Below are 72,089 nucleotides of genomic sequence, written 5' to 3'. Positions count from 1 at the left end.
CTCCCTACACTATCATAATGCCATGCATGTGGTTCAGACCCTCTCCTGAGCTTTCTTCCCCTAGCATGTTGATAGTGACACAGATTACACATCCTTAGAGGGAGAACATACAAGCAGGTAAGAGAATAGCTATTAAGCATTAAACCTTCTGGATAGTGAGGTTCTGATCCATATCAAGTATATCTAGACTTCAATTGTGTTTCAGCTCCAGGCCCAGGAAAGCACCAAAAACAGACAAGCAACACCATAGCTAACATCAGGACCAGCTTCATTGACTAATGACTCCTTGCCCCAGAGCCAATCAGTAAGTAGAGACCACAACTCTGAAAGGACACACCTGGGAAATGGATGAATATTCTTTTGGGATTCTTCCCTGAGACCTCCAAATAAACACCCTCAAGACAGAGCACCCAGTGCGCCTCTCCCTCTGGGGTATGCCTGCACTTTTCCTGACCCCCTTCTCTTCCCGCCCCCCCCCCCGCCCCACCCAGGCACATTACCTTTAGCCTTCTCTTTCTTAAGCTCCAAGAACCCTTTCTTTTGCCTCTGTAACTTGCTTCCTGAGCCCATTTCTTCTGTGATTCATTTCTAAATAAACTTTCTCTTGTAGTTTGAGTTTTGGCTCTGAATTTATTCTTAGTTGAACACAAGTGCTGAGGTTGCTGAATCAAAGTCTAGTTTGACTCCACAGGTCTAACATCTGGTGCCTTTTTTAGCACTGCTAATAAGTATTTTGGGGGGCAGAGCACAAGAGAGGGAAGGAATCAGTGAAGGCAGAGTTGAAAATGAACGATAAGATGTCCAGCTGAGATGAAGAGAAAGAAAAATGTCCAGTGAAAAATTGCTGTGATTATAATAACCAAAGAATTGGTAAAAATTGAAATATTTTCAATTCAATATATTCTCTTCCCTTGCACAGATAGTGTAAACTTGCTTTAAGAAGCAAATGAATTAAGGTACAATCTAACAGGGGCACAAAGTGCACACAAAAGGGACAACAGAAAAGTGAGATGATCTGGAAATTGAATAAATTCAGTAGAAGCAGTAATTACTAAGAGAAACATAAGAAATATAAAAATAACTTGATCTATGTGAAATAAATAACAGGACCCTTGAATAAAGCTTTGTCAATGTCATCAAAGATTAATGAAAACATTGACCACAGCTGTTGCAATTATATATGCAAAATTTAGAAGTAGTGATTTTAATAAATGTGTCTAAGTTACATAAGTAGTGAGTTGGAACTCACACTTAAAACTAGAACTGTCTGATTCAATATCTTATTCTTGTGACATGCTACCAGAATTTTCTACATAATAGGGTAATTAGGTACACTATTGTAAATGCTATGTAGGTCAACAATAAAAATAAAGTTTAAAAATCATCTACAAAATATCATTAACAAAATATTAGCAAACTAATTTCAAGAATCCATTAAAAGGTTCATGTAACATGATGAACACAGATTTATTTTAGTGGCAAATCAATGTATGTGATATCATATATTAACAAAATAAAGGATTAAAATTATATAATCATCTCAATAGATGTAGAAAAAGCATTTGATAAAATTCAGCATCCATTCATGTCAAAACTCTCAACAAAGTGTGTATAGAGGAAACACCTTTCAAATATAGTAAAGGTCATATATAGCAGGACCATGGTTAACATCATACTCAAAGGTAAAAAGCTGAAGGATTTTTCTCTAAGTTCAGAAACAACAACCCCAACTCTTTATTAGCTTTATTAAATATAATATTGGAAGTGTAGCCAGTGCAATTAGATAAGACAGAAAAATCAAAGTCATTCAAATTGGAAATTAAGACATAAAACTGTGTATTAAAGATGATATGAATATATACACACACACACACACACTAGAGGCTTGATATATATATATATATATATATATATATATATATATATATATATATGATAGATAGATAGATATAGATAGATAGATAGATAGATAGATAGATAGATAGATAGATAGACATTAAGGCCTGATGCATGAAGTTAATGCAAGGGGATTGGCCCTGCCATGGCGGTGGCTGCCTCGGCCCTCACCACTGCTGTCGCGGCCACTTTTGCCTTGGCCCCTGCTGTTGCAGTTTCATCTGAAAGATCATCAGGGAGAATGTCTAGAAGGACGTTCAGTCTAATTAGCATATAATGCTTTTATTATTATAGATATACTAGAGGCCCAGTGCATAGAATGCATGCATGGGTGGGTGTGTCCCTCAGCCCAGCCTGCATCCTCTCCTATATGGGACATCCCTCTGGCTCCCAACTGATCACCTGCCTGCCTTCCTGATTGCCCCTAACCACTTCTGCCTGCCAGCCTGATCACCCCCTAACCACTCCCCTGCCAGCCTGATTGATGCCTAATTGCTCCCCTGCCAGCCTGATTGCTCCTAACTACCCTCCCCTGCAGGCCTGAGGCCCCACAACTGATCTATCCTGCAGGTCTGGGTACCCCCCAACTGCCTTTCCCTGCAGGCTCAGTTGCCCCCAACTTCCCACCTCTGCCAGCCTGGTCACCCCTAATTGCCTTCCCCTGAAGTCCTGGTTACCTCTAACTGCCCTCCCTTATAGGCCTGGTTCCCTGCAACTGTCCTCCTCTGCAGGCCTGGGTTTTCCCCCAACTACCCTTTCCTGCAGGCCTGGTCTCCCCCAATTTCCCACCTTGCCAGACTGTTTATCCCTAACTACCCTCTCCTGCAAGGTTGCTCCCCCTGCAACTGCCCTCAGTTGCAGTCCTGATCCCTCCCAACTTCCCTCCTCTGCTGGCCATCTTGTGGTGGCCATCTTGTGTCCACATGGGGGCAGCCATCTTTTGTGTTGGAGTGATAGTCAATTTGCATATTACTCTTTTATTAGATAGGATAGAGGCCCGCTTTGCCCTGAAAGGTGTCCCGGATCAGAGTGGGGATTCCTTTGGGGTAGGGGATGGCTTGCACAAGAGGCCTGTGGTAGTTTGCAGGCCAGCAATGCCCTCCTTCCCCCACCCCTCCTGCAACCCAAGTACAGGCCCTAGTACACGGGATTTATTTATCTTCTATAATTGAAACTTTGTGGCCATGAGTGGAGGCCTAGGCTAGACAGGGCAGTTGGGAAGCTTGGCTTCCTCCTTTGCTGGGGGAAACCCAAGCCTTCTGCTTGCTCCATCTCTGTGGCTGCCACCATATTTGTTGGGTTAATTTGCATACTCCTCCTGATTGGCAGGTGCGAATAGCTGGTGGGCATAGTGGAGCTATGGTCAATTTGCATGTTTTTCTTTTATTAGATAGGATATATACACATAGTGTGGGACAAAAGTATATTCATAGTTGTGAGTACACAAAATATAGGGTTTATTCTTATATGATTATTAATTAGTTATTCTATTATTTTCAATATGAAAACTGTATACTCCTTTTGCCACATCCTGTATATTACTATTATGTGTTATATATACAATAAATATTACTAATGATATCAAAAAGATATATAGCATTTTCTAATATTTCTGCACTCAACATAGGAGCACTTAACTATGCAAAGTAAATATCAAATATATTTGCATCAATATAACAATAATATGGTACTTTACTACTTCGTTTTCATCAATACATAAATTAAGTACTCAGAATCAATAAAATCCTTGGCCCTAGTAATATATATATATATATATATATATATATATATATATATATATATATGAAGCAAATCTTACAAAAGCAAAATCTGTTAGAAGCAATAAATATATTCATAAAAATTTCAGGTTACAAAATCAATATACAAATATCAGTCTGTTTCTACACACTAACAACAAATTATCAGAAATAAAATTTAAAAAGCAATCTCATTTGTAGCTGTCAGGAAGAGTATGCAAATTAACCCAACAAATATGGTGGCAGACAGAGAGATAGAACAAGCAAGAGGCTTGGGTTTCCTCAAGCAAAGGAGGAAGCCAAACTTTCTTATTTGTTTATTTTAAATTTAATTGTTGATAGATATGCATTTATTTTCATTTTATTGTTCATATTTTATCTTACCCTTATTCTCCTCCTCCTCCTCCTCCTCCTCCTCCTTCTTCTTTTTCTTCTTCTTCTTCTTCTTCTTCTTCTTCTTCTTCTTCTTCTTCTTCTCTCTTTGTCTTTTTAATAATCCCTTTCAATTAATAATGCCTATCAATTTCATGTGATACTATCTTCAATTCAAAAAGATAGTTTTGCTTGGTTAAAGGTCCTTGCTAATTATCACTGAATATTTATTGCCACTCCCTTCTGTCCTACAAAGTTTCTGTTGAGAAATCAACTGAGAGTCCGATGGGTGCTCCCTTTTCTCTTTTCTCCTGCTGCTTTTAAGATTTTGTCTTTAATCCTTTGTATTTTAATTCTGATGTGTCATGGTGTGGGACTCTTTGAGTTCCTCTTATTTGGAACTCCTTTTGCTTCCTAGACTTAAAAGTCTATTTCTTTCATCAGGTTAGAGAAGTTTTCTGTCATTATTTCTTCAAATAGATTTGTAATATCTTGCTCTCTTTCTTCTCCTTCTGGAACAACCATAATGCGAATGTTTGTATGCTTGAAGTTATTCCAGAATCTCCTCCCACTATTCTCATATTTATAAATTATTTATTTTACTTTTAAAAATACATTTTGTTGTCCTCACTGAAGTCCAGTTCCCCCCTGCAGGCACCAGTTCTCCTCCTGGCCTGTAGTTGCCAGGATCCAGGCCATGCAGGAGCTGGGAGTCATGTAGTCAGGTCTGGGTGCCATCTACTTCAACAGCAGTGGGCGTGCTCAGGATAACAGTGCAGCATCCCTTTGAGTCCTTGGGCAGCAAATTTCTTTACCCACATTGAGTTCCGGGCTACAGGGTCTGCGGTGGGCATTGGCAGTGCATCTGGAACAAGCAAACTGCAGAGCCTGTAAGGACTCGGCTCCCTGGTGGTCCTTGGGGATCACGAAGTCTGGGCATAACACTTACACTCATGGAAAACAATCAAACCCAAAGCTAGAAACAATTTCTCACACTTTGTTTCTTATTGAATATGTTGTTGACGACTTCTTATCTTTTTTTTTTTTTTCTTATCTAAAGGAAGGGACAGGGAAACTAGAAACACCAATCAGAAAGGATATTTGCACCCCTATGTTCATAGCAGCACAATCTACAATAGCCAGAATTTGGAAACAGCCTAGGTGCCCGTCAGCAGATGATTGGATCCAAAAACTATGGTACATCTACACAATGGAATACTATGCTGCCATAAAAAAGAAGGAATTGTCATCATTTGCAGCAACCTGGATGGAATTGGAGAACATCATGCTGAGTGAAATAAGCCAATCAATGAAGGAGAAACACCACATGACCTCACTCATTGAAAGATGATAAAGATCATTATAAACTGATGAACCAAGAGACAGATATAGAGAAAGTAAAGCAACAGGCAGACTGTCAAATAACAGTGGGGAGGGGAGGAAGATCTGGAGGAGATAATAGATCAACCGAAGGACTTGTATACATGCATATAAGTATCTACAAACAATGGACACAAAACTCTGGGGAGGGAGGGGATGTGTGGGAGGGAGGGAGTGGGGCAAAAAAAAATTAATAAAATATGTAAAAATAAATAAATAAAAGGAAGGGACAGGGAAAAAAAATAAAAATACATTTTATTAGAGAAACTAAGATGTAAGCATAGGAAAACACCTAAACTGCTGCCTCCAACAATTTCAAAACTACAACTAAAAGACAAAACAAACATCATCCATAACCATAGGAAAGCTTGATGAGTGGAAATTCTAAAACAAGAAGGAAAGAGTAAAACACATGGAGAGGAGCTGCAAAAGGCTGAGGATACACGAGCGTGGGAGGTTGGGTGCCTAGCTGGCTTTCTCTAGTGAGGAGACCAAAGCTCCCGACTGTGCTGAACCCCAGTTCCAACTTCACTGAATCCCAGTTCTGAGTGAAACTGTGGAGACCCAAGCTTATAGGGGGGGAATCCGAACTGTCTGGTGGAAACTCAGGAGAGCCTCAAAAGATAGAGATCTGGAGGTGCACGTGCAAGTGCATGCAGAGAGGACTGAATGCTGAGTATGCCACTGGTTTTCTCTAGTGAGTGGGAAATGGAAGCTCCCTACTATGCTTAACTCCTATTTTTAGGTGATAATATGGGAACCCAGATTCATTGGGGGAGTAACTGGACTGTCGGGCAGCAGGTGAAACTTGAGGATGGCTTACTCTTAGAAGTGCTTGCAGCAATTACCTAGGGACACTGATACCTAGGACCACATAGGGCAGGGCTGACAGGAAGTCAAGACTGTTTGCTCAGCTCTGAGACTCCTCCTCATGTAAGCTGAGCACAGAGGCTTTTGAAATTTTACAAGTCTTGTCTCATAAGACTGTCTCCAGCACAGAAGTTCTCCCAGTGCATGCACAGCTAATCCTCACAGACAATTGGCCTGGAGATCAAGTCCTCCCAGTTATACCAACAACAATCAAGACAACTATAACAAGGCTGTACATACAGTCAACAAAGGAGTGAACAAAGTGTGTCCACCTGAGGTAACTGGGAAGGCTGAGCCACTGGGATATATAGGACACCTCACACACAAAACTACCCTACAAACACAGAAAAGCAGTAAAAATGTGGAGACAAAGAAACATATCACAAACAAAAGAAATGGAGGAAAACAAATGACTGGATATAGAGTTCAAAACCACAATTATAAGGTTTTTCAAGAATTTCCTAGAAAAGGCCAATAAATTTAGTTAGACCCTTGAGGATATGAAAACAAACCAACTAGAAATTAAACATACACTGACTGAAATAAAGAAAAAATATATACAGAGACCCAACAGCAGACTAGAGGAACGCAAGAGTCAAGTCAAAGATTTGAAATACAAAGAAGCAAAAAACACTCAACCAGAAAAGCTAAAACAAAAAAGAATCCAAAAATTTGAAGATAGTATAAGAAACCTCCGGGACAACTTCAACCATACCAACATCAAAATTATGGGGGTGCCAGAATAAGAAAGAGAGCAAGATACTGAAAAACTATCTGAAGAAATAATGACTGAAAACATTCCCATCTAGTGAAGAAATAGGCTTACAAGTCCAGGAAGCACACAGATCCCCAAATGAAAGGAATCCAAAGAGGACTACACCAAGACACATCATAATTAAAATGCCATGAGCAAAAGACAAAGAGAGAATATTAAAAGTAGCAAGGGAAAAACAGTTAATTACCTACAATGAAGCACTGATACAATTGTCAGATGATTCCTCAACAGAAACTATGCAGGCCAGATGTGAGTGGCAAGAAATATTCAAAGTGATGAGTACCAAGAACCTACAACCAAGATTACTCTACCCAGCAAACCTATCATTCAGAATTGAAGGTCAGATAGAGGGCTTCACAGATAAGAAAAAGCGAAAGGAGTTAATCAAAACCAAACCAGTATTATATGAAATGCTCAAAGGTATTCTTTAAGAAGAGGAAGAAGAAAAAGGTAAAAAAAAAAATTATAAACAACAAATGTGTATCTATCAACAAATGAATCTAAAAGTCAAGTGAATTAAAAATCTGATGAACAGAATAAACTGGTGAATAAAATAGAATCAGGGGCATATAAAGGTAGTGGACTGAAAATTCTCAGGGGAAAAGGGATGTGGGGGGTGCAGGAAGAGACTGAACAAAAATAGTACACCTATGGGTGAGGACATTTGGGGTGGAGGTAATGGCAGAGGGCGGGGTGAGAACTGGGTGGAGTAGAGCTATTGGTAGAAAAAGAGGAACACTTGTAATAATCTGAACAATATATATTGTGTATATATATATATATATATATATATATATATATATATATATTGTATATATATATACATTTATATAATTTAATATCTATCTATATATAATTGATTTCAGAGAGAAAGGGAGAGGGAGAGATAGATATAAACATCAATTATAAGAGAGAATAATTGATCAGCTGACTCCTGCACATCCCCCACTGGGGACCAAACCTGCAAACTGGGCATATGCCCTTTACCAAAATCAAACCTGGGACTCTTCAGTCTCCAGGCCATCACTCTATCCCTTGAGCCAATCCAGCTAGGGCCTATTGTCATATTTATAGATTTTTTTCTCTTCTGATTGGGTGCTTTGTGCTTCCACATGTTCCAAATCATTGATATTATTTACTGAATCCTCTATTGTTGAATCCTTGTAAATATTTCTTCTTTTTTAATTTCTTTATTGATTAAGGTATTACATACATGTCCTCATATTACATTATTCCTCCCAAAACTCTACTCATGCCCTCACCCACCTGTTCCCTGTGTCCATTGGTTAGGTTTATATTCATGCATAAAAGTCCTTTGATTGATCTATGGCCCTTAATCCCCTTCCCCACCTTCCCTCTGAGGTTTGGCGGTCGGATTAATGCTTCCCTGTCTCTGGATCCATTTTTGTTCATCATTTTATGTTGTTCATTATATTAAATAAGTAAGTGAGATCATGTGATATTCATTGTTCTCTGATAGGGGCTTTTTTCACTTAGCATAATGCTCTCCAGTTCCATTCATGCTGTTGAAACGGTAACAATTCTTTCTTTTGTATGGCAGCATAATATTCCATTGTGTAAAAGTACCTAATTTTTAATCATCTCATCTGCTGATGGGCACTTAGACTGTTTCCAAATCTTAGCTATGGTGAATTGTGCTGCTAAGAACATATATCCTTTCTGATTAGTGTTTCTGTTTTCTTGGGATAGACTCTGAGAAGTGGTATTACTGGTCAAATAATTTTTTTTTTAGAAAACTCAATACTGTTCTCCACAGTGGCTGCACCAGTTCTTATTCCCAGAAATGCCTGAGGGTTCCTTTTTATCCTCATCCTAACCAACACTTGTCCTTTGTTGATTTGTTAATGATAGCCATTCTGACAGGAGTGAGATGGTACGACATTGTCATTTTCATTTTCATCTCTCAGATAATTAGTGACTTTGAGCATGTTTTCATATGTCTGTTGGATTTCCTTATGTATTCTTTAAAAAGGTATCGATGTAGGTTCATTGCCCATTTTTTGAATGGATTATCTTCCTTTTGTTATGTTGTATGAGTTCCCTGTAAATGTTGCAGATTAAAACCCTTATCCGTAACAACGTTGGCAAATACGTTCTCCCATACAGTGTGCTTTCTTATTGTTTTGTTGATGGTTTTCTTTAATGTGCAAAAGCATTTTATTTTATTGTAGTCCCATTTGTTTATTTTTCTTTAGTTTCCATGGCCCTGTGAGGAGTATTAGTGAAGAAATTTCTTCAGCTCATGTCTGAGATTTTGCTGCCTGTGGAATCCTCTAGTATTTTTATGGTTTCCCATCTTGTGTTTAAATCCTTTAACCATTTTGAGTTTATTTTTTTGTATGGTGTAAGTTGGTGGTCTAGTTTCGTGAGTTTTTTTTAGTTTTTTTTATTTTTTTTATTTTTTATTTATCTATCCAATTTTACCAACACCATTTATTGAAGAGACTATCTTGACTTCATTGTATGTTTATGCCTCCTTTGTCAAATATTAATTTAACATAGTGGTTTAGGTGGATTTTTGGGTTATCTAATCATTGATATATATGTCTATTGTTGTGCCAGTACCAGGCTGTTTTGAGAACAGTGGCTTTGTAATACAGTTTTAATCTGGTATTAAGATCCCACTTACCTTGTTCTACTTTCTTAAAATTGCTGCAGCTATCCTGGGCCTTCTATTTATTCCAGATGAATTTTTGGAGAGTTCTTTCTAGGTCTGTGAAATATGCCATTGGTATTTTAATGGAGAGTGCATTGAATCTATAGAGTGCTTTGGGTAGAAAGCACATTTTAATGATGTTGATTCTACCAACCCATGAACATGGCATGTTCTTCAATCTGTTTATGTCTTCGTCTATCTCTTTTTAAGTGTCCTGTAGTTTTTGCATATAGTACTTTTAGATCCTTGGTTAAGTTTATTCCTAAGTATATTATTATTATTATTATTATTATTATTATTATTATTATTATTTTGGTATGATGATAAATGGGATTGATTTTTTAGTCGTTCTTTCTGAAAGTTTACTATTAGTGTAGAGAAATGTCATACATATCTTGGTGTTAATTTTTATCCTGCTACATTGCAAAAATCATTTATTAAGTCTAATAATGTTTTGATAGAGTCTTTAGCATTTTCTATGTACAGTATCATATCATCTGTGAATGACAGTTTCACTTCTTTCCAATTTTGATGCCTTTTATTTCTTCTTCTTGTCTGATAACAAAGACAAAAAAGAGTGGTGAGAGTGGGCATCCCTGTTGTGTTCCTGTTCTTAGGGGAAATGGTTTTAGTTTTTGCCCATTGAGTATGACCTTGGCTGTGGGTTTGTCATCTATGGCTTTTATTATGTTGAGTTATGATCCTCTGTTCCCACTTTGCTGAGATATTTTATCAAGAATGTGTCCCAGATTTTGTAAAAATACTTTTTCTACATCAATTGATATGATTATGTGATTTTTATTTCTCAATTTGTTTATGCGATGTATAATGTTTATTGATTTGCAGATATTGTACCATCCTTGCATCCCTGGGATAAATACTACATTATCATGGTGTATCTTCTTTTTGATGTACTGGTGGATCTAATTTTCTAGAATTTTGTTGAGGATTTTGGCATCTATGTTCATGAGGGATATTGGCCTGTGGTTCTCTTTCATTGTGTTGTTGTTGTTGTTTTTTCTCTGTTTTTGTATTAGGGGGATGCTAGCTTCATAGACGGAGCTTCCTCTTGAATTTTTTGGAATAGTCTGAGAAGGATAGGTTTTATCAATAGTTCTTCCTTGAATGTTTGGTAATACACCCCTGTTTGGCCCCAGGCTTTTGTTTGCTGGAAGCTTTTTGATGACTGCTTCAATTTCTTTTATAGTTATTGGCCTAGGGAGATGTTTAGATTCTTCTTGATTGAGTTTTGGAAGGTTGTATTTTTCTAGAAATATGTCCATTTCCTCCAGGTTGTCCAGTTTGTTGGAATAGTGTTGTTCATAGTATTTTGTAACAATCCTTTGTATTTCTGTGTGGTCTGTTGTTATTTCTCCTCTTTTATTTCTGATTTTGCTTATTTGGGTCTCTCTTTTTGCCTCTTAGTGAGCCTGACTAGAGGTTCATGAATCTTATTTATCCTTTCAAAGAACCAGTTCTTGGTTTTGTTGATCTTATTTATTTATTTATTTATTTATTCTCTATGCCATTCATTTCTGCTGTGATCTTTATTATTTGCTTCTTTCTGCTTACACTGGGTTTTTCTTGTTGCTATTTTTCTAACTCTTTGAGTTGTAGAGTTAGGTAATTTATTACCATTGTTTTTTGTTGTTGTTTTGTTTGTTTTTGTGCTGTAGGCTTGTAGAGCTAAGAACTTTCCTCTTAAGACTGTTTTCACTGTGTCCCATATACTTTGAATTGTTGTGTTTTAATTATCTTTTGTTGCAATGATATGTTTTTTTCTTCTTCTTTGATCTCTATGTTAACCCAGTCATTGTTTAATAGCATGCTTTTAGTTTCCATGTTTTTAATTTTTTTTGGATTGTATTTACTATAGTTGATTTAAATTTTTATGCAATTTTGATCTGAGAAGATGCTTCATATGATTTATATCTTCTTGAATTTGTAGAGACTTTACATGTCATTCAATATATGGTTTATCTTGAAAATGACCCATGTGTACTTGAGAAGAATGTATATTCTGTGGCTTTGGGATGACATGTTCTGAAGATGTCAATTAAATCCATCTGATCTAGTCAGTCATTTAAGATTGATGTTTCATTGCTGATTTTTTTTGTTTAGAGTATTTGTCCAATGGTGATAGTGGAGTATTAAAGTCTCCTACTGTGTTTATATTACTTTTAATCTCTCCCTTGATATCCTCCAGGAGCGTTTTTTTTTTTTTTTTAATTTATTTGTGTTCTCCTGTCTTAAGTGTGTATATGTTTTCTATTATTATTTCTTATTGTTGAATTGCTTCCCTAAGTATTATGAAGTGGCCTTTCTTATCTCTTGTCATGTCCTTCACTTTGAAATCTAATTTGTCAGATATAAGTATTGTTACCCCATTTTTTTTTTTCTCATTTTCATTCACTTGGAAAATCTTTTTCCATCCCTTCACCACCATCAGTCTGCATTTATTTTTCTGAGGTGGGGTCTCCTGTAGACAACAGACATATGGGTCATGTTTTCTTATTCACTCAGTTACCCTATGGTATTTAATCCATTTTCATTTAAAGTTATTATTAATAGGTACTTGTTTGTTACCATGTTTATTCTTTACCCCTGTGTTTCTTCTTTATTTCCTATTTCTTCTTTTTATAGCAGACTCATTAGCATTTCTTGCATTGCTGGCTTGGTAGTGATAAATTCCCTTAGTCCTTCTTTTTGTCTGTGAATCTCTTGATTTCCCCCTCAGATTTGATTGATAGCCTTGCTGGGGACAGTATTCTTGGGTTCAATCCCTTCCTTTGCATGACTTTGTATATTCTATTCCATTCTCTTCTGGCCTGATGTGCTTCTCTTGAGAAATCAGTTGCCAGGCTGATGGGGGATCTTTTTTAGGCAACTTTCTGTCTCTCTCTGGTCACTTTAAGATTCATACTTTGTCATTGGTGTTAGCCAATTTAATTATAATGTGCCTTGGCATCGATCTTTGCAGGTTCATTTTGTTTGGGACTCTGTGAGCTTCTGGGATTTGTGTGGATTTTTTCTTCCCTATATCAGGAAAGTTTTCTTTCATTTTTTCTCCCAACAGTTTTTCTATTTCTTACTCAGCTTTCTCTCCTTATGGTACTCTTATTATGAGGATGCTGTTTTGTTTTGTGTTGTCCCAAAGTTCCCTTAGGTTCTTCTCCTGCTTTTTAATTTTTTTTTCTAGATGCTTCTCTGCTTGGGTATATTTTTCCTACTCTGTATTCTAGCTCACTGATGTTGTCCTCTGCTTCTTCTAGTCTACTCTTGATGTTTTCTATTGAGTTCTTTATTGCAGAAATGACGGTTTTCATTTTTTCTTGGTTCTTACACATATTGTTGAATTTGTATTCCTTTCTTTGCAGCCACTTATGACCATTTCTCTGAATTCTTTTTTGACTGGTTGCTTGCCTCTCTTTCATTTACTCCCTTTTCTGGTGATACCTGCTTTTCTTTCATATGCGAGCTGTTTCTTTTTCTCCCCATGATCTCTTTTTTCCAGGTGTTTGGTTATGTAGTTATCTCTCTCCTGCATTGGTTTAAAGGCAAAAATACAAGACAACTAGTCACAGTAAACAAGGCACTAAACACAAATATATTCATGTTACTAATAATCACGAATAAAGGTGACTAACAAAGAAAAGTGAATTAGGGGATAAGAAAAAAAAATATGAGTGCAAAAATGAAATTGAAAGTAGGAAAAATGTAAGAGAGAAAAGAAAGAAATTAGAAAAGAAGAGGAGAAAAATCTATTTATATAGGGAGAAAAATCCAATAATACAGCCCTTAATTTCAACATATGTAAGCAATAAATACCTAGAGATGAGTGTAAACTGCAAACAACAACTAACATTAGGCAGTATGAGGAAAAACAGAAGCAAAAAACAACAAAAAAATAAACAAAAAGCAAAAGCAAAACTAATCTCCCAAACAAGCATAAAAAGAACAATATAATCAACAATCAAGCAAACAACAACAAAAGGATAAGAAAAAATAATTGGATAGTAAAGAAAGAGAGGAGAGAAGTGTGTATGGACTTAGAGCAGGGGATTGAAAATTAGATATATAGGTAGGATTAATTTTTAACATGTGGCAAAAAGAAGGAATAAGGAAAATCTAAAATAGGAATAGGTAAGAAAAATAGGACAACAAAAGGGGAAAAGTGAGGAAGAGAGTGTTGGTTTAAATGTAAAGTTGAGATAGAGTAAAATGATGCTACAGGAAAGATGAAAATAGAATGTAGAACAATAATTCCAAAGCAAAATAAAGGGAAAATAAACTGACACTTAAAAAAAGGTAAAATAATAGCAGTCATGATACTGATTAAAAATAAAAATGTAATAATTAAAAAGGTACAATCAAGTGAGGAAAAAAGAAAAAATAGTTTCTTAAGTAAAAGATGAAAAAAATAAAGATGTGCAGTAGTGAAGGTAATTCACTTCCTCTACTGTTCTTGGCACGCCTAGTTTCTAGTCAGGACAGTATTGAGGTTCCCTGTATTTCACTGTTACTTAGTGTTGTAAGCCACAGTCCTGATTTTCAAGGAGGCAGTACTTTATTTCTTATACTCCTTTATTTGTGTTTACACAAGAGTCAATTTGTGCTTCAAACCCTGGGTGGCAGTGTTTCTGAGTTGACCTCTGGGTTGATAAGGCCTTTCTAGCTAGTGCTTAGATTTTGTTTTCCCTGTTGCACTTAATACTGGTTTGGGGGAATGGGCTGCCCCAGAGCTGGTTCTCTGATTGTTATTCCCTTTCAGATCCCCAGGTTCCACAAAAACAATTTTCCCCTGAATTCTCTTAAAGTGTCCCCAATTGGGTGATCCTATGTTCTATTCTTATTAATCAAAAGCGAGGATTTATAGAGAAAAAAATAAAAATAAAAAAGAGCCAGATAAGTGCACGATTTTTTCCCTCTGGCGCTGGGCACAAATCTGTGCAGTCTTCCCCCTCCCCCCGTCCCTGGCTCTAAGCATCCAACATGCTGATAAAATTTTAGGCTACGCTTTTGTGCTCAGTTCAGCTATGGGTTGCTTTTTAGAGTTCCCTTCTGTTAGCAGCCCTGTGGATCCCCTTCCACATTCTTAGATCACACTAGCCCCAATGGCTGTGGATTTTTTTTGGGGGGGGTTGCAGACTTCCCTGGATCCTCTAGCTCCTGTTGTGTACACTTCTCTCTCCTGCCTGGATCACAGACCTTACCTTTTCCTCAGTTAAATCTGACCTTTTCGTGAGAAGGTGCTGAGCTCCTCCAAGTCCCATATTTGCTTTCCTTGGGGTCCAGTGTTCCTGGCTTTGCAGCTGTTCCCTGGGTGGTGTTGGATTCCTGGAATTTTTAGAGTTCTGATAACAGCCACTCTCCCCTCCAAGATGGCATGGTCTATGGGTCAGAGCGGTTGCTCCAGGAGAAATTTCAGCAGCACTGGAGGCTTCCTTGTCAGGGAAACCCATCTGACAATCTTCAACAGACTCTTGGAGTATAACCACTCCCCATGTGACCACACACTATCCTTTCATTCTCTCACTCATGCAGTATCTTGCAGTCTGCCTTCTTGTCAGCAGTCATCTTCCCAATCTTGAGCATATATTTTTAGATATTTTCCTTGTGAATACCCGACATTTACAATTAATATCCTAAGTTTATAACTATCTATATTAAATTGATATCAACATTGCTTCAATAACATAGAGAAATTTTAGTCATCTCTGATCCCTAGTATGTTTTTCTTGTTGTCCCAAATTGTGTATTTATATGTTGTATGTCCAATAACATAGATTTTTTCAAATTTCTGTATTTAACTTTTATATTATGTGTAAGAAATGAGAAGTGAAGTTATAAACCAAAAATACAATAATAGTGGCTTTTGTATTTTACCTATGTAGTTATCTTTATTGGACATTTTAGTTTTTTTGTGCAGTTACTATTTCATTTCACCTTGTAACCCTGCCTTCAACATTTTTTTAAGTGGTTGCTTGGTAAATATACTTTCAAATTTTATCTGAGAATGTCTTAATTTTTGCATCACTTAAAAATTGTGGTAAAATATGCATAACATAACACTTAGTATATTAACCTTTTTAATTTACAATGTGGTACAATAAATGCTGCACTTCCATTACCACCATTCATCTTGTCTTTTCATTTTGCAAACCTAAAACTCTGTATCCATTAAACAATAACTTCCCATTTTCAAGCTAGGATAAAGGGCTGAAGCCCAGCCAGGAAAAAGAAGAAACAGAAAGATATTTAGACTTAATAGCTTCAGTAATACTAGGTAAAGCTAAATACATAATATTGAGCTACACCACAAAACAAAATCCTAATATATAAATAATCAGAGGCCGTCATGACTTAAACAACCAGACAGATGACAGAACAGTAAGCTGTGTGGGGTGACCAGGCTGAAAGGAGGCTTAGTGAGGGACGACCAAATGACTGAACAGCAGGTTGCATGGGGCAAACAGGTCTGCAGTTATGGAGGGCAGTTGGGGGCAACTAGGCAGGCAGGGAGCCGTTGGGGGTGACCAGGCCAAGAGTGGGGGTAGTTGGGGGTGACCAGGCCAGCAGAGGGGCAGTTAGGGGTGACCAGGCTGGCAGATGGGTGCAGTTATGGGTGACCAGGCTGATGGGAGTGGCAGTTGTGAGCAACCAGGCCAGTGGGGTGGGGGGGAGCAGTAAGGGGCAAGCAGGCTGGCAGGTAGGCACTTGGGGGGAACCAGGCCCGTGGGGGGCAGTTGTGGTGAACCAGGCTGGTGGGTGGGGAGGATAGTAGGGGGCAACCAGGCCGGAAGGGCAGGCAGTTAAGGGTGATCAAGCTGTTAGGGTGGCAATTAGGGGCAATCAGGCAGGTAGGCAGGTGAGCAGTTAGGTGCCAGCATTCCCAGATTGTGAGACGAATGTCCAACTGCTGTTGTAGGCCTGATCCCAGGGATCGGACATCCCCCAAAGGGCCTGGATTGGAGAAGGTGCAGGCTGGGTGAGGGGAGCCCTCTCCCATACAGAATTTCATGCACCAGGCTTCTAGTAGTTTGATAAATAGGCAAAAATAAAGATAAAAATTGTCCACCTCTCTTCAGCCTGAATTAAGATTAGTCTTAGCAGTTGATCTGGAATTGATTCTGCAGGTGACACTAATGTGTATCAGAAGAGTTAAAAGCACAGTTGAGGAGGGTAAGGAAGAGTTAATTTTTCTTTATGGACACTGAAGGGCATTGGTAAAGAAGGGAAGTTGGCATGTTATTATGACATCCTACCTTTGACAATAATTTACAGTTTTCTCCCATAAAAATAGCTACTTCATATATATTAACAAAATTGTTAGTATTTCTTAAGATCATACTTCTCAGTTGAAGATTACAATTTCAAGCCTTGCTTGCAGCAAGCTGTGGCCATATGGCTAAGTATTGGCTTATGGTGAAAGAGAAAAGTGGGGTGTGCCATACCTAGGGTTTTCTGCTTATATACAAACATTTCCGGTGTCCTTTCACTTTTACTTCTTCTTGCTAGCTGAAATGGGATCAAAATGTTGGAAACTGAAACAGACATCTTAGATCAAAAGGTGAAACTTGCATTTTTAAAGATATTAATGCAACGATATAGAAGGATCCTAGTTTTCTGATAGTTTTGGAATTATCATATTAATCCTGAAATACAAACCCAGATTTTGTGTGAGATTAAGATAAACTTCTATTTCTGACAACCAATTATCATTTTCAGAATAAAGGAAACATTCCTCAACATAATAAAGGCTATCATAACAGACAATCTTACAGCAAACATAATACTCAATTGGCATAACATGTTTCCCTTAAGAACAGGAACAGGACAAGAATGTCAACTTTCACTAGTCTTATTCACCATAGTACTGGAAGTCCTAGTCATAGCAATCAGACAAGAAGATATAAAAGGCATTTAAATTGGAAAGGAGGAAGTAAAACTGGCATTATTCACATATGATATGATATTGTACATAGAAAACCCCAATCAAGGAAACCACTAGACTTAATAAATGAATTCAGCAAGGAATTAGGATACAAAAATCAATATCCAAAAAATCAGTGGCATTTTTGTAAACCAATTATGAAATCTCAGAAAAATAAACTAAATAAACAATCCCATTTACCATTGCAACAACAACAAAAAAATTATCTAGAAATAAACTTAACCAGGGAGGTAAAAGACCTGTACTTAGAAAAATATAGGACATTTTAAAAAGAAATAGAGGAAGATACAAACAAATGGAAACATATACCATGTTCATGGATTGGAAGAATTAATATAATTAAAATGTCCATACTACTGAAAGCAATCTAAAGATTAAATGTAATCCCTATTAAAATACCAACTGGATAATTCACAGTACTAGAACAAATACTCCAAACATTTATATGGAACCATAAAAGTGCCTGAAAAGCTGCAGCAGTCTTAAGAAAGAAGAACAAAGTTGGCAGGATCACAATATCAAATATCAAACTATACTACAAAGCTATAAGCTTACATGAAACCATTAATGACCCTGAATAACCTCAGCAATCTGGAGAAAGAACAAAGCTGATAGGATCATAATACCAAATATAAAACTATTCTACAAAGCCATTAAAATAAAAACAGCTTGGTATAAATACAACAACAGTCTTACAAACCAATAGATCAGAAGAGAGAACCCAGAAATCCACCCACAGCATTAGGTCAATTATTATTTGATAAAGGAAGCAAGAATATAAGATGAAGTAAAGATTGTCTCTTCACCAAATAGTGCTGGGAAAACTGGACAGACAAACGCAAAAATATGAAACTAAACTACCAATATTCACCATACACAAGAATAATCCAAAGATGCATAAGAGTTAAATGTAAGGCATGAAACCATAAAAATCTTAGAAGAAAACATAAGCAGTAAAATATCAGTCATCTCATGAAGCAGAAATTTTAACAATACATGTAAGGCTAAAGAAACAAAAGAAAAAATAAACAAATGGACCTACATCAAAATTAAAAGCTTCTGCACAGAAACACACACACACGTGCGCGCACACACACACACACCATACAACATCAAATTGAAAAGGGAACCCAGTGTATGGTAGAACATATTTGTCAATGATACACAAACAAAAGGAAGACAAACAATCCAATTTAAAAAAGGACAGAGGATCTGAATAGACAATTTTCCAAAAAGGATAGACAAATGCAAGGAAACATATGAAAAAATGCTCAAAGTCAGTAATCATTAGAAAAATGTAAATTAAAATCTCAACTAGATGTCACACCTGTCAGAATGACTATCTTAAAAAAATCAACAAGCAACAAGAGCTGGCGATTATGAAGAGAAAAGGGAACATGCCTGTGGAAATGCAGGCTTGTGCAGCCAGAATGGAAAATAGTATGGAGTTTCCTCAAAAATTTAAAAATGGAACTTCCATTTGACACAGTGATCCCACTCCTGGGAATATAGCCTAAAAAAAAAAAACAAAATGCCAATTACAAAGATTATATGCACCCTATGTTCATAGCAGTGTTGCTTACAATAGCTAAGATTTGGAATCAGCCCACATGCCCATCTGTAGATGAGTGAATAAAAAGTTGTGGGACATTTACACAATGGAATACTATGCAGCTATTTAAAAGAGGGATCTCTTTGGAACAGCATGGATGGACCTGAAAACTATTATGTTAAGTATAATAAGCTAATCTGAGAAATACAAATATCACATGATATCACTCACTTGTAGAATCTAATGAACAAAATGAATCAAGCAACAAAATAAGACCCAAAGCATGGAGGCATTGAATAGACTGACATTCTTAGGTGTGAGGTTGGGGGGATGAGAAGAGATAAACCATATAACTTATATACTTATATGCAAAGCCTATGGATGCAAGCAATAGGTGGTGAAGACCTAGGCTTGGGTAGGGGCTGGGATGAGAGTGATAAAATGGGGCGGAGAATGGGAGACATTTGCAATACTATCAACCATAATCTGTCTGTCTATCTATCTATCTATTTATCTATCTATCTATCTATCTATCTCTATCATCTATCATCTACCTATCTATGTATCTACACTAATAAAAGAGAAAGATGCAAATTGACTGTACCTCTGTGACTCCCACCAGCCAATCAGAAGTAAGTATACAAATTAACCCAATAAGATGGCGGGTTAATTTGCATATGCAGGTGCCAAGTGGACAGGGGCAGGGTGGTGCCAAGTGGCCTAGGTCCCGGGAATGGGCGCCAAGCCCACAGCCTCCGGGACCAATACCTCCCTGGGAGGCAAGGGCTGCTGTGCAGCTTGACAGCAGACAGCTGGGTCTGCTTGGCCATCCTCTGGGCAACCCAGGAGTAGGCAAGAGTGGCCTACAGGCAGCATCCAGCATGGCCTGCTTGCCTATTGCTGTGGTATGGAGCAAGCAGGTCCCGCAGAGAGCAGAGAAAACATGGGGAGTAGGCCTAAGCCATCAGTAGGACATTACCTGAGTGCTCCCAGATTGGAGAGGGTGCAGGTGTCCTCCCCCCTCCCATGCATGCATTTTGTGCACCAGGCCTCTAGTATCTCAATAATGCTACTCACATGATGCTACTTACATTGATTGTTAATGTTGTCCATCCTCTTTGTTTTGTAGATAGAAAAGGGAATATACAGATAAATTAAGGGATGAAATCAAGTTAGTTGAAAGGCCCAGATTTAGAAGTTAATATAGAAATCAATTTCCCAGCTCATCACTTAACTAATTCTAGCATGAAAATATAGGAAAATCTTTGAAAGTGTTACTAAAAAAAGAGTATTATAGGGGAGAAAAAAATAGTGAACTTGAAATAAGTACAAGGAGGCTCTAAATGACAATGACATGTAGCTTCAATTAGCCTTGTGGGAAAGGAAATGTAATAGACATTTATTACATTATTTTTTTTCTAGATGATCTACTATGTGCTCACTGTTGTGGTATACAACAAGAATATAGCATAAGAATTCTACTCTCAAAAAATGCATAATATAGCCCAGCTGGTGTGGCTCAGTGGCAGAGCATCAATCTATGAACCAGAGGATTACAATTCAATTCCTAGTCAGGGCACATGTCCTATTGTGGGCTTAATCCACAGTAGGATCCGTGCAAGATGAAGCCAATCATTGATTCTCTTTCATCATTGCTGTTTCTATCCCTTTCTCACTCTCTCTGAAATCAATAAAAACATTTTTTTCATGTATCATAATATAGATATATAATAGAGCCATACCTATGAAATTTTAAGGGAGAATCCTGTCAGAACCATCTTTATCTTTTTGTCATTAAATGTTGGGACTGGCATTTAATAGATGCTCAGTGTTTACAGGAAAATGAATATATTAAATATAAATAGTAAAAATAATAGAAGCTTATCAAGAGAAGAACCAACTTCAGTTGCAATAGTCAAAAAAAAAAACAAAAAAAAAAAAAAAAAAAAAAAAAAAAAAAAAAAAAAAAAAAAACCTCCACAGAGGAAGGATTTGAGTTTGCTTTGAGGAAAAGTAAAGTATGAAAGAAGGGGTTAAGTATCAAAGAAGGGGCAGGTAATCTAGGAGTAGAAAACATGCAAATATATGCATAAAATAATTATAAATGGTATGGATATTTGACATAGAGGATACTAACTGGTTGGGACAAAATTATTTTGTGGATCAGTAAAAAAAAACCTCCTGTGGTCAAATTGTAGAAATCCTTAAATGGTACTCAATTGAGAGTTGAATCTTGAGAGCAGTTGGTGACCATTTGTGATTTTTTAATAGGTAGATGATGTAATGAAATTCAGAAAAGGTGATTCATTGAGACTTCATAATGATTCTGTTTTACTGAGAAATAATTTTAGTCTACACCAGCTGTACTTATCTGCAGAAAAGTAAAAATATACTGCTGGCATGCAGCAGTTAGGGCCTCTAACTGCCAATACATATAAAATTACATTGTTAAGAAGGGGATTACTGCCAGGTGTCATATTTGCACTCTTATAAAGTAGACCATCTTCAAGAGACTATTAATGTAGTGAAGTGTCTTTTGGGTTTAGCAGAATATATATTTATAAATAAAACAATATACAGCAACAAGTAACTAATTTATAGCTTTTTTGTTTGGTTATCATTCACATCTCTTGCTGAAGGGCTTAAATACTTAGGCCAGTTGTTATAAAGACTAGCATCCTCATTATAATGTGTGTTTTTTAAAGTTGAGCTAGGTGCTTATACTTGAAGATAAGAACATGGAAATTTACTACATTATTTGACACTGGAGAGATATTACAAGAAAATTCTGATATTTCACTGCAAAGTATTGCCAATTATGGAAGCTGTCAATTTAACAATAGGCTTATTCACTATGGTGTTTGATTAATGTGAAATTATTCAGTTGGCTACCTTGTAGTTGGCCTATTTTGTGTCCAATTAGTATGCTAATAATGGTAATTATGTTCTATACTGCATGTCTCATCACCTAGAGGGTTTTTAAAATGATAAAATAATGAGAATAAACAAGCTGATGCTGACATTCACTGGGCCATTCTAATTACTTACTGAGAGCACACTGGGGAATCAACACTCAGCCAGAGAAAATGATTCTTGCATACTTTGTTAAACTACTCATTCCAAAGAGCAGTAACAGTTTGTTATGTTCTCTGTATTACTGAGATATTTTATATCCCAACTCTTTATTTTCTATATTATTTTTATTTATTAAGAAATTTACTAAATTATATTTATCTTTTGCAAGTGGTATTTTTAGAAGGAGGTCAGAAAACAAAGAATGGAAAATAGTTCTATTTTGTGCCTCTGAAATTCATAGCTACCACTTATATAAAATTTATATGTATAATTTATAATGGATACCTTTATGTCTTTCATTATAGAGATGATGCAATTATGGAATTTATCCTCTAAATCAGTTAAAACTAAAGTTGTAGTTTGGCATTCACAAACTATATCATAACATTATATAATCTCTTTCCAAATGTCTTTAAGAAAGTAAAGCAAAGAGAATTCCATTCCTTGAAATCTTCATGGTGAGGTAGAAAAAACACTTTACTGAGCCTCTTACCTCTTAATTATCTGATGAGAAACTGTAATATGAAAGAGGCTAGTTTTGTTCTCTAATCATTAGTTATTTCATCTGCAAAACAGGGTTGAATTAGACAGATTCTTTCAAATTTTGTTCCCTGGGTCTATTATATCTTTTGTGCTTTTAATAAGTTTGCATAAAGAAGGGTTTCTATGATCAAATACATCTTGAAATTTCTGAAGTAAACCAAGGTAAATATATTTGTTTGGTGCAGTAATTCTCAGAGTATTTAATGTATTATTATACTTTGTAGACCTTCAATTAGCATGATATAATATATACAACTTCTCAATTTTATCATTAAAACACATTTTTAATCAAATAGGTAGTAATATCTCATGTGGAACTAGATTTCACCAAAATATAGTTTGGAAAATATTAGCCTAGATAAATCTTTTAAAATCTTCTACGTATTAATACTTTCCCCCCCCACATGACAGTAATGATGACACTGGTCTTGTGCTAGTACATGTTAGGTGGCTAGATGTTTGTTGCAAATGTAGTAGTTTCACAAATATATTCTTAATAAATTTTTGATAAATGAATGAAATAGGGAATAATGAATGAACTAATATATTCATAAATATATGCTTTGTCTTTCTGAAAAAAAAATCATAATTAGAAGGGAATAATTTTTGAGTCATACTATTCTCTTTTAGGCAAAGATTTCCCATTATACCTGTTTTGATGCCCATGTTTTTGGTTTGTAGTGAAAGTGAAATGACAGACTTTTCTTATGATTTTAAATCTCATTTCTTATTGACTGGGTATGAATAATATAGATGCTACTTATTAGGCAGCAACTAAATGTTTGGCACTGCAAATTACTTTGTTTATATTAAGTAATTGAATATTTTAAAAAATCCTATGTGGAAAGCGTTATTCCCCATCTTTCACAGAGAGTTAAGTAGTCCCACAGTGGCAGTTCTACAATCCAGGTAAAGTCTGATTTCAGAATATGTGCTTTTAAGTCTCATCCTATCTAATAAAGTAAGAATATGCTAATTGACCCTCACACCATTGCAAAAGATGGCAGTGCCCACAGCCAATAAGGAGGGAATATGCTAATTGACTGCCCTGCCTTCAAAGATGGTGGTGCCCACAGTCAATAAGGAGGGAATATGGTAATTTACTGCCACACCCTCAAAGATGGCAGCACCCACAGCCACAAGATGGTAGCACCCAGTCCCCTCAGCCCTGCCAGGATGGCAGGCACATGGCAAGGCCGGGGCCGGCCCCAGGTGGGCCCAGTTGCTCTACACGCTTGTCTCCAGAGTTCCCCAGTCTCCTCAGCCCCAGCCACCCAGGGTTAGCTGAGACACAGGCAAGTCTCGCTGTCATCTTCCCAGCTTCCCAGGGCTGGCCCAAGGCACAGGCAAGCCTCGGATGGCAGCTGTCCAGCCACCCAGGGCCACCTTAGGCTCAGGTAATCAGGGCTAGCCAAGGCTTGCACTGCTGGCAGTGGCAGCAGCAGAGGTGTGATGGAGGTGTTGCCTTCCCTTGATTGCTAGGTCACCTGAGGGCTCCCAGACTGTGAGAGGGGGAAGGCCAGGCTAAGGGACCCTCCTCCAGTGCATGAATTTTCATGCACCGGGCCTCTAGTAATATATGTTTTACTATGATGTCCTTTGTCTTATGCAATGACCTAGAATATGTTAATTAACAAAATGTTTCATGATATCCTAGAATAGGTCTATCCTTGTAGATCCATGTTCTATCAGGATGATCTCTATTTTACCTCCCATGATTCTCTGTGATTAGTGATAAATCAACTACTGTAAGGCAACTTATAAAACAATAAAAAATACATTTACTCCACACTTTCCTACCTTGATTTCTTTCAAGATGAATCAAATTATCCTATTAAGTATTACTGGTATTATTCATATTTTTACTAATAAGGAAACTAAAAAGAACCTTTGCCATCATAGCCTGCTTTATTAGGTAAAAAGATTTACATTTATATCTGTCTGCATGTACTCAGAGTAAATGCCTTAAACTAATGTTAGATATGAATTTTATTCTTTCATAGAATCAGAAAGCATTATTATAAACCACACATTTTATTTAATGTGACATGGTTACACAGTAATGTATTGATGTACAAATTAATATTTAATTGTGTGATATAGAAGATATGCATTATAACCTTATTAAATTAACATTTTCTAACTAGAGCACAGGGTGCCAGATGATAAACCACAGTTCAACAAAAGACCACAGTAGCAAAAAATAAAACTAGAGTACTTTCTTATACCATATAAAAAAATAAACTCAAAATGGATTTAATATTAAAATGTAAAATCTGAAGCTAAAAATCTCCTAAAAGAAAATATAGCCAGTAAACATTTTGACATTGGTCTTAGCAATATATATTTAGTTTTGGATATAACATTTCAATCAAAGGCAACAAATGCAAAAAATAAATAAATAAATAAACAAATGGCACTACATCAAAATAAATTGCTTTTGCACAATGAAGGAAACCACTAACAAATAAAAAAGATAAGCAACTGAATGGGACAAAGATGTTTGTAAATGGTATATCCTAAAAGGGTTTAATATCCAAAATATATACATAACACATATAACTTAATATGGAAAACAAACAAACCCAAACTATCCCATTATAATATTTGCAGAGGGCCTGATTAAACATTTCTCCACAGAAGTCATATAGATCACCCACAGAGATATAAAAAATGTTCAAAACCATCATCAGGGAAATGCACATAAAACAATTAGATATTACCTCACAATTCTCAGAATGAAAATTATCAGGAAGTTTAAAAATAACGAGTTGACAAGGATATGAAGACACCAAAGCTACTATTGGTGGGATTGCAAATTTCTGTTACTACTATGGAATATAGTATTGAGATTACTCAAAAAATTGAAAAACCAAACTGCCATATGACCCAGAAATCCCACTTCTGGGTATTTATCTAAAGAAAACAAAGGCACTAATTAAAAAAATATATATACCCCTATATTCATTGTATCTTATATTTACAATAACTGACATATGGAAGCAACCAAAGTGTCCATCAATACATAAGTAGATAAAAGAAAATGTGTTATTTATGCATACAATGACATAAAATAAAATCTTGCCATTTGCAACAATATATATGGACCTAGAGGGTATTATGTTAGATAAAATAAATGAAACAAAGACAAATATATTATTTAACTCATTTATATAACCAAGCAAAATAGAAACAAATTCATAGATACAGAGAATAAACTGATGGGTTCTAGAGAGGGGGCTCATGGGTGAAAACAGCGAAAAGAATAAAATTTACAAATTTCAACATTTAGATAATGTCAGAATAGGTGCAAATTATATCTATCTCCTTTCAGAACCAAATTACAACTACATATAGAACAATCAACCTGAATAGCCAACTGAAGACTAGCTAAATAGAAGTCTCATAATAAAACATATACAGAATATGCCATGTGAAATCTGCTAGGAAGGGCAGACACACACAAAAAAGGGCTAGCCTAAGTCCATATGTGGCTGTTAAAAATCCAGAAGAATATCTCAGTTGCAAAGATCCAACTGAGGAGCAAGGGGTCTCAACCCCATGCTGGGCTCCCCAGCCCAGAACATCAGTACTGGGAAAAGGAACCCACATAATATGTGACTGTGAAAAATCAGTAGTTAATTAATCTGCCTAGGTGAGGAAAGGTTCTGCTTGAAATCCAGGTGCCCTCTGAAAGGGTCAACACATAAAACTCATTTGTGGACACTCACCCTGATCTGTGGTAGAGGGACTCTGGGTCAGAGCAGACTGTAGTCACAAAGAAAAATATTGGATTTGTGGATTCAAGGAGAGGGCTGAAGAAACATCCACCTTAGTTCCTGTGATGAGTTTTTCTCCCATATTGTCCACATATGTCATTTTTCCTGGGTTGAACACACACATCCATAAAGCATCTGCCTGGGAAATGCACAAGCTCCATACACCTATAAACCTGTGGCCTCACTCTTCTAAGCTCCTGAGATGTGGAAAAATCAACTAGCTACAGACAACCTAGGCATACATTGCAGAACTTCTGGAAGACTCTCAAGGAGGTCTGGGTAGACTCACAGGCTATCAGAGAAACGCAGGAGAGAATGAATTGAGACACTTTAGGCAAAGGACCAATTTTCTCCTGCACCTGAATGGTACCTCCACAACACAGTATCTGCCAAGAAGATGCAATAGCTCCACTTTCTAGACTCATTATCCTGTCAATCTCATGCCCTGCAGATGAGTCTACTGACTGTGGCCAGCCTTGCCCTGCATTGCAGCCTTTTCTGGAAAGCTTTCAAGGAAATTCAGGCAGACTCTGGAGGTCTCTGAAATACAGAAGGAGAGACTGAGTGAAATGGCTTCAGAAAAGAGGGTCTATTTTCTCATGATCACTGCCATTTCCTCCCTGTCACAGCATTGGCCTTAGGAGATGAACTAGCCCCAAGCTCTCAACTCATTATGGCCCACACTGCCAAGTTTTATGCTGCAGAGTAATCTGCTGGCTGTAGCCAGCCTCAGCCTTCTTTGCAATCTTTGTAAAGCTCTCAAGGAAGTCTGGGCAGACTCAGAAAGTGTGAGAAACAAACAGGTAGAAACTAACATGTGTGGCTTTAGGGCAAGTGCCATATTTCCCCACACAACCAGATTGGTGCAACATTTTTGTGCAGTGCTCTCCCTGGACAAGGCCAAATTTAATGTTTTAGCTTGATAAATTTTACTGGCCCCACATGATTCCCTCAGGACGTTTCCCACTACACAGTTCTACATAATTCAGGTGGATGGTGATTGACCTTGATGCACCCTGAGACTCTTGCTGATTAGCTTCTGACCCATCAGTGATACTGAGTTTGAATCTATATCAACCTGGTTTACAACACTGGCCCCTACCTGGTGGCTCATTGAGAACCAAACTCATAAAACTTGCAAAATATTGGAGGCTCTTTTAGTGAATGAGCCTAACGGGCACTCAAAAGGAGGAGTTAGATCTCAAGGTGCCTTGGGCCTTTTCATGACCTGCTTCATGGTTAATATTGGTAGACAACAACTTTGATATGCAGCATGACCTTTTTCACATAAACTGAGTCCTAGCAGAGGCAAATACCAGTTATGAATTACTTTATATCCCCTAACAGATAAATTAGGGGTAGTCATAGACAACATCTGACATTTACCCACAAGAGTCTATCCTAAGTGTCCTTAAAACCAGCACAGCTAATGGATACTTCAGACCACATCAGAGCTCCACAAGTATTCCACCTAAAGGGAAATTATGGAAAGACCAAACACAACTGGGACACATTGTACTTCATGGGTCAACCCCTGCACACGAGCTCATACACTGTGTTTCTGGATAATCCTAACAATCTGTCAGCCTGATAGTCAATCTCACCCATAGATGGTCCAACAGCAATCAATATGCAACTACAAGAGTAAGGCTTACATACACATACAAGGAATATTCCTGGAGCACCAGCTCAAGTAATTAGTGAGAATAAATCAATTAGCTCCACTGGTCATATAAAAAAGCCAGCCTACCAAGAATTGAAGTCATAGCAGGTGTACCTAATACACAGAAACAAATACAGACATGCAGACAAAATAGGGAGACAAAGAAACATTCACAAATGAAATAAGAAATCTCCTGAAGAACTAAATTAAATGGAGGCAAGCAATAGATCAGTTAAAGAGTTCAAAACAATTATTTAAGCTCAAGGAACTTAGACTGAAATTCAATAAAGAAATAACAAGCATAAAAAGGACATAGAAACTATTTCTAAAAATCACTTGGAAGTAAATAATATGAAGAATAAACTAGAAAAATTAAACAGCAGACTAGATGAAGCAGAAGTTCAAATTAGCAATTTGGAAGACAAAATAACACAAAACAATCAGAGTTCCATAACAACAAAAAAAAAGAATTAAAAAATTAGAACAGATGATGGAACCTCTGGAACAACATGAAGCAAAACAGCATGCACATTATAGAGGTTCCAGAAGTAAAAGAGATATAGCAAGGAATTGAGAAACTATTGGAAGAAATAATGACTGAAAGCATTCCTAACATGGTGAAAAAAAGGACACACAATTCCTAGAAGGGCAGAGTCACAAGGAAGATGAAGCCAAAGGAGCCCACCCAAAACATATCATAATTAAAATGGCAAAGGTTAAAAAGAAAGAGAGAATATTAAAAAAGCAAGAGAAAGACAGTTACCTACAAAGGAGCTCCCCTAAATCCCTAAACTGATTTCTTAACAGAAACATTTCAGGTCATAAGGGATTGGCACAAAATATTCAGTGAATAAAAGCAAAAACTTACAACCAAGACTATACTACCCAGTAAGGCTATCATTTAAAGTTGAAGAAAAAATAAAACTTTCCAGAAAAATAACAATGACAACAAACTAAAGAGAAAATCACCACCAAACGGTATTACACAAAATTTATTTATTTATTTATTTTTAAAATATATTTTATTGATTTTTTACAGAGAGGAAGAGAGACGGATAGAGAGTTAGAAACATTGATGAGAGAGAATCATCGATCAGCTGCCTCCTGCACACCCCCTACTGGGGATGTGCCCGCAACCAAAGGTACATGCCCTTGACCGGAATCGAACCCGGGACCTTTCAGTCAGCAGGCCGACTCTCTATCCACTGAGCCAAACCGGTTTCGGCGTATTACACAAAATTTTAAAGAGACTTCTTTAAGAAAAAGAAAATAAGAGGAATATAAGTAAGTATAACAAAATGGCAATGAATATATACCTATCAATGATCACTCTAAATTTAGATGGATTAAATGCTTTATTCAAAAGATATAAGGTAGATGACTAGATTTACAAAACAAAAACAAACAAAAAACCCAAATGAAAACAAAAACCATATACATGCAGTCAAAAGACACACTCAGACTGAAAGTAAAGGAATTAAAAAAATATTTTATGCAAATGGAAACATAAGAAAGCTGGGTTACAATTGTTATATTTGAGAAAATAGACTTTATTTTATATTTTTCCTTTTTTAAATTTTAATTAAATATATTAGGGTGACATTGATCATTGATTTATAAGATGATATAAGTGCAAGTGTACACTTCCATAATACAACATCTTCATATTTCTATGTGTGCCCACCAATTAAGGTCAAACATTCTTCTGTCACCATATATTAGTCCCCCCTCCCCCTTTTTTTTTTTTTTTTACCAACCCAGGACCCCCTTCCCTCTGGTAAACACTACACTATTATCTGTGTCCATGAGTTTCAGTTTTATATCCAATATATAAGTGAAGTCATATGGTTTTAGCTTTTTCTGAATGACTTACATCCTTACCATAATATTCTCATAGTCCATCCATGTTATCTCAAATGGAAGTATTTCATCTTTTCTCATGACTAAGTAATATTCCACTGTATATATGTAGCACATCGTCTTTATCCAGTCCTCTATTTCAGGACTCTTCGGTTATTTCCATGTCTTGCCCACCATGAATAGGGCTGCAATGAACATGGGAGGAACATTTATCATTGGGAATACTGTTTTCAAGTATTCCCAGAGAGGGATTGCTGGGTCATATAGTAATTCTATTCTTAAATTTTTGAGGAACAACCATACTGTTTTCCATAGTGTTTGTCCCCATCTGCATTCACACTGCCAATGGAAGGGAGTTCCCTTGTTTCCACAACTGCTCCAGCACTTGTAATTACTTCTCTTGTTGATTGTCATTCTAACAGGTGTGATGTGTTGTTTCATTGAAGTTTTAATTTGCATTTCCCTAATTGATAGTAAGGTTGAACATCTTTACATATAGCTGTTGGTCCTTTGTGTCTGCTTGGGAAATGTGTCTGTTCAGGACCTCTGCTCACTTTTTAATTGGATTGTTTATTTGGTGTTGAGTTTATGAGTCCTTTATATATTAAGAACTATATTAATATATAATAATATATTATATTAATATATTATATATTTTGGATATTAAACCTTTGTTGGAACTGTTGTTTGCAAATATCATCTCCCATATGGTCAGCTGCCTCTTTGTTGTGTTGTCAGTTTCTTTTGCTGTGCAGAAGCTTTTTAATTTGATATAGTCCCATTCATTTATTTTTGTTTTTACTTCCCTTGTCTTTGGGGTCAAGTTTATGAAATGTTCTCTGTGACCAAGGTTCATAAGTTTAGTCCTAATGTTTTCTTTTATCTAATTTATTTTTTTCAGATATTATATTTAGGTCTTTAATCCCTTTTGAATTAATTTTTGTACATGGAGACAAATTATAATCTAGTTTCATTATTTTGCATGTGGCTTTCTAGGTTTCCCAGCACCATTTATTGAAGAGGATTTCTTTTCTCCATCATGTGTTTAAGGCTTCTTTGTTGAAAATTATCTGCCTTTATACATGTAGTTTTACTTATGGGTTCTCAATTCTGTTCCATTGATCTATAAGTCTGTTTTTCTGCCAATGCCATGCAATTTTGAGTGTTATAGTTCTGTAGTATAATGTGAAGTCAGGTAGTGTGATACCTTCGACTTCATTCTTTTTTCTCAAGATTGCTTTGGCTATTTCAGTCTTTTGTGGTTCCATACAAATCTGATGATCTTTTTGTTGTTGTTGTTGTTCTATTATTTTTAAACTAGAGGCCCAGTGCACAAAATTTGTGCATTTGGAGGAGTGGGTTCCTCATCCTGATCTGTGCCGTCTTGCAGTCAAGGAACCCTAGGGGGTGTCCGGCTGATGGCTTAGTGGGCCTAAGCCATCAGTCGGACATCCTTAGCACTGCTGCAGAGTCAGGAGAGGCTCCCACCACTGCCGCTGTGCTCGAAGGCCATGAGCCCCGCTTTGGGCTGAGTGATGCTTCCCCTGTGGAAGCACACTGACCACCAGGAGGCAGCCCCTGCATTGAGTGTCTGCCCCTTGGTGGTCAGTACACATCATAGTGACCAGTCATTCCACCATTCGGTCATTTGCATATTAATCTTTTATTATGTAGGATACACTGTAGATAAGGCCCCCTAGAACCACAAGAAATGCAAAATATTCACTGTTAACTCATTCTCGAATTGCCCCCCAGTTAAAATCAAATTGCCCCTCCCCCTGTGGGGTGTGTGCTGCACCTTGGGAACCACTGGACTTCATTTTCCTCTCTGAGCTTCATTTCTGAATATATACGCATATACCATGGGAATTGTAATCTCTTCTCCACCTACCTCACTGGGTTGTCATGAGGAAGTTCTGAGCTAATAAACCTAGAAATGTTTCATCATGTAAGTGATGTCTAAACAAGAAGGGATTGTTATTTTTAAGCCCATGGGTACCCTCACAGGTAGCAGGTGCTGATTAGGGGAGGAGGGCATGATTGTTTCCTGGGACTGTAGCTATGAAAGCTTTGCAGAGGGTTCCACAGTCCTTGGAGGAGTGGGCTCTGGCCAGCAGCCCCCTAGCAGTGGTCATCCCTGGAGGTGCTGGTGGCGGGGGGGTGGAGCATTATGGGGGGTTGGCAAGGACAAAGGGGGAGTAACTGTCAAACCTTCTCGCTTGGTGCCATTCTTTAAATTGCATGTGGCTGTACCTGCTCAGGGTGGAGCTCCAATCTCTGGAGCTGGGTGGGGGCCTGAACAGGGCAGAGACAGACAGGCTAGGAGGGTGGGTTTAGCCATGCCCAGCAAGGTTCAGTACACTTCAGCTGAGGAGACAGTGCTGCTGCTTTGGGGGGAGGGAGGAGGGTCTGACCCTGGGGCCACTTAGGCCTGCCTCCACCCGGGTCTGGAGTTGTAGGGAGGAGAAGCATGCCCGGCTCCAGTGAAGGGGCCCTGGCAGCAGTGGACCATGGGCCCTGGATGCCTCGGGGGTGCTGACAAGTGGTGGCTGGCATGCTATTGTTGTGGGCAGCCCAGGTGGTGTGGTAGGGAAGAGATCAGGAGTCACAGGTGCGGGCTGCAGCTACCCACAAGGTTGGATATTCTCCCCATCCAGTCTGCCTCCCTGCCCGCCCCCCAGAGGTGCGGGGGCTGGTATAGGGTGCCCATTAGTCCCCCCGGGGGTATGGGGATTGAGATAAGGTGTCCGTGCAAGGGGATTGGAAGAGCTTGCTGTGGCCGCTTCCTCTTCCTTCTTTGCAGTCCGGGCTCCTATCAGACACTCTCCTCAGAACCCTTGGAAATTTGGCTTAAGCCGCCTGCCCCCTGCTGAGCGCCCATCCTCCTGCCAGTCTGTCAATATACAAATTGGTGGTCAGTGCAAGTCATAGCGACTGGTTGTTCTGCTGTTTAGTCAATTTGCATATTAGCCTTTTATCATATAGGATTTTGTTAATGTGGTATATTGCATTGTTAGATTTGCATATGTTGAATCAGCCCAGAAACAGTCACTGTAGGCACTGAGTAATCACATCACATAGCAATGCCTCATTTCCTCTCCCTAGTGACTAGCCTCCTTGGAGGTTTTTTAGCCTACAAATTCAACTTGCTTTATAACCAGCTGCAAACATTTCACAGTTTAACCAAGTTTTAGTGAAGCTTTTTCACATGCCTCATCTCATTTAATCCTTACAGAAATCCTGGAGTAGGTAGATAGGAGACTTGGTTGAATCCTATTTTCTTTTCATTAGCTAGAAAACGGAGATTTAGAAATCTTAGAAACTTGACCTTATTGAAAAGAAGTAAGTAATGGTGGAACTTGAAAATGATGTCAGGTTTTCTCACTGCATAGAATATGGTCAAACACTGCTACAGTTAAATATTTTACCCTTTGTTCTCTCTGCATGATCTCCAATAATAATCTGCTTCATTTTGATATTTACTGCTGTGTTGCTAACAATTACCTGAAAGAGAAGTTGGGGTGTTTCATTGGGCTCGGAAAAGTTCAGCTAAATCAGAAAACAGGTCTAATTAAGCAAGTTTATCAATCTATAATAATAAAAGCATAATATGCTAATTAGACCAGATATCTTTCTGGACATTCTTTTGGATGAACTAGATGAAGCTGGGGCTGTGGGGGAAGCCTGGGTACCAGGTGTCTGCAGGCAGCTGGAGGGAAGCTTAGGTCCTAGGTGCCTACCCAGCAGCTGGAGGGGAAGCCCAGGTTACAGGTGCCAGCGGGAAGACGTGCTGGCAGATAGGGGAAAGAAGGCCTACTCTTGCACGAATTTCATGCTTTGGGCCTTTAGTGTATGTGTGTGTGCATGTGTGTGTGTGTGTATACATATATATATATATACATATATATATACATATATACATATATATATACATACATATATATACACACACACACACACACATATATATATATATATATATATATATATATATATATATATATATATGAAAGGCTAAGTTGACTCACGCATGGGTGATACATATAAAGCTCTTGCTGGTGCCAATTGCATGCGTGTGTTTTGATCTGTTATTGTCAATCATAAATTTGGTTGACACTCCTATTATAGAGAAAGGGCAAATAGGTATATTAAAATATTTCTTCTAATTAATTTCTTTTCAATGTGCACAAAACCAGGACATTAGTAAAGAATAAGTCATATCAAGGCAAGGAGGAGGAACAGAAATGAGGAACAACTGGTCCTACATCCACATGTTGTGGGTAAAGATCAGGAGGGATATATCAGCTGCTGAGGTACTCTTGAGGTATGAGGAGTCCCGGCCCCACACCAGGCCCTTCAGCCCAGGTTTCCAGTAACAAGAAGAGAAGTCCCCATAATTTGGGCTATAGTGGGGATTGAATTAAGTTAGATGAAGAGTGGCTGGAGTCCCAGGCAGTTCCACTTAAAGGGCCCACACCTGGGCTTACTTTTATTCACTCCCTCTGTGCTCTAATGCTGAGGCAACATGTTGAAAAGCCCCAGGAACATATGGGGAGAAACTGAATTTTCTGGAATCAGGGAAAAGGCTCAAGGGGCAGTTTTTACCAAATAAAAGAGTTGACAGAGGCCAACATTTCTTTTCTGAGACCCTCCCCCCTTCCACAGAACAGGCAGGTAGAAGCCACATCTAAGTTTCCATCAACATGGCTCACATAGTTCACCCTGCCCTAGAAGTTCCCTGAGATTGTACTGCACAAACTTGTAGGTCCACCCAAGCTGTCACTAACTGGTTTGGCTCAGTGGATAGAGCATTGGCCTGTGGACTGAAGGGTCCCAGGTTCAATTCTGGTCAAGGGCATGTACCTTGGTTGTGGGCACATCCCCAGTGGGAGGTATGCAGGAGGCAACTAACTGATGTTTCTAACTCTCTATCTCTCTCCCTTTCTCTCTGTAAAATTCAGTAGAAATATATTTTAAAAATAAACAAATAAAATGCCAAAGGTTAAAGACAAAGAGAGAATCTTAAAAACAGCAAGAGAAAAGCAGTTAATTAGCTCTAAAGGAGCTCCCATAAGAATGTCAGCTGATTTCTCAAGAGAAACTTTGGAGGGCAGAAAGAACTGGGAAGAACTAGTCAAAGTAATAAAAAGTAAGGACCTACCACCAAGTTTACTCTTCTAAGGTAATCTATCATTTAGAATCAAAGGACAAAGAACTTCACAGAAAAAAAAAAGCTAAAGGAATTAATCACCACCAAACCAGAATTACATAAAATGTTAAAGAAGAAAAAAGATTAAAAATATGAATAATAAAATATGTATCTATAAAAAATTGAATCTAAAACAACAAAAACAACAACAAGCAAGCAGAACAGAAACTTCTATAGATATGAGAACATTTTGATGGTTACCATATGGAAGAAGGTTTGGGAGGAGGGAATGGGTGAAAAAGGTGACGGGATTAGGAAACACAAAGTAGGCCGAAGTCGGTTTGGCTCAGTGGTAGAGCGTCGGTTTGCGGACTGAAGGGTCCCAGGTTCGATTCCGGTCAAGGGCATGTACATTGGTTGTGGGCACATCCCCGGAGGGGGTTGTGCAAGAGGCAGCTGGTTGATGTTTCTCTCTCATTGGCGTTTCTAGCTCTCTATCTCCCTTCCTCTCTGTAAAAAATCAATAATAATAATAATATATATATATATATATATATATATATATATATATATATATATATTTATATAAAGAAATACAAAGTAGATATTACAGAATAGCCATGTGGACAATAACTACAACATAGAGATTGTACTCAAAATATTTTAATAACTATGTATGGTATCAGATGGGCATAAAATCTATTAGGATGGTCCCTTAGTAATTATATATGTCTAATCACTGGTATGTACACCTGAATCTAATATAATTATTATATCAAGTATAATTTAAAAAATAATAAAAGATTTAAAAATGTACTGTGATATTAATTAATAACTTCAATGTTCCCTAAATATGGTATGCCTACCGCTGGTGGTGTTGGAGATGGTTTTTAAAATATAAATGCAAATTTGTATATTAACAGTCATTTATAAACATTTATTAGAAAAATAGTATTATATGTCAAGTCTGAATTTTAGTAATATTATTATTTAATGTAAGTTTTAAGTTTTTAAAATCAATTTAAAAAATATGAAGTTAATATTAATAGATTTGATATTCAAATATGATAAAATTCACAAGAGTGCTAAAGAAATAATTGAATTCTGAGATATCCTCACATTGATAAAATAGTCGCACACATTTTTGATAAATACAATAATACTACCAAACATTTCTCACCCATCTCTGATTTCTAATTTTTTAGCAAGTGAACACCAGTCTAAATAATAGAATGTAACCTATAAATTAACAACTGAATAGGTAAGGGAAGATTGATATGTTTGTTTTATATTACTGATAATGTAGGAAAACAGGAAGAACTACAACATTACCAAAGGAATAGTTTACTCAACAGTAGATTTATTTATTCATTCATTCATTTATTTATTTATTTCACTTTTTTATTAAGGTATTATATGTGTACATATCTTACAAATCCCCCTCCCACTGCCATACATGCCCTCCTCCACAGAGTTTTGCATCCATTGGTTATGCTTATATGCATGCATACAAATTCTTCGGTTGATCTCTTATCTCCCCCATATCTCCCTTCTCTCCCCACTGTAATTAGACAGTCTGTTTGTTGCTTTACTGTCTGTATCTATCTTTTTATTCATCAGTTTATAATGTTCCTTATTATCCATAAATGAGTGAGATCATGTGGTGGGTTTTTTTCATTGACTGGCTTATTTCACTCAGCATAATGTTCTCCAGTTCCATCCAGATTGCAGCAAATGATAAGAATTCCTTCTTTTTATGGCAGCGTAGTATTCCATTGTGCAGATGTACCACAGTTTCTTGACCCAATCATCTGCTGGTGGGCACCTAGGCTGTTTCTAAATCCTAGCTATTGTAAAATTGTGCTGCTATGAACATAGGGGTACATATATCCTTTTTGATTGGTGTTTCTAGTTTCTTAGGATATATTCCTAGGAGTGGGATTACTGGGTCAAATGGGAGTTCCATTTTCAGTTTTTTGAGGAAACTCCATACTCTTCTCCACAGTGGTTGCACCAGTCTGCATTCCCACCACATCATCGCCAGCACTTATCATTTGATGATTTGTTGATGATAGCCATTCTGAAGCACATGAAATATCAATCCTTGAGTAAAAATTATTCAAAGGTTAAAAGATCCACACAGAAATTGGCTTTGATGTAGGAGAATAGAGTGTATTCAGCAATATAGTTTTCAATCCTACATGTAAATTGACAAGGTGAAAAACTGATCTTTCCCCTCATGCTTGAATCTGGTGACATGCCACATACTGACCCTTCCTTTTTTCTCCTAGTTAATTTATTATATTTTGTCTCCTGTGACTAGCTAACATTAGAACCATCTGTCCCTTTAAAATGGCTAGAAATATCAATAAGCATTTCATATTATGATTACTAACTGAGACTTTTTCCTGACTGCCAAATAGCCCCAGCTGTAAACCAGACCGCCAGTTACTCTTCTGCCCCTCCCCGTAAAACTTTAAGGCATACAGTGGAGTCAAGACAGCCCCTTTAATACATGGTGTTGGGAAAATTGGACAGATACATGCAAAAAAAAATATGAAAGTAGACCACCAACTTACACCATACACAAAAATAAACTAAGAAAAATAAGAGAGATAAAGCACCTAAATGTAAGATTTTTATAAAAATCTTAGAGGAATCCACAGTCAGCAATATCTTTTCCAATAGAGCTCTTAGGGCAATGAAAACTAAAAAGAAATAAACAAATGAGACTACATCAAAATAAGAAGCTTCTGAACAGCAAAAGAAACCATCAACAAAGCAAGAAAGCCCACTGCATGGGAGAACATATTTGCTAATGTTATCTCTAATAAGCATTTAATCTCCAACATTTATAGGGAACTCATACAACTTAACAAAAGGATAATAAACAATCAAATAAAAAATGGGCAAAGGATCTAAATATATAGTTTTCAAAAGAGGACATATAGAAGGCCAAGAGCCACATGAAAACATGCTCAAAATCACTAATTATCCTAGAAATGCAAATCAAAAAGACTATGAGATATTATCTCATACCTGTCAGAATGGCTATTATCAACAAATCACCAAATGACATGTGCTGGTGAGGATGTGGAGAAAAAGGAATCTTTCTGAACTGCTGGTGGAAATGTAACTGGTGCAGCCACTGTGGAGAACAGTATGGTTTCCTCAAAAAACTAGAAATGGCTGGGACCAGTTTGGCTCAATGGATAGAGCGTCGGCTTGGAGACTAGGTCTCGGGTTCGATTCCGGTCAAGGGCATGTACCTTGGTTGCGTGCATGTCCCCAGTAGGGGGTGTGCAAGAGGTAGCTGATGGATGACTCTCTCTCATCGATGTTTCTAGCTCCCTATCTTTCTCCCTTTCTCTCTGTATAAAATCAATAAAATATATTTAAAACAAAAGAAAACAAAACAAAACAAAAAACTAGAAATGGAATTTCCATTTGACCCAGTGATCCCACTTTTAGGAATATAACTAGGTGCATCAATCAGAAAGGATATATGCACCCCTGTATTCATAGCAGCATAATTTACAATAGCTAAGATTTGGAAACAGCCTAAGTGCCCATCAGCATATGAGTGGATTAAAAAACTGTGACATATCTACACAATGGAATACTACCCTGCTGTAAAAAGGAAGGAACTCCTACCATTTGCAGCAGCATGGATGGACCTGGAGAACATTATGCTAAGCGAAATAAGTCAGTCAGAGAAAGATAAATATCACATGATCTCACTCATTTGTGGAATACAATGAGTCACATAAACTGAAGAACAAAAACAAATCTAGGGACAGAGAAGCATTGATCAGACCATGAAACCTCAGAGGGAAGGCAGGGGAAATTGGGGGTAAGGGGGATGGATCAACCAAAGGACTTGTATGCATGCATATAAGCATAACAAATGGACACAGACACTAGCGGGGTGAGTGCATGAGTCAGGGGTGGTGGTGGGACAATGGCGGGATAAGGACACATATGCAATACCTTAATCGATAAAGAAAAAAAAGTGTAAGGCATTTCACTCCTATATAAGATATAGAACTGATACCCATAGACACAGACAATGGTATGGTGGTTATAATAGGAAAGGTGACCAAATATATGGTGATGGAAAATGATTTGACTTTGGTTCAGGGCATACAATACAATATACTGATTATGTATCATAGAATTGTACACTTGAAATTTATATATTCTTATTAACTAATGTCACCCCAACACAGTTAATTAATTAATTTCATTTTAAAAATATATTTGTATTTATTTCAGAGAAGGGAGAGGGAGAGAGAAAAACATTAATGATGAGAGAAAATCATGGATAAATAGGTTGCCTCTTTTATGCCTCCCATTGGAGATCGAGCCCAAAACCTGGGCATGTGCCCTGACCAGAATCAAATCATGACTTCTTGTTTCATAAGTCAACTCTCAACCACTGAGCCACGCTGGCCAGGTTCAATATATTTAATTTAAAATATTTTTTTTAAAGTCTAAGGCAAAATCATTCTATGGAGATGTTCTAATCTTCACATCTAGGTTGCTCTCCATATTGCAATTAGTCTGAATGAAATGAATCTACTTATTGGTCCAGCTCTAGTCTTTGGCATAAATGTTAGAAGCTACCATTTATGCCAAAGACTAGAATTTTCTAGAAAATTCTCAATTTCACTGTTTTCTTGGGTGTCACTTCTGCAAATTAATACAAAAACAAACATGCTATCTCAGATTACTCATACCAATTTTGACTTACAAACATGTGCAAAATTAAGCCAGAAGCCCATTAAATATGAGTCTTACTTTGAGCCAGGCGATTGTCAGCCTTGTTGTTTATTTGAAATACAATAGGTACTTTATAAAGCTATTAAAATATCCCCTTTTTATCAACAACACCAAAACTATAGCAGCATCATACCTTTAAAGATTGAAGAGCTCAAATGTCATGTGCACAGACATACACAAACACAGCCACATACAAAAATTAAAGTTTAACAAATAATATGTACCTGATATGTGTATTTTTGATGTATGTAGTCCATTTATAGTACAGAAAAACTTTGGAATATAGTTGCATATTGATCAGGACAAAGATAATTTAAATAGTAAAATTGTGATAACTGTTAGGAATTATGATTACTAAAATAGCACCTATTTAAAAGGTGGCATATCTTCTTTCATGTCATTGCTCTCGGTTTTTGTGTGCATATGCATGTATATATATTTACATACATATATGTGCACACACAGTTATATACATATATGTCCTTTCTCCCTCCTGTAGTTAAGTTGCATTTCCAATCTTTCAAGGCTCAATTCATCTTCCTACCAATACATAGGAACCAAAAATAACTTACTGACTTGATCAGCTGGGATAAAGAAATTAGGTATTAACTTCATATAGAAACCTAGAAATAGAAAAATAAACAAAGTAAATAATTTTTTTAATGAGGGATAAATTAGTTGAATATAGTAATAAAATTTGTAGAAGGGTTTAAATATCAATTTAAATTATAAATATAGGATTATTCATTTTATCTTAACTCAAGTGAGCTTTGGTAATTTGTTACTCTCAATAAATTATCTATTGCTCCTTTATCAAATTTTTAGAAACAGTGTTGTTCAGAGAACTTTTTTTAAAAAATATATATGATTGATTTTTTACAGAGAGGAAGAGAGAGGGATAGAGAGTTAGAAACATCGATGAGAGAGAATCATCGATCAGCTACCTCTTGCACACCCCCTACTGGGGATGTGCCCGCAACCAAGGTACATGCCCTTGACCGGAATCGAACCCGGGACCCTTCAGTCCGCAGGCCAACGCTCTATCCACTGAGCCAAACCGGCTTTGGCTGTTCAGAGAGCTTCTTTAACATCCATTCAATGTCCATGTGATCAGAAATGACCTTTCATTTCTGTTATCGGTAGCATGTTTCTTTTTTCATTTTAATCTAAATTAGCTAAAATGTATTAATTTTATGAATGTTTTTAAACTAATATGATTTTGATTTAATTAGTTTTCTATTGTTTCCAGGTTTTTATTCATTGATTTATGCTCAAATTTTTATTAACTTTTCCAACTAGCTTTAGATATGATTTGTTGTTGTTGTTTTCTCTGTTTTCTCAGGATGAAAGTTTAAGTTACTTTTAAATCTTTTTTTCTTTATGACTCATTTTTTTAAATTAACATACCGTATTTTCCGGCGTATAAGACGACCCCCTAATTTTACAGTTAAAACATAGGTTTAGGCCTATATTCGCTGTATAAGACTACCACCCACTTCCGAGGCAACACCAGTTCTTTTTTTAATAGACTGCCTCTCTGACTCTGGCAAATCTGAGCAGGCTTTTTACTAGAACACAGTGTCATTTTATATGCTGGAAAGTACGGTATTTTTAAAGCCATTTTAAGTTTCCCTCAGCCCAGCCTGCACCCTCTCATAATCCAGGACTGCTGGCTCCCCAACTGCTCACCTGCCTGCCTGTCTGATTACCCCTAACCACTTCTGCCTGCCAGCCTGATCACCCTCTAACTACTTCCCTGCCAGCCTGAAAGATGCTTAACTGCTCCCCTGCTGATCCATTCACCCCTAACTGCCCTACCTTGCTGGCCTGGTCGCCCCTAACTGCCCTCCCCTGCAAGCCTTGTTCCTCCAAACTGTCCTACCCTGCAGGCCTGGGTCTACTAAGCATTATTACAAGAGATTGAAAAAGACAAAATGAAATGGAAAGATATACTGTGTTTATGGATTGATGGAAGAATCAACATACAGTACTAAATAGGCCATATCACCCAAAGCAATATATAGACTTAATCCCCATCTAAATTCCAAAGTAAATTTTAAAGAAATAGGACAAAACATAATCTATACTAATAAAAAGGTAATATGCAAATTGGTCACAATGCCCTCACAGTAACAACCAAACAGTGGGGTGACCAGGCCAGCAGGGGGTTAGCAAGGGACAACCAAATGACTGACCAGCAGGCTGTGTGGGGTGACCAGGCCAGCAAGGAGTTAGCAAGGGGCAACCAAATGACTGTCCAGCAGGCTGCATGGGGCAACCAGGCTGGCAGAGGAGGGCAGAGAGGTGCAACCAGGCCAGCAGTGGGGTGCAATTGGGGGCAACCAGACTGGCAGGGGGGCAGTTGGAAGCAACCAGGCCAGCAGAGGGGGAAATGAGGGACGAACAGGCCAGTGGGAGGGGAAGTTGGGGGCAATCAGGCTGGCAGGCAAAGGCGGTTAGGGGTGATCAGGCAGGCAGACAGGTGAGAATGATCGGGCTGAAACTGGCAGTGGGACATCCCCTGAGAAGTCCCAGATTGAAGAGGCTACAGGCTGGACTGAGAGGACACCCCTCCCCTTGCACGAATTTCATGCACTGGGTCTCTAGTATTTATTAAAAACAAAACAAAACAAAACAAAACAAAACAAAACAAAAAACAGAATAGCCAAAGCAATCCTGAATAGAAAATAAAATAAGAACAATGTAGGAAGCATTACACTATTTGGCTTTAAGTTATACTATAGAGGTATAAAAACCAAACAGTATGTTACTGATAGAAAAACTGGCACACAGACCAATGGAACATATTTGAGAGCCCAGAAATAAAACCACATGAATATGGGCAAATAACTTTTGACAAAAGAGTAAAAAAAAAAACACACAGTGGAAAAAAAGAAAGCTTCTTCAGTAATGGTGCTGGAAAAATTGGAAAGGAAGAGGCAAAAAAAATCAAATTAGACTACAGTTTGTCCCCATGCACAAAAATTAATTAAAATAAGAGATCTGAGACAATAAATTACATAGAAGAAAACATAAGTACTAAAATTATGGACCATGGCTTTAGAGGTCATTTTATGAATTTCAACCCAAAGACAAAAATAAATGAATGGGATTATATAAAACTAAAAAGCTTCTGCACAGCAAAAGAAACTGACAACAAAACAAAAAGGTAACCAACTACATGGAACATGATATTTGCAAACAACAGCTCCAACAAGGGGTTAATATAAGAAATTTATAAAGAACTCATAGTATTTAACACCAAACAAACAATGCAATTTAAAAAATGGTCAGAGGACCTGAATAGAAACTTCTTCTAAGGAGAAATACAAATGACCAATAGATATGTGAAAATACATTCAACTTCACTAGCTATTAAGTGGTACATATGGAACATGGAGTACTACAAAGCCATAAGAAAGGATGAAATACTGACTTTTGCAAAAGCATGGATAGATGTTGAGAATATTATGCTAAGCAAAATAAGTCAGTCAGAAGAAGCTAAGAACAATATGACTTCACTCATATGTGAAATATAAAACTGAAACTCAAAAGAAATAGAAAACAGTATGGTGGCTACCAGAGGGAAGGGGAATGATAGTAAAGGATGAAGTGGGCCAAATATATAATACCAGAACATGATTTGATGATCTCTCTCTCTCTCTCTCACTCTCTCTCTCTCTCTCTCTCTCTCCCCCCTCTCTCTTTCTCTCTCCTCTCTCTCTCTTTCATCTATATCTCTATCTCTTCTCCTGCAAATATTATTCTGCTTCATGTCATCCTAAAGTTTTCTCAAGCTATCTTCACTCTTTTAAAAATTATTTGTTCTACTTTGAGTGACTTATTTTGCCATACTACATACTCTTTCTTCTGCTTTATCTACTCTGTTGAAACCTCTAGGGTTTTTCAGATCAATTATTAAATTCTTCAACTCTATGACGTATATTTGGTACTTTTTTTTAATTTGGTACTTTTTAATGTTAACTATCACTGTTAAAATTCTCACTGTATTCATCTATTCTTCTGAATTTGTTGAGTATCTTTATGACCATTACTTTAAAATATTTATCAGGTAAATTACCACCATTTTATTAATTATTTGTCTGGGATTTTTATTATGTGTGGGGTTTTTTTTTTAATTTGGAACATATTCTTTTCCTTTTCATTTTGCTTGACTTTCTTGTGTGTTATGTATTATGTAGAACCACTATCTCTTCTGATCTTGAAGAAATCTCCTATATAGGGTAATTACTTCAAGAACAAAAGCCTAGTACTCAAGGGGCATTTTGTGTATGCACTGCACCCAACTGCCACCTCTGGTGATGCCATGGGAGTGAAATGGCTGGTGGAACACATTTCTGATACCTCTGGTGGGACTTCAGGTGTTGTACTGTAGGAAGGGCACTTATCTAAAGCCTCTGGCAGGGGCACAGCACAGTTAGTGGGGTATTCACTTGACTGCACTAACAAGTTAGAGCCAGATGGCAAAAATTGCAATCTACCACCTTGGAACTGGAGATGTAGAAGAAAAAGTTCAAAATGGTGCCTCCTAGTTACTTCATCTTCAGAAAATGTCCCAATCAGCTTCTGTTCTTCCAGCTTTAAGTTATAGAAAATGGATCTACTTAACATATGGTCTAGGATCTCTTCAAATTGCTGTTTTGCACTAGGTCCCAGGTGAGTGGGACTGCATGTAAGCCCTTGAAGAGAGTAATCTCCATTTCTTATAATCCTATGGTTTTGCTACATACAAGTGTGTTGGTTTTCAAAGCCATACATTTTGGGGCATCATCTGCCTGGTGCAGTTTCCAAGGGTTGGTTTGTCTGCTGTGGGGAACAAATCCTTTGATCTTCAGGAAGAAAAAGCTATTTTTTTGTTTTCTTGTTATTGTTTTTGCTATTTTTGAGATCACAACCTACACCAAGAACCACATGTGTCAAACACAAGGCCCGCGGGCCAAATCCGTCCTGCCAGGCCTTGCAATGTGGCCCGCACTGCGCTGTCATCACTGCACTCCGCTGCGTTTCCATCACAATGACAGTTTATGACTGTTCAGTAAACCATTCGGCCTGCGATTTAGGCTGGATTTTAGATTTTGGCCCCTTCTCTGATTGAGTTTGACACCCCTAGGCTAGACTATGAATCAAATCTGCTTCTTTTGCTAGTCTTGATGCATTCCTTTAACTTTTGTTGTGGAATAGATGTTCTGCTGTTTCTCAGGTTCTGTTCAGAGGAAATTATTAACTGTATATTTGCTGTGTCCATGGAAGTATGTGAATTTAGAATCTTCCTATGTCACAATGTTAAACTGCTCCCTTTCATTTTTTACGGCTACATAATACTCAATTGTATACCTGCACCACAGATTTTTATTAATTTATCTAAGATGAGCTTATTTTTTTTATAAGTTTTGGCAATTATGAATTTGGTAATTATGGCCCATGTTGTGAGCAGGTTTTCCTGTGAACATGACCTTTCAAGACATTTAGGTAAATATCAAGGAGCAAGATTGTTAGATCATATACTAAGCTTATGTTTAGCTTTGTAAGAAAGTGATAATCTTTTTTAAAATGTGCACACACTATTTTGCATTCTCACCTCCAAGGAATGAAAGTTCCTGTTTCTCCTGTTCACCAATATTTGGTGTCATTATTTTAGCTTTTAGCCATTCCAACATGTATGGCTCATTGATATTTATATTTGAAATTCTATATTAACATACAATATTGATTATTTTTCACATTTATTTTCATCTCTATATCTTCTTTGGTGAGTTTTTTTTTAAATCTGTATGTCTTAGCCATTTTTAAACAGTATTTTTTTTTATCTTATAGTCAAGGTTAAGAATTATTTGTATATTTTGGATATTAGTTCTTTATCAGATGTATTCCGAAAGTATTTTCTACAAGTTTATAGCTTCTTTAGAATTTTTCTAACAAAATGAGTATTTAAAATGTTGAAGTTTTTATTTTAATGCAGTCAACTTAATCATCCATTACAAATGATAAATTCTATCTCAAATACAGCAGTCTTTTGGTGCTATATCTAAAAATTACTGTCAAATTTAAGGTTGCTTTTATTTCTTTCTATATTAGCTTTCAAAATTTTTACAATTATTCATTTTATACTTGTGCCTATGATCTATTTTAAATTCATTTTTGGAGATACGTAGGAATAAACTTAATTAAGGAGGTAAAAGACCTGTACTCAGAAAACTACAAGATATTGAAAAAAGAGATAGAGGAAATCATAAACAAATGGAAGAAGATACCATGTTCATGGATTGGTAGAAGCAACATAATTAAATTCCCATACGACCCACAGAAATGTATAGATTCAATTCACTCCCAATTAAAATGCTAACAGCATATTTCACAGACCTAGAACAAACTCTCCAAAAATTCATGTGGAATTAAAAAAAGACTGTGAATAGCCACAACAATCCTGAAAAAGAAGAACAAAGTTGGAGGGATCACAATACCAGCTAAAAAGCTGTATTATAAAGCCACAGTTCTCAAAACTGCCTGTTACTGGCACAAGAACAAACATAGAGACCAGTGGAACAGAACAGAGAACCCAGAAATGGACATAAGTCATCTGCTCAATTAGTATTTGACAACAGAGGCAAGAGAATACTGTGGAGTCAAGACAGTTTCTTCAATAAATGGTGCTGGAGAATTTGGTAAGATACATGCAAAAAAATGAAACTAGATCACCAACTTACACCATATATGAAAACAAACTATTCTTCTTTTCTGCTTGCTGTGGTATGACTTCCAGCATTATGCTAAATATGAGATGTGAAAATGAACATATCTTTGTTCCCATTTTGTTTGTCATTTGACTTTGCTCTTTAGATTCATGCTAATTGAAATAAGTGAGCCAGAGAAAGACAAGTATCACATAATCTCATATGTGAAATCTAAGTAACAAAAATAAACTGATGAATGGATTGGATCCAGAGACATGGAATGGAGTGCGGAATCTTAGAGGAAAAGGAGGGGAGGGAGAAAATCTACCAAGAATCTTGTATGCAAATATGCATAAATGATGGACACAGACAATGGGGTGGTGAGTTCATGAGGCAGGAGGAGGATGAGCTGGAAGGGGTAAATGGGGGTGGGGGGGATGGGACATATGCAACACTTCATTTGCAATATAGAAATGCAAATACAAATAGATCTCTATGTTGTTTTGGGTAATAAGGACATTTTAACTATGTTCATCTGCCTATCCATGAACATGGTGTATCTTTCCACTTTTTTTTCAATCTCTTTTATTAATACTTTGTAATTTTCAACATATAGGTCCTTCACAACCCTTTTGAGCTTTATTTCTTGGTATTGTATTCTTTTAGTTTCAATTACAAAAGGAATTGTGTGTTTTTTTTTCCATTTCATTTTCTCAAATATTATAGTTAGCATATAGGAATGCAATGGGGTTTTTATATTGAATTTTTTGTCCTGAAATTTTACTGTATTTCTTTATTGTTTCTAATAGTTTTTGTGTTTTGTTTTTTGATAGAGTCTTTAAGTTTTTCTATATAAAGGATCATGTCCCATTCAAAAAGTGACAATTTTACTTCTTCATTTCTAATTTTGATGCATTTATATCTTTATCTTGCGTAATAGCTCTGTCAAGGACTTCCAGTACTATCCTATCTAATAAAAGTGTACTATGCAAATTGACCATACCTCTGCTATACCCACAAGCAACACCCATCAGCCAAACCCACCAGCCAATCAGGAGTGAATATGCAAATAAACCCAACCAAGAAGGCTGAGAACAGGCGGGAGGCTTGAGTTTCCCTGGCAATGGAGGGAGCCAAGCTTTTTGCCTTCCCTTGCTGGCTCAGGCCTCTATTCAATGCTACAAAGTTTCAATAATAGAAGATAAATAAATCACAACAAAAATGGCGGCAGCCATGGAGCTGGAGAGAGCAGGAGGCTAGGGTTTCCTCTGGTGATGGAGGAAGCCAAGCTTCTGTAGCCCTGGCCTGCCTTGGCCTCTGCTTAAGGCTACAAAATTTCAGTTATAGAAGATAAATAAATCGCAACAAAAATGGCTGTCACCACAGAGCAAGCAGAAGGCTTGGCTCTGTTCCAGGCTACAAAGTTTCAATTGTAGAAGATAAATAAACCCCAGATACCAGGGTCTCCACTTGGGTCATCAGGCAGCGTGGCTGGCATGCAAACCACCACAGGCCCCTAGCCCAGGCCATCCCATACCCCAAGGGAATCCCCACCCTGATCTGGGACACCCTTCAGGGCAAACCAGATGGCCCCCACCCATGCACCAAGCCTCTATCCTATCCAATAAAAGAGTAATATGCAGATTGACCATCACTCCAACACACAAGATGGCTGCCCCCATATGGTCAAAGATCCTGCCTACATGTGGACACAAGATGGCCATCAGGAGAGGGCAGTCGGAAGGAACCAGGCCTGCAAGGGAGGGCAGTTGGGGGTGATAAAGCCTGTAGGGGAGGGAAGTTAAAGGTGACCAGGCCTTCAGGGGAGGGAAGTTAGGGGTAATCAGGCTGGCAGGGGAGTGGTTAGTGGGTAATCAGGCTGGCAGGCAGAAGCAATTAGGAGCAATCAGGAAAGCAGGCAGGCAAGCACTTGAGAGCCAGCAGTCCTGGATTGTGAGAGGGATCCCAGATTGGAGAGGGTGCAGGCTGGGCTGAGGGACACCCCCTCCCCCAGTGCACAAATTTCATGCACTGGGACTCTAGTTTAATAATAATAATAATAATAATAATAATAATAATAATAATATATAGACTTTTGGACTTTTGACTTTTAAGAAATGTTTTCTTGACTAAGAATTGACTTTAGGTCATTCCAATAAGACCTGGAATGCTTCAAGGATTTCCTTTCTCTCTTTATGAAGGAAAATTTTATGAAGAAAAATTTTATAAAACAAAAATATAAATTATATAATTCCCATATAAATTTAAGTATATGGGAAGCTCTTTCAAATAAGAAAATGATAACTATATTATATTTATATATGCATATTATTAGAATTGATGCTCCAGAGATTACATAAAAAATCTGCAAGAGTCTACAAAATTCTGATGTACTTTTTTTTATATACTTTTATTTATAACTCTAATGCTTATTCTAGAATATTATGTTTTGCAAAAGGAACAGAATTCCATGTAAATTGCATTGTAATTAAGTCTATAACCATGTCATTTTAAGTTTCTTTTTTTGTCATTTACAGACAGTAATTGTTTTACTCTGATACATTTGCAAAAAATGTTATATCTTCTGAAAGATCCATGTAAAGGACTCTGATTTATTGTAAGGTACATATCTCTGATAATAAACTTTCACACCATCCCTTTGAACTGGATGAAATTACTAAAACCCTATGGTGTATCTGAATTTATATAAATATTGGCAAGAAAAAAATCAGGAAAAACAGAATTTGATTATAGGACTGAATTAACTAAAACTGTGAATAGGCCAAAACCGGTTTGGCTCCGTGGATAGAGCGTCAGCCTGTGGACTGAAAGGTCCCGGGTTCGATTTCGGTCAAGGGCATGTACCTTGGTTGCGGGCACATCCCCATTTGGGGGTGTGCAAGAGGTAGCTGATCGATGATTCTCTCTCATCGATGTTTCTAACTCTCTATCCCTCTGTCTTCCTTTCTGTAAAAAAATCAATAAAAATGTTAAAATAAAATAAAACTGTGAATAGTTTTAAGTTTTAAAATTCAAAAATAATATGTATGGGCAATCCAAAGTTTCTTCATATCAATTTTAGAAAAAAACAATTGATGGACATTTTTTTATTTTTTAACCTTTAAATTGGAATGGAGCCATTTTAAAAAAATGTACCGTTTCCAAAACTGGTTTGGCTCAGTGGATAGAGCATCGTCCTGCGGACTGAAGGTTCCCAGGTTTGATTCCAGTCAAGGGCATGTACCTTGGTTGCAAGCACATCCCCGGTGGGGAATGTACCAGGAGGCAGCTAATCGATGTTTCTGACTCTCTATCCCTCTCCTTCCTTTCTATAAGAAATCAATAAAATATATTTTAAAACAAGCAAACAAATAAACTAACAAATAAATAAATAAACAAACAAATAAATAAAATGTACTGTTGATAGTAAGCCTTGCCATAAAAATCCCTTTCATTGTAATTACTTTCATAGTATCTAGTAATGAAATTTTAATAGAAAGTAAACACACTGGTGCGTACCAACATATAAATATTGGATTATTGCTAAGAACTCACACTTGCTTATTTTTTTTTACTTTTAAATATCCTTTGTTAATTCTGTGATACTGTAATTTAGATAGAGTTGGCAGATACTAAAATATAGCATAAGCAGAAATGTCACAATTTGATCAGTAAAATAATTCAGAAATGTTTAGCAATGTCTCCTGTTTATAGTATTAACTATATCAATTAGATATTTAAGATTTATGTTAAATTTGTGAGAAAGAGAAGAGCTGTGTTTACTTTGCCTTAGAAAATCATTTAAATCAGGGGTGAGGAACATCCAGTACCCAGACCATATAAGGCCTGCAAAATCACTTGGTTTGGCCCTACCAAGGCAGCCTCTGGCTGGACTCGAAATTCAATAAATCTAGGAGTTTTTTTCATAGCAACATACATTTAAATTAAGTGAATTATGTTAAGTAAATAATGTTATAAATATCCAAATGGCCCTTGGTTGAAAAAAGTTTTCCCACTCCTATTTAAGGGTTGATGGGATAGGTTAAAATACTTTCACAAAAATAAACTAGAACATTAGACATATTTTATGAAACTGATAGCAAACAATATAGTCAAATTTCTAGATTTTTTTTCTTACCAACTGGGAGCAAGGACTAAAATAGTTTTAAATAGTTTATTTTCAATAAATGATAATTGGCTATCAGAAATGGCAATGAATCAATTGATTATATAAATACCTCAGATAAAAATCATATTTTTCTCTTCTGAGTGATATCAGATACATCAATGTCTGAAAAAGCTAATAAATTTCATGTTAATATACATTTAAAGTTTAGTCATATTTGCACTGGAGTTCACCTTCTAGTGAGTTTGTACATTTGAAGGAAATGACTGATTTGCAATATCTTTGCTCCTCTAATGTGGGCAATATAGAGCCTGTTGGAGTGTTTAGTCTCAGCCACAGAAATTGTTTTCTCTGCTTTTTGCCCACACATCTATTGTCTTAGTGTCAATGAGCCAGACATAGGAGTTAATCACTGTTAAAACCAACTGTTCTGTTCATAAACATACATGATGAAAGGGTTTGGGTGTCACCAAACCAAGACTTGATAAAAAAGAAAAGCATAGAGAAGCCTTTATCTTCCACAATATGGTAAGAGTTAGAAGTATAGTATTAGAATAAGGGTTTAAAATTAGAGAGTAAATATTTTTTATGATCAAAGGAGGGAGGTTAAACCCGCATTGATCAGACAAAGAGGCTCCCTTTTCCTGAAAAGCCTCAATTTTACTTGTAGTAAAAGAGCATTTAAAGGGCTATGGCCTTGACCATTTTTCTCACATTTCAGGCCCATAATAGCAGCCCCAAAGTCTTGCCTTACTGGAACCAGCAACCACACAGACATTGGGTGTGTTCAGATTGCCATACATAGTCTATGTCATTTATGTGTATTTTGTTTCTGTCAGTTTTCTTTAACCAGAGCATGGCCAGTTGCCCTTTGCCACAATAACTGAGCACAATGTTTTCTCTGCCTATCACATGATACGGGTGACACGAAATATTTTTTTTTGTCTTGTTTTTTGCTAAGGTCAATACTGAAAAATGAAATAGTGACTGTGTCACAAAAGGAAATAAGCCAAGTTAAGCACCCAATTTTCTTCCAGATGCCACAATCATTGTTGGTACCTAAGATTGCTTTTGTTTTCGCTGCCAGCAGACATAGAGAACTGCGGTGTCAAGTCAGACGCAAGCGTGAATACTTAGTTTTATTAAGCTCCTTCTGGGAATAGAGCCAGAAAGACTCTAAACAAGGCTAGGTGCTATGTAGTGGATATTTGTGTCTTTCCAAATTTCATATGTTGAAATCATAAATCCCAAACAATGGTAATTCAAGATGAGATTTTGAGGAAGTGATTAGATTCTAAATAAAATTAGCACTGTTATGAAAGAGACTCCAAAGAGCTCTCTCATCTCTCCTGCCACATGAAGATTCATCAAGAAAAGGACTGACTATGAATCAGGACCACAGCACACACCAGACACCAACATATCTTCTGGCACTTTGATATGGACTTCTCAGACTCCAGAACAGTGACAAATAAATGTTTTTTATTAAGCCTCCCCATCTATGGCAATTTTATTATAGCAGCTCAAAAAGAATAAACAAAAGTAAAAGACATGACAAGACATTACCAGGCTATTGGAAGAACAGCAAGGACTGAAACTCTAGTGGTAGCTCCCACATAAACAGAGATTGGGGAAAGTAGGCTTACAGTTTCTATGGAATATAATATAATAATTAATAAATAACAATACAAGAATAACCTCTGAGTTTTCTTTACTCACAACTGTAAACTCATCTTTATCCCACCCTGAACGTGTTGAGGTGAGGGATCAATAGGACAGACTTTATTCCTTAAATTCAGAAACTGCCAGAAAATAGGTGGCTACTTTTTAGAGCACGAATTTCTCATTGTTCAAATCTGGTTCTTGAAAGGGTTAAAGAGAATAAAATGGGTCAGAGAAAAACTTATTGTGCTTAGCAGGTATTTTGCAGAAAGCTTGCACCCTCGAGCAACTTATAGCCCAGATAACCACTAGCCATTGATGCTGGGAGGAACCAAGGACTGACTGGACCCTGATGTCAGTAGAGCAGCTTACAGTCAGCAAAAACGTAATAAAACCTATCTCTCCCTGCTCTCTTTGCTGACTCCATTTTGTCAAACTCAGCCCACCTACACCCAGGTGCCTGCAATAAAATCTCTTGATACATTATAGCCTCATGTCATAGGTGTGCAACCCTGGCCCACTCTGAACCTGTCATTTGGTGCTGAAAACCCGGGAAGGTCTAGTGAGCAGTCGAGTAAGAACCATCACAAGGTTCCAGCAATTGGGCACTTGGCATTCAGAGAGACCGTGATTGTCTGGCTCCTGAGCTTCCCTTGTGTACAGGGAAGCCCCCTAGCCATGCTCCCACAGGGCTGAACTTCTGCTGGACTTGCGACACTTACTTGCCCCCTCTCCCCCCTTACCCTCCACCACAGCCTTCCTCTGGACAGGTGTGGGTCATGCCTGTGACTGGATAGTAGACCTCTCCTTGCCTTGCCTCCTTCTCCATTAACACTGGGCATAAATTCATAGGTAAGTGACTTTAGTCTGTTTTCCCATGTCCAGGACTGTCTTGTAATTTTGGGTTTGGAGCCAGGCTTGGGGCTGATACTGTTCAGCTGGCCCCAGAAAAATCCAGCGCTGATCAGGACAAGCCCTCCCAGGGAATAAGGTTCCCTCACTCACTCTCCTAACTGGGACACCTGTCTTGGAGGGAGGGCTCTGTCTGTTTCTTGTGAATGTTAGGGGGAGATGGGGACACATTTCTCCACCATAACTTCACATAGAACAGACCTTAAGCCACTGCCTGGCATCATAGGGAAACTTGCCTTCAGCCTTTCCCTGCACCACACCCCTAGGCTGTCTACTTAAAAGCCTTCAGACCCTAGAATTGGCACATGACTTTTGGCCTCAGTAAAATGGCACTTTCGGTTTCTAAATCCTGTCTGACCTTGACAATTCTGCTTCAGGCAAGGCAAGTGGTCTGAGATCATGTATATCCAGACATTTTTTTTATATTCAAGGACACATCCTTCTCTCTGTAACAGCTGCTCTCCCTCACAAAATTTTCTTATTCACTCTGAACCTCCAGAGGATCTCAAATCCTCCTGCTCCTTCATCACTTTTGACCTCACAGACCATCTCTGTCGCCCATCCCTGGTCCCCCTTTCAGCTCCTCAGTGTCAGCAGCCTGAGAGTCTGCCACCCTACCCAGTGGATCCCACCACCACCACCTCATCTCACACCCGCTCTGGAGCAATTTTCAGCTCTCTTCTTCCTCCCACTATGGCACTAGCCTTAAAGTGCCCCCTTCAGGATATTTGCTGGCGCCAAATCTGGCTTCATGCCTAGGGCCACAGGAATACCCTTCACCAGCAGACTCCTGACTTCCCAGTCACAGTGGATGCTGTCCCTAACAGGGACCATCAATGGAACTATCAGGAAGGGCAGGCAGGCTGCAGGTCTTGAGACCGTATGGTTGGATATCTACCTGCTAGAATGTCTGAGAAAGGCAGCCCATAAAGCAGTTAATTTTTTTAAAAATTAGCAAAGGTCACCCAGGAAAGACATGAAAATCCAGCAGTCTTCCTCTCCCACTTTATGCAGGCCATAAGAAAATACAACAATCTTAACCTTATAAGCCCAGAAGGAGCAACCCCCCAAGGAGACCTTTTAAACATGACCTTAAAGATCTTTAATAAGAGAGAAAAAGAGATCCAAATCCAAAAACAAGGACAAGATCAGGCCAAGGCTGAACCCCAGACAAAGGCCTTTCAGCTCCTAGCCACCCCCCTCTCATGAATCCCAAAGGAAATGCTGGTCCTCTAAAATAGGGTAAGTCAGGGGCTAAGCCTTCTCCAGGCCCATGCTTCAAATACAATAGAGGACACCGGACCAAATCCTTCCGAAACCCAAGACCCCAACCTGTGTCCTGCCCAAGATGCAGGAGGAAAGGCCACTGGATATCAGACTGTAGTCTACCCCCTTCAGGTCGGACCTCAGCAAGGCTGCCCTCTGGATCTGGTTTAGAGTTTCCAGACCTCCTGGAACTGACCACAGAAGACTGAAGCTACCCAGACCCAGACAAGGCCCCACAGACTTACATCACCAAGACAGAGGCTTGGGTAATGACTGTGGTGGCAGGTAAGCCCATCTTCTTTTTATTTGACACTGGGGCCACTTATTCTGCCCTCTCTGAATCCACTGGGACCCTTGTCCCATCCTCAGTTTCTATTATGTGAGTTGACAGATTAGTCTCACAGTCACAAGCCATCTAAAAAACGATGCCCTAACTGTTTTGGCTCAGTGGATAGAGCATTGGCCTGTGGACTGAAGGGTCCCAGGTTCAATTCTGGTCAAGGGCATGTATCTTGATTGTGGGCACATCCTCGGTGGGGAGTGTGCAGGAGGCAGCTGATTGATGTTTCTCTCTCATTGATGTTTCTAACTCTCTGACCCTCTCCTTTCATCTCTGTAAAAAATCAATAAAATATATTTAAAAAATAATAAGCCACCTCACCTTTACATTGTATCTTACTAAATACCCCCTTATCCACTCTTCTTGCCCGACTGAAAGGGTACAGACATCCCCTCATAAAGCCCACTTGTCCTAATTGACAGTTACCTACATCAGTTTCACTCTCAACCCCACACGATCACACCATTCCTTAGACAGTAAACGCCTTATCTCATCCATCACTGTCCTCTCCTCTAAATAAGAAATACACTCCTTTCTCGGGCTTGCTAGGTACTCTTGCCTCTGTGTTCCCAACTCCAGTCTTCTCACAAAGCTCCTCTATAATATAACATGGCAAAGGGACTCCTCACTGAGCCTTCAGATCCCAAGGCCAGCATTCTCAGCCCTTTAATGCTCTGAAAACTGCTCTGACCTCAGCGCCTTCTCATACACACATACCCCTTCCCAAACAACAACTTTCTTGACTGCAAAACTACAAATGCTTACTTAACAGTCTGGCTACTAGCAGAAACTGAACTCATTATCACCCAAACCTTAGCATATTATCTCTAATGAAAAAAAATGTGGCAGTTTTAAATCCAAGCAGCTAGAGACCTGGGAACAGACTGCTAGGCCTACTCCCTCCTCCTCTTCCTCCACCTTTTCTCCAACCTCATATCCCTATACATAATTTCCCAAAGTCTTTGGCAACTTAAAGCTTTAAAACATTACTATATTAAATGGTAAGCATCTAAATATTTCAACACATTTTAAGTTCACCTGATTTTACGTTTTGTTACAGAAAATCTATAAAATAGATTTGGAACTGTTAATATAATGTCTTATACTGTATTAAAGGTATATTTTTTAAAAATGAAAGTATTCATAAATGTCAATCTAAGAAATGCTGGCTGTTTACTTTTTAATTATCATTAAGGAAAATTAAGGTTTAAATATTGTATGATTTTAATAATAAAGGACATAAGGCATGGAAATGCATTTTTAAAGAAAAAAGAAAGAGTTAAAGTTGTAAGAGTGTTTATGAAAATTGTAAGAAGGTTTGTGAAAGTAATAGAAGATTTATGGGGAGAAATGTTAAAAGGAAGTTATATAAATGACACAGGCCAGTAAGCCAGAACAAGCGGAATAGGGAAACTGAGATAGTAAAACAGGAGTCTACAGCCATCTAGTAAATCCTATCTCCCTTAACCAAGGACAAATTAAACTAAGATAATAAACCTCATTTTGGTATATTGGACTACAACCCTCAAAACTAATGTCTCTTTTCTTGCACCAAACCATAACTCTTATTGTTCTAACTTTTACCCCAATAATACTAAAATATATAAAAAGAGTTTGTCTCCACCAGGTTACAAGTGCTACTTACACTCAGGAAATACAATCCCCAAACACCACCAAAACCTCCTTTTGTGCCCAGGCCTCATCATCCCTGACCCCCAGAGTAAGAACAATAGACCAGAAACAAGTGTAAAAACTCACCAGAGCAGAAAGTTCCAGATGCCTAGCAAGGGGCAAAACTGAAGAAAACAAACGAACAAATAAACAAAAAACTCGCCCTCAGAATAACCTACCCTCCTATTAGCCTTCCTGGAAAAATAGTCCCTCTCACATATCAACCAAATGACTAATAAATTGACTTTCACATTCCTGCAGATTGTTAGTGACAACATTTCCCCACTTGGAGCAGACTATCCCATCCAAACAGTGCAATTTATTTTTGAACTCTTTACAGACCTTTGGCTCCAGGGCAATTTATGGAATTTCTCTCCAGATCACATCTATTTGTTTACCTTCATAGTGCTTCTGAATCTTGCTGATCTCTTATGTCCCTAAAATGATCTCCTCACTCGCCCTAGAGTATCTTTTAGCCAAAGAGGGAAGATTTTATTTACTTGCTAACACCTCCTATTGTTTTTATCTAAACTCTACAGGTAAAATAAAGAAGAAAAAAAACAAAACAAAAAACACAAAACACAGTCTACAGAATATTCAATGGCTCAAGGAGATCAGTCAAGACACCATAGAGCAGTCCATATGGTCTAGCCTATAAGCAGCTCTGCCCAAATTATCCTGGCTTTTACCCCTGACAGGCCCCCTAACGCTATTTATCCTACTCCTACTCCTCAGGCCCTGCATTTTAAAATTATTTGCCAAGTTTAAACAAACAATATTACAAGTTCTAGTTAAGACATTAACACAATTTGTCCTTACCCAGGTAAAGGGACCCTATAGGTCTATATCCCAGGAAATAATCTGAATTTACTCTTTAGATATTCAACACAGCCCCTCCCATGCAGGAAGCAGTATAGAGAACGATGACCCATTCCCCTTCTTTTCCTTTATATACACCCATTAAGAAGGAATGAAAAGTTACAGAGAATAAAATGGGGCAGAGAAAAACTTATTGTGCTTAAAAGATATCTTGCAGAAATCTTGCAGCCTTGAGCACTGCATAGCACAGATAACCACTAGCCATCTGACGCTGGGAGGAACCAAGGACGAACCAGACCCTTACATCATTAGAGTAGCTTACAACCAGCAAAAATGAATAAAAACCTCTCTCTCCCTGCTATCTTTGCTGACTCCATTTTGTCGGACTCAGCCCACCTACACCCAGGTTCCTGGAATAAAGTTTATTTTGGTGCATTATGGACTCATGTCATAGGTACATGACACTGGCCCACTCTGAACCTTTTGGCTCTCTCTTCATTTTATTTATTTTTAATTAATTTTATTGGAATGATACTGCTTAAAAATTGTATAGTTTTCAGTGATATAATCCTATATAATAAAAGACTAAGTGTCTGGTCTTCAATTCAACCAATCAAAGCATAATATGCTAATGATATGCTAAGGCCACTCAACTGCTCACTATGATGTACACTGACCACAGGGGGCAGATAGTTGACCAGTTGACCAGTAGCTATGACCTCCAGGGGACATATGCTCCAACTGGTAGGTTAGCTTGCTGCTGGGGTCCATCTGATCGGGACTGAGCAAGATAGGCCAGACATGCCCTGGAGCCATCTCATGGCCCCTTCCCCGCTGGCCAATCTCCTGTGACCCTCCCTGGCCTTGATCATGCACTGGTGGGGTCCCTCGGCCTGACCTGTGACCTATTGCAATCTGAGACCCCTCAAGGGATGTTGGAAAGTCGGTTTTGGCACAATCCTGCAGGCATAAAAGGCTAATATGCAAATCCACCAAGTGGCGTAATGACTGGTCACTATGACACACACTAACCACCAAGGGATAGACGCTCAATGCAGGAGTTTCCCACTGGTGGTCAGTGCACTCCCACAGGGGGAGCACCGCTCATCTAGATGCCAGGCTCATGACTGGCAAGCCCAGTGGCAGTGGCAGAAGCCTCTCTCACCTCCATGGCAGTGCTAAGGATGTCCAACTGATGGCTTAGGCCTGCTCTACAGGAGATCCTGAGGGCTCCCAGACTGTGAGAGGGCCCAGGCCAGGCTGAGGACCCCCCAAGTGAACTAATTTTATGCAGTTGGCATCTAGTCTATATATATAAAACCCTAATATTCAAATAGATCAAATGGTGGAACAATCCAACAATGGAACTACTGAACAACCAGTCACTATAACGTGTTCTGACCACCAGGTGGCTCATGCAGAACATAGCAGGCATCAATTGTGGCGGGATGGTGGAGCAGGTAAGCAGGGGTGTCAGACAAAGGCAGGACACCAGTTGTTGTCATCAGGGAAAGCCTCTGGTGGTTACTGAAAATTCTTTGCTTCCATTTGCAATAGTCCTGCAGGGTGCTCACACCTGCCCTGCTTGCACCTGCTGCTAGCACCAGAGCTTCCACTCGCATTCACTGCCAGCACCATCAGCAAGTGTGAGTGGTGGCTGCTGGCTCCAATTGCCCCTCATGGCTTTTCCACATCCCCCTGCTCCTGAGGGATCATCAGGGCTGGCAGCCTCCTCTTGCAACCACTACTGGCAATGGCCCCACTTGCACCTATTGTTGGTGCCAGCTCCAATGGCTCCACACCATCAGTGGGTGTGAGTAGGACTGGTGCCATCAGCGTGTGGGAGTGGCGATGGCAGGAGCAGGATTGCCAGCAGACAGGGGACCAGGGGACACAGTGGGAGGGGCCAGGCATGGGCACAGAGAATGGGCCAAGACCCACCCCTATGCCCACTGCAGCCTCATGACCCACAGTTCCTTTCAAGGTGCATGAATTCTTGCACTTAGCCCCTAGTTCTATAATAAAGTATCTGTACATTGTATTGTATGTTCACTACCACAAGTCAAGTCTTCTTCCATCACCATTTATACCCCCTTTACCTTCTCCTATTCCTCAAGTCCAGTTTCCGTATGGAAATTAACACTGCTGTCTATCAGTTTTGTGGGGTTTTTTTTTCCTTCATCCCTTTACCTTTACTACCTAGCCCAACTATCCCTTTTGTTTGACAGGTGTTAATCTGTTCTCTGTATCTATGAGTCTGTTTCCATTTTGTTTGTTAGTTCAAGTTTTTCATTAAATTCCACATATGAGTGAAATTGTATGGTATTTGTCTTTCTCTGACTAGCATACTTCACTTAGTATAATACTCTCCAGTTCCATCCATGCTGACACAATGGTGAGATTTCCTTTATTTTTTATGGCCAAGTAGTATTCCATTGTGTATATGTACCACAGCTTTTTTTATCCACTCATCTACTGATCAGCACTTTGGCTGCATCCAAATATTGGCAATTGTATATAATGCTGCAATGAACATAGGGGTATGTAGAGTCTTTTTAATTAATGTTTCATATTTCTTCAGATATATTCCCAGAAATATAGTCCCTGGATAATAAAGCAGCTCTATTTTTAATTTTTGAGAAAATTCCATACAGTTCTTCACAGTGGCTACATAAATCTGCATTCCAACCAATAATGCATGAAGTTTCCATTTTTTCCATGCTCTCAACAGCACTTATTTGTTGATTTATTGATGGCAGCCATTTCGACAGTTTTGGGTTGAGATCTCATTGTGGTTAGAATTTGCACTTTTTGGATGATTAGCAATACTGAAGATACTTTCATATGTCTATTGGTCATCTGTATGTCATTTTTGGAGAAGGTTCTATTCAGAGCTTTTGCCCATTTTATAATTGGATTATTGTTGTTTTTTTGGTGTTCAGTTTTATAAGTATCTTTAAAAACTTAGACATTAAACCCTTATGAGATGTGTCATTGGCAAATATCTTCTCTCATTCAATGGATTGTGGTGTTTTTTTTTTCTTTTTCTTTTTTTTCATTTTGCTGAATGTTTCCTTTGCTCTGTAAAAACTTTTTAGTTTCATGTATTCCCATTTATTTTTGTGTGTGTTTCCTTAGCCTCAGGATATATATATATATACATATATACATATATATCCTCTATATATATTTCCTTAGCCTGAGGAGATATATAGCTATGAAAAAAGTCCTAGATTTAAATGCATATGTTTTGTTTTTGTTTTTCCCCCCATTTTTCTTATTGATTATGGTATCACACAATTGTCCTCATCCCCCCAATTGCATCCTAAACGCCTCCGTACGTATGCCCTCACCCCCCCCCCCCCCGTTGTCCATGGCCACTGGCCAGGCCCATATACATGCACACAAGTCCTTTGGTTGATCTGTTTCCCTTTACCCCTCCCCTCTCCTACTTTCCCTCTGAGGTTTGAAAGTCTGTTCGGTGCTTCTCTTCCTCTGAGTCTGTTTTTGTTCATCAGTCTATGTTGTTCATCATTTACTCTAGATGTATGAGATCTTGTGATCTAAGAAATACCATTGTAATTCCACTAATACACACATGGTAAAAAAGGGGGTGACAGTGGAAGAATATCATGTAAGGAAAAATATCCTGCGAATAATTTACATCTAAAAAATTTGTACTTTAGAAAATTAACCTTCATTCGAAACACAAACAGAAAGATACCCATGAAAATACACACATGGTGTCAAAACAAGCCAGAGGAAAATCATTTTGGGGGGGGGGAAGGATCCCAAATTTATAGAAAATATCCCTTTATTAACTTTTGGTATAGAATATGTTTGTATATTTTCAGAAAACAACTCCAAGACCATCTGGAATCCTGTAACAGAGAGGCATAAATGTATATGTTTTCTTCTAGGATTTTTATGGTTTGAGTCTAACATTTAAGTCTTTAATTGATTTTGAGTTTATTCTTGAGTATGGTATAAGAAGATAGCCTTTCATTGTTGTACCCATATGTCCAATATTCTCAACACCATTAATTGAATGGACTATCTGTAATTCACTTTATGTTTTTACCTCCTTTGTCAAATATTAATTGATCATAAGAGTGTAGGTTCGAAAGCAACCAAGTAAATTGCTTGGTTTAAATAAAGAAAAAAGGTTGGTTTTTTTGTTGTTGTTTGTGTGTGTGTGTGTGTGTGTGTGTGTGTGTGTGTGTTTAAAGAAGAGTGTAGGTTCATCTCTAGGTTCCTGATTCTTTTTTATTGATTTTTATTAATATTTTAATGACCATGCTGTTTTAATGAGTATGACCTTGCTGTTTAGTTTGATATCAGGTAGCATGATCATCCAAATTTGCTTGTCTTTTTCAAGATAACTATAGCTATTCGGGGTCTTTTGTAGTTATATATAAATATTAGGGTTATTTGTTTTAGTGACATGAAATATGTCATTAGTATCTTAGTAGGAATTGCATTAAATCTATAAGTTGCATTTAGTATGGACATTTTAATTATGTTAATTATTCCTATCCGTGAACATAATATATGCTTCCACAAACTTGTGTCTTCTTCAATTTCCTTCTTCAGCATCTCATAATTTTCCATGTATAGTTATTTTTTCATCTTTGGTTAAATTTATTCCTGGGTGTTTTATTTGTTATCAAAATGTCAATAGTGTTGTTTTCAAATATCCCTTCCTGAGAGTTTATTATTGGTGCATAGAATTCCAACTGATTAATGAATATATATAATATCTTTTCACTTTACTGAATTAATTTATCAGTTCTAGTATCATTTTAATGGAAACTTTTGGGTTCTATCTATATATCAGCATGTCATCTGCAAATAATGACAGTTTTACTTCCTCTTTTCCAATTTGGATGTCTTTTATTTTTTCTTCTTGTCTGATTTCTATGGCTAGAACTTCAGTGAAGGGTGAAACCCGACATCCCTGCCTTGTCCCCAATCTTAAGTGAAACACTTTTACTATTGGCTAATTGAGAATGATGTTGGATGCTGTTTTGCCATAGATAGCCTTTATTATGTTGAGAAATGTTCTCTCTATTTCCACTTTGGTGAGAGTATTATTATAAAAGGGTGCTGGATTTTATAAAATTATTTTTATTTATCTATTGATATGAACATATGTTTTTTATCCTTAATTTTATGCAGTGTATAGATTTATTAATTTGCAGAAATTGTACAAATCTGGCATCCACAGAAAAAGCCACACTTGATCATTTTGTATGACATTTTTAATGTATTGTTGGATCTAGTGTGTCAATATTTTTTGAGGATTTTAGCATCAATGTTCATCAGGGATATTGACCTATAATTTTTTTCTTTGTAGTGTTTTTATTTGTTGTTGTTTTCAAATTAGATTAATGCTGGTCTTGTAAAATGAGATTGAGATTCATTCCTACTATTGCATTTTTTGGGACAGTTTGAGAAGGATTGGTGTTAGTTCTATGAATATTTAGTAAAATTTGCCTATGAAACTATCTGGTACTGGACGTTTGTATGTGTGTTTTTTTTAAATTACTACTTCAATTTCACTTGTAATCTGTCTATTTAGATTCTATGTGTCTTCCTTATTCAGTTTTGAAAGATTGCATGTTTCTAGGAATTTATCTACTTTGTTGCAATGTAGTTTTTCATAATATTTTCTTACAATTTCTTGTATTTCTATAGGGTCAGTTGTTACTTCTCTAAATTATTAGGTGATTTATTTTGGGCTCTCTCTTTTTTACTAAGGGATCTGGTTAAAAATTTGACAATCTTATTTACCTTTTGAAAGAATCAGTTCTTGATTTCATTGAACTTTGGGTTGTGTTTTTTAAACTGTATTTCATTTATTTATGCTCTGGTCTGTATTATCTATTTATTTATTTATTTATTTATTCTAATAAAAGAGAAACATGCGAATTAACCATCACTCTGCTACGCCCATAACCAGTCTGAGTGAGTACGCAAATTAACACAACAAAGATGGAGAGTAATTTGCATATGCAGACGCAGAGCAGTGTGAAGCCTGCTATGAAGGAAGGAGGGCAGCAGAGGGAGCTACTGGAGTGGTGCTCCTGACAGAAGTGAGGACTTGCTGGATCTCAGGTGGCCAGGGAGCAGGGACTTGCTGGCTCCCAATGGCTGGAGTGGAGAGCAGGGACTTGCTGGCTCTGAGGTGGCTGGGAGTGAAGCCAGGGGCCTATTCTTGCACGAATATTGTGCAACAGGCTTCTAGTTTAAAATAATAGTTTATTGAATTTTAGAGGGAAAGGAAGGGAGAGGGAGGGAGGAGAGAGAGAGAGAGAGAGAGAGAGAGAGAGAGAGAGAGAGAGAGAGAGAGAGCATTGTAAGAGTAAAATATTAGTCAGTTGCCTCCTTCATGCCCCCTACCACAGATAGAGCCAACCACATAGGCATATGCCCTGAATGGGAATCTATCCAGCAACCTTTTCGTGCACCCAACTAACAAAATCACACTGGCTAAGGCTGGTCTTTATTGTGTTTTGTTTTGTTTTTTTTTCCCTCTACTCACTTGGGCTTTGTTCATTATCTCCCCCGCCCCCCCCCCCACCCCCCGTTCCTGTAAGTGTAAAGTTTAAATTATTTTTTAAAGATTTGCTTCGTTTCTTGATGTAGGCCTGTAATGCTATGAGTTTCTCTCTTAGGACTGCTTTTATTGTTTCCCATAGACTTTAGATTGTTGTGTTCTCTTTTTCATTTATTTCACAGTATATTTTGCTTTCTATCTTTGCTTCATTGTTAACCTCCATTCATTGTTTAGTAACACATTAATTAGCCATCATATCTTTGTGTGTTTTTCAGGTCTTTACTTGTGATTGTTTTCTAATTGCATACCATTGTAGTCAGAGAAGAGGAATGATATAATTTTAATCTCCTTAAATTTATAGGGACACGTTCTATGGCCTAACATGGTCTGCTCTAGAAAAGATCCAATGTTCACTTGAAAATATTGTTAATTCTGCTGCTTTGGGGGTGAAAAGGCTCTGTGGATATCAATTCAATCCATCTGATCTAGTGTGTCATTTAAGGCCACTGTTTACTTATTGATTTTCTTTCTGGAATATCTATCCATTGATGTCAATGGTGTGTTCCCTACTATGGCTGTATTACTGTAGATCTCTAATTTTATAACCATGGAGATTTGCTGTATATGTATAGGTCTTCCAATTTTTGATGCATAAATAATTATAATATTTATTTTTATTAACTTGATCCCCTTATCATTATGTAGTGTCCTTCTTTGTCTCTTGTTTAAAGTCTATTTTGTCACTGTAAGTATAGCTACTCTACTTTATTTATCTTTTTCATTTGCATTTGCATGAAATATCTTTTTCCTGGCTGATTGTGGCTCAGTTGGAGGATCATTGTCCAATGCATCCAGAGGTAACCAGTTTGATTCTAGGTCAGGGCATTTTCCCAGATAATGAACTTGAATCTCAGTAGAGGGCATGTAGGATGCAGCTGATTGATTTTCTCTCTCGTATCAGTGTTTCTCTCTCTCTCTCTCTCTCTCTCTCTCTCTCTCTCTCTCTCTCTCTCTCTCTCTCTCTCTCTCTCCTCTGTTTGTCCCTCTTTCCAAAAAAACAAAACAAAAACAAAGAATAAAAACAGATTTTAAACAGGGAATACTGTTTTAAATAAAGAAATATCTTTCTCTATCCCTTTACTTTCAATCTCTGTGTATCTGCCACTCTTTTAGACAGTATATATATATGGGTCTTTTTTCCCCAATCATCTGTCCTGTCTTTTGATTTGAGCATTTAAGCCCTTTACATGAAAAGTGATTACATATTTATTGCCATTTTTTTCTTTTAAATATGTTTCTTTTTCTTCTTTTTCCTTATAACGCTCCTGCTCCTTAAAGATCATTTTACATTTTATGTAATGCTGTTTTGGCAGTAATGAACTTTAGCTTTATCCTGTCTGAGGAGCTTTTTATTTTTCCTCTAATCTATAATAATAAAAGCGTAATACGCTAATTAATAGGACATCCTCCTGGACATCCTTCCATCCTTCCAGACACAGCTGGGGCTGCAAGGGAAGCCTGGATCCCAGGAGGCTGCTGGCAGCCAGAGGGAAGCTCAAGTCCCGGGTGCCAGAGAAAAGCAGGTGCTGGCAGCCAGGGGAAGGAAGGTCTACTTTTGCAGAGTTTCATGCATTGGACCTCTAGTTTTAAATGATAGTCTTGCTGAGCCAAGTAGTCTTGGTTTTAGGTACTTCTTTTCATCACTTTGAATATTGCATGCCAATTCTTTCTGGCTTATAGCTTATTTTCACTTATCTTAATCCAGAGCTAGAAAAAGCTGTAACTGAGCAGATTAGCACTTGTACATTTAATCGGCATGTCCCGCATTACTGTAGAAAGTCAGACCATCAGCATATCTATTTGTTAAGAAGATGGACAATTTATTGTAAAAAAGAAACTCAGGCTGCCTCTTTATATAAAGGATAGAATGGCAATGAATGTGTCTTATTATTAAGTACTTGTGAGCATGCATAAAGGGTAGCTTTCTTCTCCGTGTGCTGGATAGTTGTATTTACTGGTAAGATTCCAGTTCATTTCATTAGTAGTTTGATGCTTTATTTATCTGTAGAATTGTGTTTTTTTACAATATATTTTTATTTATTTCAGAGAGGAAGGGAGAAGGAGAGATAGAAACATCAATGATGAGAGAGAATCATTGATCGGCTGCCTCCTGCATGCCCCCAACTGGGGATGGAGCCTGAAACCTAGGCATGTGCCCTGACCAGAAATTGAACTGTGACCTCTTGGTTTATAGGTCGAAGCTCAACCACTGAATCATGCCAGTGAGGCTGTATAATTGTTTTTAATGCTTAGTATCAGACATATCTAGGTGTTCTGATCATTTTCACACTTTGTGACTAAAAGGGAATGAGATTGATTAAAAAAAAAAAAACCCAGCTAAATACATATAAATGAATGCCACCCTTCAAACAATTCAAATTGGAAGGCTACACATATAATATAATTATTCTATCATAACCTTGAACATTGGTGGAAATCCTATATTGAAAGGGCTTTCAGGACATGTCGAAATTCCATATTCTAATATTCAAGTACCTTTGCAAACAATTTTTAACTCATCTATCTAAATTTAATATCAGTCAGTAAAAACTAGGTTATGACAAAGAAAAAATACTTAAATCTCAGTGGCTTAAAGTAACTAACATATATTGCATAGTTTTATTACCTCAGCCATCTTTTTAGGATAGGTGTTATTCCTGTGATGGCTCAGTCATATGGAGTACTTTGATGTTGCAGCACCACTTTTTCATTTCTAGGCTTCAGGTTTTAAGTCCACAGGGGAAGAGATATGAGAGTTGTATGACTGCTTATAAATGCTTCTGCCTGCAAATAAATCATGACACGTATCTTCTTTCACTGGCTACATTTAGCTTCAAGGATTCAAGTAAATTCAATCTTCGCACATGTCCAGACAGAAAGTGGGATTGCACACACTGGGAGACACTAATATTACCTACCATTGTTTATCTACTGCTACTTTTATACATAAACCATATGCACAAATTTCAGTTAAGACACTCGATATTTGCAGTATATTGTTCTTTCTGCAAGATTATTATGGGCACTGTATTGGTCCCTCATTTATGAGAGAAATAAAATTATCATCACTCATTTTAAATATTTTTAAAATATGTTTTTATTGATGAAAGAGAGAGAGAGAGAGAAAGAGAGAGAGAGAGAGAGAGAGAGAGAGAGAGAGAGAGAGAGAGAGAGAGAAAGAGAGAGGAAGGGAGAGGAATAGAGAAAGAAAAACATTAATTGGCTGCTTCCTACACATTGCCTACTGGGGATCAAGCCTGAAACCATTACATATGCCCTGACTGGAAATCAATAAATGACTCCTTGATTCATAGCTCCACACTTAACCACTAACCCACAGCAGCCAGGGGCTCATTTGTTATTGGTGGTGTTATTTTTGTTTTTGTTAATCCTCACCCCAAGATTATTTTATTTTATTTTACTTTATTTTATTTTATTATTTTATTTTATTTTATTTATGTTTAAAGTATTACATATGTCTCCTTTTTTCCTGATTGATGCCCCTGCCATTCCCTTCCCCCAGGACAAGCCCTGATCACACCAGCATACGTGTCCATTTGTTTAGCTAATATGCATGCATAGAAATCCTTTGATTAATTTCTTATCCCCCACTCCCTAGCCTTCTTTCTAAGGTTGGACTGTCTGTTCAGGGTTTTTTAATCTCTGCATCTATTTTTGTTCATAAATTTATTTGTTCATTATACCCCACATATGAGTGAGGTCATTGTGATATTTATCTTTTTCTGACTGGCTTATGTCACTTAACATAATGCTCTCTAGGTCCATCTATGCTGTTGCAAATGGTAAAAGTACCTTCTTTTTTATAGCAGCATGTTATTCCATTGTGTAGATGTACCACAATTTTTTAACCCCCTCATCTGCTGATGGGCACTTAGCCTGCTTCTGAATCTCAGCTATTGTAAATTGTGCTGTTATGAACATAAGGGTGTATATATACATTCTGATGGGTGTTTCTGTTTTCTTACAATATATTCCCAGAAGTGGGATTACTGGGTAAAATGGGAGCTCCATTTAAAATTTTTTGAGGAATCTCCATATTGTTTTCCACAATGGCTGCACCAGTCTGTATTCCCACCATCAGTGCACTAGGATCTCTTATTCTCCACATCCTCTTCAGCAATTGTCATCTGTTGATTTGTTGATGATAACCATTTTGATAGGTGTGAGATGGTACCTCATCAGTGTTTGATTTGCATCTCTCAGATGATTAGTGACTTTGAGCATGTTTTCATTTGTCTCTTGGCCTTCTGTATGTCCTCTTTGAAAAGTGTCTATTTATGTCCTTTGCCCATTTTTTTTTATTGGATTGTGTATCTTCCTTTGCTAAGTTCTATGAGTTCCCTGTAAATATTGAGATTAAACCCTTATCTGAGATAACATTGGCAAATATTTTCTCCCATGCAGTGCACTTTCTTGATGTTTTGTTGATGGCTTCTTTTGTTGTGCAGAATCTTTATATTTTGATATAGTTCCACTTGTTTATTTTCTCCTTAGTTTCCATTTTCCTAGTAGCTGTATCAGTAAAGATATTGCTATGTTATATACCTGGTATTTTGCTGCCTATGGAGTCTTCCAAGGTTTTTGTGGTTTTCCATCTAACATTTAAGTCCTTTAACCATTTTGAATTTTTTGTGTTTGTATGGTATAAATAGGTAATCTGGTTTCATTTTTTGCATGTATCTAACAAGTTTTCTAAGAACCATTTATTTTTTAATTTTTTAATTTAATAAATCTTTATTGTTCAGATTATTACAATTGTTTCACCCTTCCCCCCACCTGGTTCCCACTCCACCCTCTGCCCTTACCTCCCTCCCCACTGTCCTCATCCATAGGTGTACAACTTTTGTCCTATTTTTTTCTTTATTGATTAAGATATTACATATGTGTCCTAACCCCCCCCCCCCCTTATTATCCCCCGACTCCCCCATTTATGCCCTGACTCACCAGGTGTCTCTGTCCATGAGCTAGGCTTATGGACATACATAAAAGTCCTTAGGTTTATCTCTCTGCCATACTCCCACCCTCCCCTACCTTCCCTCTGAAGTTTGATGATCTGATCAATACTTCTCTATCTCTGGATCTAACTTTATTCATGAGTTTATGTTGTTCATTATATTATACAAATGAGTGAGATCATGTGATATTTTTCTTTCTCTGATTGACTTATTTCACTTAGCATAATACTCTTCAGGTCCATCCATGCTGTTGAAATGGTAAGAATTCCTTCTTATTCACTGCAGTGTAGTACTCCATTGTGTAGATGTACCACTGTTTTTTAATCCACTCATCCATTGATAAGCACTTAGGTTGTTTCCAAATCTTAGCTATGGTAAATTGTGCTGCTATAAGCATAGGGGTACATATATCCATTCTGATTGGTGTTTCTAGTTTCTTGGGATATATTCCTAGAAGTGGAATCACTGGGTCAAATGGGAGTTTCATTTTTAGTTTTTTGAGGAAACTCCATACTGTTCTCCACAGTGGCTGCACCAGTCTGCATTCCCACCAGCAGTGCGTGAGGGTTCCTTTTTCTCCACATCCTCACCAACACTTGTCATTTGTTGATTTGTTGATAATAGCCATTCTGAAAGATGTGAGATGGTACCACATTGTCATTTGATTTGCATCTCTTCAATGATTAGTGACTTTGAGAATCTTTTCATATGTCTCTTGGCCTTCATTATGTCCTCTTTCCAAAAATATCTATTTAGGTCCATTGCCCATTTTTTCACTGGCTTGTTTATTTTCTCTTGTTAAATTGTATGAGTTCCCTGTAAATGTTGAAGATTAAAGACTTATTGCTGATAATATTGGCACATATGTTCTCCCATGCAGTGGGCTTTCTTGTTGTTTTGTTGATGCCTTTGCTGTACAACAGCATTTTATTTTGATGTAGTCCCATTTGTTTATTTTCTCTTTAGTTTACATTGCCCTAAAACACATGTGTCAAACACAAGGCCCGCGGGCCAAATCCGTCCCACCAGGCCTTGCAATGTGGCCTGCACCGCGCTGTCATCACTGCACTCCGCTGCGTTTCCATCACAATGACAGTTTATGACTGTTCAGTAAACCCATGATTTAGGCTGGATTTTAGATTTTGGCCCCTTCACTGATTGAGTTCGACACCCCTACCCTAGAAACTGTATCAGTGAAGATATTGCTTCAGCATATATCTGAGGTTTTGCTGCCTGTGGATTCCTCTAATATTTATATGGTTTCCCGCTTTATGTTTATGTGCTTAATCCATTTTGTGTTAATTTTTGTGTATGGTGTAAGTTGGTGGTCTAGTTTCATTTTTTTTTTTTTGCATGTGTCTGTCCAAATTCCCAACACCATTATTGAAGAGATTGATTGACTCCATTGTATGTTCTTGCCTCCTTTGTCAAATATTAATTGAGCATAATGGTTTAGGTTGATTTCTGGGTTCTCTGTTCTGTTACATTGGTCTATTTGTCCCTTCCTGTGGCAGTATCAGGCAGTTTTGAGAACTGTGGATTTAAAGTATAGCTTGATATCTAGTACTGTGCTCCTACCAACACTGTTATTCTTTCTCAGGATTGTGGTGGCTATTCAGGCCTTTTTTTTCATTCCAGATGAATTTTCAGATAGATAGATCTAGATCTGTGAATTTTTCTATTGGCATTTTAATGGGGATTGCATTAAATCTATAGTTTGCTTTGGGTAGTGTGGACATTTTAATGATATTGACTCTACCAATCTATGAACCTAGTAGGTTCTTCCATTTGTTTAAATCTTCCTCAATCTCTTTTTTTCAATATCCCATAGATTTCTGAGTATAGGTCTTTTAGCATATTAATTGTTTATTCCCAGGTATCTTAATTTATTTGGTGCAATGGTAAATGGTATTTTTTTTTTTAGTTTCTTTTTATGTGATTTCTTTATTGGTGTATAAAAAAGCCTTGGTAATATGTTGAACAGGAATGGTGAAAGTGGCCATCCCTGTCTCATTCCTATTCTTAGTGGAATTGGTTTTAGTTTTTGCCCATTGAGTATGATGTTGGCTGTAGGTTTGTCATATAAGGCTTTTATTATGTTGATGTATGATCCCTCTATTATCCCTTTGCTGAGAGTTTTTATTGGCGTTGGATTTTGTCAAATGCTTTTTCTTCATTGATTGATATGATTATGTGATTTTTGTCTCTGTTTATGTGATATATCACATTTATTGATTTGTGAATATTGTACTATCCTTGCAACGCCATAATAATCCCCACTTGGTCATGGTGTATGATTTTTCTCATGTAATTCTGAATATGATTTGCTAGAATTTTGTTGAGGATTTTAACATGAGGAATATTGGCCCGTAGTTCTCTTTCTCTCTTTCTCTTTTTCTCTCTCATGCTCTTGCTCTCACTCTCTTTTTGAGCTGTTTTTATCTGGTTTTGGAAGTAGGGTAATACTGGCTTCATAAAAAGAGCTTGGAAGTGTTCCTTCCTCTTAAAGTTTTTGGAATAGTCTGAGGAGCATATGTTTTAGTTCTTCTTTGAATACTTGATAGAACTCCCCTGTAAAACCGTCCAGATCAGGGCTTTTGTTTGCTGGAAGATTTTTATCACTGTCTCAATTTATTTGATAAGTTATTGCCTATTCAGGTATTTTTATTTTCTTGATTGGTTTTGGGAGCCTGTATTTTTCTAAGATTATGTCTATTTCATCTAGTTGTCCATTTTGTTGGAATAGAATTGTTCATAGTATTTTTTCCATAATAATTTGTATTTCTGTGGGATTTGTTGTTATTTCACCTATTTCATTTCTAATTTTGTTTATTTGATTCCTCTCTCTGATTCTTGGTGCGCCTGTCTAGAGATTCATCAATCTTGTTTATGAAGTGGCCTTCCTTAACTCTTGTCATGGTC

General features: G+C 37.5%; 2 long non-coding RNA genes across 2 annotated transcripts; one reads left to right on the top strand and one right to left on the bottom strand.

The window, feature by feature from the left end:
* Window positions 1–13,216: 13,216 nt before the first annotated feature.
* Window positions 13,217–15,132, bottom strand: LOC123652447. The gene is made up of 2 exons (XR_006741802.1): window positions 14,963–15,132; window positions 13,217–13,268 (listed from the first exon to the last, which is right to left on the bottom strand). It is a non-coding gene; the product is annotated as an uncharacterized LOC123652447 (long non-coding RNA).
* A 37,635-nt stretch (window positions 15,133–52,767) lies between these two features.
* Window positions 52,768–57,930, top strand: LOC118719901. Its single transcript, XR_004988313.1, has 2 exons — window positions 52,768–52,821; window positions 57,779–57,930. It is a non-coding gene; the product is annotated as an uncharacterized LOC118719901 (long non-coding RNA).
* The last annotated feature ends 14,159 nt before the right edge of the window (window positions 57,931–72,089 follow it).

This window comes from Pipistrellus kuhlii, unplaced genomic scaffold, assembly GCF_014108245.1.
Source record: "Pipistrellus kuhlii isolate mPipKuh1 unplaced genomic scaffold, mPipKuh1.p scaffold_m20_p_16, whole genome shotgun sequence".
Taxonomy (NCBI): Eukaryota; Metazoa; Chordata; class Mammalia; order Chiroptera; family Vespertilionidae; genus Pipistrellus; species Pipistrellus kuhlii.
The sequence above is the reverse complement of the archived record's forward strand: the minus strand, read 5'-3'. Positions and strand labels throughout refer to the sequence as shown.